Genomic DNA, 69,898 nt, shown 5'->3' with positions numbered 1-69,898 from the left:
TTACAACAGATGAGTATATATGTCGGCATAAATTTGCTCTTACTGGGATGATGTCAAGTCGACTGTAAATCTGGAAGGCCTGGTTGTGGCGGTCAATCCAGGTACTATCCATTTCTTCACCGTTACCATGGAAACAATGGAAGCACCTACCACAGACAGTGTTGCAGGGATGAAATGTTAAAATGACTAATCATTTTATACACAACCTCTCAATTATTTCAGTGATTGAATGTGTTTTACTGAAATTCCTAGTTAAAGAATACGACTTTAAACTTAACAGAAATCAAATATGGTAGACCAGGTTCATTTTGCAGTTGGTTGACGTACCTGTAAGCTTGATATCCGCTGTCGAGGAGCAGTCGCAGCATGACCGGGTCCCTCAGGCTGTACTGCAGGGCCGTTGGGAACATTGTGTTGGTGATCACCCTGAAGTAACAATTCACCTCTGCTCCATAGGACAGCAACAGCCGGACCAGTTCATGCCTGGGAATGTCCAAACATCAGACCAGACAACTGTACGTAAGCTAAAAATGAATGAGAAACACAAGCATATATATTGTATGCCGCACACCTCTCAGCACGTATAGCAACCAGGATGCATTGCAGTGGGTCTAGGCCAGTACTCGCTCCAGCTGCCAGCAACATCTTAGCACAGGTCATATCACCGTTGGAAATGGCAAAGTACAGAGGAGTCTTTCTCAGGTCCCCGTAGTTCTCTGCAACAAGATTTACTGTTGATCAGGGGGCCAGTTTAAAAGATTAATAAAGTCATGATGTTACACTTTTCTCTAACACTTGAAAAACTATGCCAGTTGCATGTAGTATGCTTATTATCTACAAAAAGCATTTATAAAAACATTACTATTTAGAAAGACGTTGGTTTAAACATGTTACACTACAGCAGGAAAACCGACTTTAAGACATTTGAAATGTTCTCATCATAGTGAAGAGCTAGCCACTTTTATTCTCTGGTCAAAGTCGGTAATGATGTCGCAAGTAGTGCCTGTTTTAAACTTTTGAAAGATTCATTTGTTTTTGAGCAAGTATGTGTGAGAGAAAGTTTAGCATCCAACTGTGCTCCACCAGAGATGTCTGTTCTGAGCAGGGCGTTGACATCATATCCTTCCTGGAGCAGCAGCTCCAGACACTCGACCTGTCCTCCATCAGCTGCTGAGTGGATGGGGTTCTGGCCTGAGAGACGGATGGCTCTCTTTGCAGTGATGGGGATGAGAGCCCTCAGGACTCTATAGAGAGAGGGAGAGAGAGTGGGTGGATTAAATGGAAGAAAGTGAGGGACAGAAACAGTGAAAAACAAATGCTAAAAGAAGAAAACAGGACATCGAGAAAAATGTTCATTAGATTGCGGTTTGAGCCACTGTGTTGTTCAGTGACAGAACTGCAAAACAGCGATACACAGAGAGCTCTTTGTGGAAATGATTACAGTGACAACACTGCAGAGCCTTGAGGTGCAGAGAGTGACAAGTTACAGTCTAGTTTGATAAGGCTGTAAAGTAGCGGGAAAAGAATGTTAATTTGACTCCAGTAAATTCTCTTTGTCTGGAACTGGATTATCTTCTCAAACGCAGATATTCTCAAGCTTTAGGCATGACAATATGGTTAAATCCTGTGCTTCGGGATGATTGGGTGCTCTTTTGCATGCAGGTCAGCTCACAGTATGTGTCCCTCGTATGCAGCTCTGTGGATGGGCAGCTGACAGGCGTAGCTGGCTACATTTGGGTTGGCTCCGTGCTGCAGGAGCAGCTCCACACAATCCAGGTTTCCAGATCCAGATGCATCATACAGAACTGTGTCTCCATTTCTGGCCTGGGCATTCACGTCACCACCTAGTGGAGCACAGGGACAAATACAACAAGGTGAGGTAAAACGATTATGTGCTCTTACTCTTCTTACACAATATTTTTGGGGGAGGTTTACCTTGCTGTATCAGTATATCCAAAGCTTCAGTGTTGCCATATTCAGCTGCAATTCCCAGAGGAGTCACCCCATGCCCGTCTCTGGCAGTAACTCTGGCTCCATGTCGAAGCAGCAGCATCAGAATAGCTGGACAACCCACCTGGTACAAGGGACAGGAGGCCAGGACATAAGGAAGGAAGGTAGGAAGGATGGAATGAGAGGAAGGAAGGAGAAAATGGGAACTTTATCCTGGATGTTCTGATTTCCTTATGCTCTAGCCAGTCTAAATGCACACTATTCACCTTTGCAGCTTCATGGGCGGCCGTCCACTTAGTGAGACACACCTGCTCCACAAAGGCCCCACACGTGACGAGCGTAACCACCATGTCGTACGATCTCTGTCTCACTGCTACAAAATGTAGACAAAACAAGATAATCCCATAAAAAAGCCATAATAATGAATGATAGTAATGAAAGATTTCTTAAGAATGATGGAGTTGATATTAAAACATGACTATTAAGATATGACTACAGCAGTTAGAGATGTTTTAACAATGCTTAGAATGCAGCCATGCCTCTTTGTGGCCGCATACCAACATTTGATCATTTGCACAAACACAATATTTGTTTTATGAATGCCATGCTAGCAATTGTTACTGCGGACTTGATGGTTCCTTATGAAGTGGAAACTTTGATTTGTAGTTCAAACAGACACAGCAACCTACATTAGCAAAGGATGTACACCAACCGAAGACATCCAGCAATATAAAGCTAATATAGCCAATTTCTAAAGGAGGTAATCTACCAATAACCCTGTTCAGGTACATGCTGTTAATAAGGGACCAATGAGTGACTGTGTGAGTTGCCTGCGTTGTTTTGAGTTTGTGTGTATAAGTGTTACCAATCAGCAGAGGAGTCTCATTTCTGCTGTTGGTGTTGTGTGGTGAGGCTCCGTGCTGCAGCAGCATCCTGACGTTTTCCACCTGGCCGGCCTCTGCTGCCAGAGTCAGAGATGTGTCCCCACCCTCCGTCTGCTCCTCCAGGGTCAGGTCTGTGGATGTCATCACTGCTACGAAAAGGAACAGTAACGTTATGTTGGAAAAATGCACGCTCCTACGTTCAGGTTTTTCTTCAAAGTGCAGATGCTGAATGGTCTTTGTTTAAGCCTCTCACCCTGCAGCACCACATGCAGGATCTCTGGCTGCGGCTGCACAGCTGCCGCGTGCAGAGGCAGCAGGCCGCTGCTGTCGCTCTCTCCGAAGGCAGACACACAACCTGACATCTCCTGCAGCGCATACACATCGCCTGTGGAGACACAACCAGGATCCAAGCAGGACTCCAAGGGAAACATTTGTAATATTCATGGAGTGTTACAGTGAGTTATGCACACATTGTGAACACAAAAACAAGGAGGTTAACTTTAGTATGAATGAAATTACTTCAACAACAGATGCACATATTCTTGTGCTAAAACAATGATAGATAGATTTAAATAAAATACCTTTGTGAATGGCCGCCATTATCTTCATAAAGTTGTCACTGTTTGGTTCCTTCCTACTGAACCAAAGGAGATAAGTGAGTCCAATAAAAGGAGTTGATTACCACTTAAATTATCTAATTGGGATTTACTGTGAATTTAGCATCAACACATCTTTTTTTAACAATGTGTTTTTAACATAAATTTGTATCAATAGGACATTCTGGCCTCTCTTATACCTGTTTGTTTTTATCGAACATTGCAGCTTGTGGGCATCTTGAATGCTCTCTCGAATGGCAAACTTGATAAATTCTTCATTTATGCCTTCCTGCTCAAAGTCATCCATTTCTATATCATAGGAAAAGGTGAGGATTATTGTCATAAAGTAAAAACAACAGTTCTGTGCAAAATTGAGCGACATGCTGGTAACTTAGAACATGATAAGGTCACATCTGTCTGTCCTTTGTGCTTTGTCCACGGCTGCAGGCATGCAACTTGTTTATAAGCAAAGGGCTGCTGGCACAGTGTCATCCCTGCTCGAAATGGTGTAATATGTGAGTACTTAAGTATGAATCTGTTACATCTGAGATGACACCACAAAATTTAGTTGCATTTTGTTAGTCATATCAATCTTCCTCACCTGATGATCTGAAAGTGAGCCCCCCAGGTCGCAGCCCTTGTGATCTGCAGGGTTTTTCAAAGCTGTCTAGGTTATATTTAGATGTGACCTGCTCCAGATCACATGATTTAGCTCAGAGTGGCCGTTTCGTTTTCTAACTCGGGTGTACAAAGTTCTCCTTTTCTATAAATGCTACACTGTGACTTCATTCAAACTAGGTTATTTTTGCACATGTGAACAAAAGGCACCTGTAAAAAATATTCTTACTATTTCTTATTTCTTAAATATCATACATGTTCCTAAATCTTCTCCTTTTTGACTGTTATTGATTTGATAATGGAAATCAATAAAGGATATTGGCTTTTACTTCACCAGCAAGTCATAAGAAAATGTTGCAACTGAATTTTCTGCACATCTACTCACTCACTAACTCAAGCAATTCAACAAACAGCAAAAATGTATTTGAGGAAATAAGCCAAAATCAATATAAATAGCTTATGATAAGAAAAAACAAAATGCTGAAATAATAAATCAAAGATGATGGCTGAAAATCAGCTACCCCCCAACTAAACGGCCAACATTAACAAATCCTCTTATCATCTAATTTCTCACTTTCTAAACACCAGCTTTGGGAATAACCTTGACATATTCTAAGCGAAATATTCCCTCAAGAGAACAAGCGCCCACTTTCTCCTGACGAACAAATTGATACGTGGGAGTTTATGGAAAAAGTCTCAGAGAGCGTCAGTGTGTGACACAGTGACTCAGCCTGTAGGCGGCCTCTCCACCGCGTCAAAACGACTTCACCAATCTGTCTGGAGTGGTAGCAGACTGCCAGCCCATCCTCATGTTTCACTACACGCTCGGACATCACACACATACACACAATGAGCCCTGTCTTTGGACTGAAAACACTTCATTTCATGCACCGGATTTGAGCAACCACGGATTCTTGCTCCATATGAGGAAGAAAGTAAGTAGTAGAATTTCATTTCTTTGAGTTTTTTACACTAATTGTGTGTTGTAAAATTGTATAGACATATAAACTGATGCAGCTGTATCCCATAGCTTAATTCTCACTTTCCCACTTTGCACATTGTGCTTGTTAAATAGCTGAATAATTATTTGTATTTAGGGTAAGGATAGAAAAAATGTTTTGCAAAGGATCTCACTGTGTTTCCACTCATTTGACCAATTTTTAATGGTCAAATGAAATGTTGTCTATTTAATTTCTGAAAACTTTCATTCACTTTTCAGTATCAGAATAAAAGTACTCATAAAGAATAATACTTCCTTTAAGGCACACACATTAAAATACCACTTTACATTAAGTGGTATTTTAATGTGTCTACAGTAACTGTTGCGTTACACCCTTTCAAAAAGGGTTCATTAAGTGAAAGGACACATGAACACAGCTTGCTTTCACTCAATATATTGAATAAGAGAGAATAGCACGTGTGCTCCCAGAAGTCTATTTGCATAATAACTTCATCCTGCTGCTAGAAAATATTTTACGAGAATGAGAATTCCTTCGAAGCAAACCACATTCCTGCCTGTCACCTCGGCAACTTTGAAATCTGGTTAATCAGATTTGATCTCATTGCATGTTTTGCATTTTAAACGTTAAAAAGTTTTTGAAGTACTTATTAGTACTTTATTTCTGTGCATTTGGTCCTCTACTGTAACTGTGCTTTTATGTGATTTATTTCTTGATCAATCGTTAAAAACACGAAGGTTCACAATTGAGTATGTAAAAAAGTTTTTTGCTGACAAAAAACAGTAATAGATTATTGAAATAGTTGTTATTTTCTCTTGTTCGACTTATCGATTAATCGACCAATGGTTGATATAACATGAAACCAAGAAGTAGTTGTATTTCCGAAAGAAAGTCACCTCCATCTTTGTTCACAAAGTAAAAGTACTGCATTAAATTGTATCCTCTGTTTGAGAAATAGTTAATGCTCAGTTTTTTAATGTATAATATTTAGCATTTCATTTCAGCATGCACAATGCATGTGTAAACTGACATAACAAGCCCTAAAGAAGGTACTATTATGATTGATTCACAGAGACTTGATATGCTACACAAAAAAAGTAAATGGATTGATTTTTATTTAACGGTATGCATGTTTAAGAACAAAATCAGACAAAGAAGAGCACCCTCAGACATATTAGATATACTACTTAAAACACTATACTTTATAATAACTGTGTCCTGTATAAATATTCTGTGGCCTTTTTTCCCTTTAGATCTTGAAAGCACCTTGTCTCCTCTTGAGTCTATTCACAAGTTTAAATCTCTGCTCCGGAAAATTTGGGACGCCGATAACTGATGATGTGAACAAGCTGTCATTAATGGTGAGATTACTGAATAGCCACCGGCCTCATGCACATCAAATTCATGTATCACATTCATATGTTTGTCCCATAATCTGTGTGTCTGTATGCTAAGAAATTGTCCCAATGAGACTTTGAGATCTTGTATCACTGATTTTATGTCTCAAAAATCTTTATCTGTCATTATCTCCATCATAGAAGCAGAATATCCCGTCCGATTATGAGATTCCTGTTAGTTACATTCCCAAAGAAGTGGTATGTATGAAGATGTGAGAGCAGAAATAATGTGAAACAGATGATATACCTTTGAAGAAAAGGATTGCTAATTTCTTTGGTACCTTCAGGCAGGCACGTGCTGGGTGGTGTTGAATATCTATCCTTTGGAGCAAAGTCTTCGGAAGCTGGCCAACATGTTTGGGGCCATCTCTTCCAACAGGGAAAACATAATTGTCTTCATTGCAATGCTGAAGAGTTTACGCTTCACCTTTGACCATGAAGAACTGGTAAGCAATCATGATGGATTGTGCAAATAAGCAATGCAGATCAATTGTGGGTAGGAGTGCGTACAATTTTGTTCATTCAGGGACTGTTCCATGTAATGCATATTTGAGTTTCTTTAGGACTGCTTGTTGTCTGATTCCCCAGGAAACAGCCATGCAAGTCTTCCAGTGTCACTATCAGGAAGGGAGCTTAATATCTGGTCTATACTTTGACTACATCAAAGACGTCTTACATGCCGCCTCACAAGGAACATCCGGCTTCTCGTGCAAGCCTCCACCGTGCCTTAATCCCCAACAACCACCAGGTACAATCATTCATTTGCGTTTTAATTTTTAATTTTTAAATGGCTAAAGCAGCTTAGTGGCCTATTAGTGGGCGGATATTGATTTGAGGTCAAGGGCACACAGCTGGGGATAGGAACCATAGATGTACCCTTGAACACACAGCCAATTTAAGATAATTGAAGGAATTATATAGAAAATGAAGTATTCGTGAGTAATTTAACCACCAGACTCCTCTCTACTAGTTAATTAAATAAACCCACTATCAGATTTCTACGGTGTTACTGTAGTCTGTGAAATTTCCAATAATATTTCTGTCTTCCAGGAGGTCGGGAGGAGAGTCGTGATTACAGCTGGTCGAAGAGAACTCCCTTACTTCTGGCTCTCATCCCCTTCACAGCTTGTGTTGTTCTCATAGTGTGGCTGGTAAGGAAGTGAACCAACTCAATGTGATTTAACTACTTTTGATAGAGATTCAGAGAGTATTTTTTTATTGTAACATCAGTTTTCAACTTTCATGGTGTTGAGTGCTAAAAAGCAAATTGCTATCATTCTTTTCCTTCAAACAAAGAAGGTGAAGACGGTAAACACACCTGCTAAAGGTTCACAAGTCAGCATTGCCATTGTGAGCATTTTGACGTTAGCATTTAGCTTCTAAACACCACCGTTGCATGGAGCTGCTAGCATGGCTGCAGACTGTAAAAGCTCCTCTTGTGTTCCTTTATTGAGTACATTGGAACACAGTCATCGAACTATTCAGGCGGATAATTGCGTGTATGTATAAAAGGGCAATAATGTCAAACTCAAAAGGCATGAATGGATCATATACCACAATGAGCAATTATTGCAATTTCTATGACTTGCAGTTTTCAGCATGGCCTCCCGGATTTTCAAGAATGAAAAATTCAGCTGGGAGCCATTTCACAATAAGTGATTCAGCGAGAATCATATATTTGGTATACATTATAGTTTGTGTATAGCTCAAATGACAATAGTTCCCTTGGGTTTTTCCACAATATGAGAAACATAAGAGCCCCCATCTAAAATGTTGGTAGTCAATTTTCCATCAACTACACTCCCTTGTTCCTTTTGGTTTCTGTGGGTCGGCCAAATAAAGCCTACATGATAAAGTGCCTTCATTTTTGTGAGCACTTCCAGGAAGGCAGTTCCTGTCAAATTAACAAGTGCTCATCAAATATTCAGCAGTACTTTGAAGCCTTTGTTACCTAATGCAATGATTTCCGCTTTGGAGATTTATTATCTGTCATTTGTTCATCATAGAAAACAGGATTTAAGAACGCTGTGCAGATTGTGAGTGTGATTTTTTTTTTAATCATCCTTTTTTTTTATTTCAGGTCAAGTCTCGGAGGCTTTTACCAGTGTGCAACACTGAAAATAGCCAAATGGCACCTTCTGACACGATCCCAACTGTGTCTGTCTCCATCCCACTTCAGACACTCACCCACTCTGCTGACACTCAGCCAGTGGGGGAAGCAATCCCTGAACATGAGAGCGGATGAAGCATGATTAATAGAAGAGGGAAATCTGGACAGCAGTATAACAACTCACTCTCCAGGTTATTCTGCTAGTTGCAGGAGCCTGCTGGATAACCGAGTGTGGTCCGACACTCTTCCTCTGCTTTCACTCATCTGAGTGCATGGACCCGGGCTAAGAGAGAATACTCACCTGCTGTGAAGGCAGTTTGCCCGGGCACTTCTAGCACTTAACCATCCAAAGAGGGGTTTTTTGGAACCAGAGGAAGAACTCACTACACAATGGCTGGTTATGTGCCAAAATGGCTGGTGAAGTGCATTAATTGTCTCGTCTTGGCCAGTGTTTAGCAGAATTTGGCCTGCCTTCTCTGAGCAGACCAATTTTTTTTTTTTTTTTTTTTTTTTCATTGCTGCCACTCTGAATCATTGCGATTAAGGGTGTTGCCAATTCTCCAGCTTCGAGTTGTGATCAAACGTATCGCTGAAGCCTCACATCCAAATGATATCACACTGTTTGGAAGATTTCATTTTGAGATGGGACTCTTGTCTTAAATTTGTTGGCTGTGTCCCGATGGTTACAGAGACCTTTTTCCTTTCACTGTTGCAGAGTCAACAGTCACCACACTGTTCCCAACCTGCTACTGTGCTCTGGCCTCTACTGAAACACATTAGGGGTATATGCAAAGAAATACATTCCTATCAATAACTTTTGTTGCTTTTTGTTAATGCATCAGAGGTAAAAGCGTGATTAAAGAAGCTGCGTGTGATCTACTGCAGCTTGTCTTGTACTTGCTGACGTTATTCTGATCTGTTGCAAATTGCCAACCTGCCAATCACAAACAACACATCGAGCCCTTCAACAAGCGTCCCACTTTGTGTATTAAAGATCTGACCAGATGGCAGATAGCCACCACCAGAGGCCCTTTGAATCCCGTCATTGTATGCTGTTGCTCAGTGATCTATAGCTGCTGCTTGGCCACAGTGAGTGTGTTTTTAATGCCTTATTCACTGAGTCAATCATGTTCAGTCATGAGAACATGACTCCCCCGAGTGAGCGCGCTCTTGTACTGTATGTGTCAGAGAGAGGGTGCGAGTGACTGGACAGACAGTGCGAGGGAAAGTGAGGGGAGATAGGGATAGATGGATGGACGGACTGATGAGCTCAGCCAGAAGCATAAGGAGGGCTTGTTCTTGCCACAAAAGAAGTGGCCGTAGGCTGGAGGAAATGCCAGTTACAAACACGACTGATGTCGGCAGATCCCTATGAATCAACAGGCTAAGAATCTTTCCAAACCGCAGGCCATGTAGCTTCCTCTGCAGAGGATGGTTAGTATTTCAATAATCGTTTTCTGTATTTTAATGATTGACATCCAAAACACATCATTGAAATGTAGGAAGATATACCTTTTATTAAAATGTTGTCATGTTTTAGACCAGGTCTACAATTATGTTTTCTTGTCTTTCTGGTGACCAATTTGTATAATTTGAATGTCTGTGTTTTGTGAAAATGTGTATTTGTATCGTATTTGAGATATTTAAGTTATTTTGTTACAACATACACCACTTACAAAATGTAGTTAACTTTTTCTACAATTATAATGTCGCAAAAAAATTATAGATAAATTCAAGTCACGACTGTAAGAAAACTGAACATTCAGTGAAAACACATTAGGACCCTGAATTAACCAAATCAGCATTGTAAATGGTTACAATGGTGATTTGGTCAATGTCCTTTAATATGAAATGTTTACATTATTTAGTCTACCCACTGCAAATGGCCTATGAACAAAATAATGTTTGTATTATATGTATGTTTTGTGATGATTTGTCAACAATGTAAAAATATATACGGTATATATTGGTACATCATATTAATGTTGTCAGCAAAACGTCAAATCTGAACGTGTCCTTGACATCCTTTTAATTAAAAGAATAGAGTAACAATACACAATAATTCTTAAAAAAGAGGAAAAAAAAGAACTTTAAGTTTCGATAACTTGACAAAAAGGGCCTTGATAAAAGGCGTCCTTTCTTGGTTTTTGAAGTGACATGTTTGGGCATATATAGATCTCAGAACAGAGATCAAACATTCACATATTCATTGTCAGGTCATATACTCTGTTCTCCATTAAGAAGTTTGACGTCATTTCAAAGACTATGATCAAGGACCAAGATGCATTTTTTCATTGCCATGGTTATTGATTGCACAAATGACAATAGCATCAATAAAATGTTTTGGTGATGGTATAACTGCATTTGTGTTTGTTATGCATCACAAGGAGCAATGCTTTTGAGCTGGATCTTGTGGTACTAAATCTCCTTTTCATTTGACTACAGTTTTGAGGTCTTATTCTCAGTGTAACTTTATTTAGACATGTAGAAGGAATGAGTGAATACAGTAAACCCCTCAACATGTCAAATGCATTGAATGTGTCGTAACTCAGCTGTGTTGTTCATTCTGTATATTATTATATTATCCTCTGTTGCTCTCCCTAAGGTTACTTCCTTTTTTTTCCACCGTTAAAGGTTTTTTCTGGGGGACTTTTTCCTGTACTGATGCGAGGGTCCTGGGACAGAGGATTTAATTTGTATACAGATCATAAAACCCTCTGGAGGCAAACTTACATTTAAATTAAATTGAAAATATCATTATTATAGTTCAAATACACTATGAACCAAGTCATTACCCTCATAATGCATATGGGAAACAGCTTGTATGTGTTTTTTGCGCCTTCACAGCAAATTCAAAACTGTGCTTTTATTTTTTATACGAACTTCCGCCGGAAGCACTCAGGCTTTTGTTTTGGAAAGCCGCTACCAAGCGGTCGCCATTATTCTTCCTGGCTTGACTGTCGGGAGAAAGACGGATATGTACTTTTAAACATTATATTGCCGGGTAAACCGCAACATTGTTGGCCCATTTGTGCAGTCGATTGATCAACGCATGAATTAGCCACACAACCTGGCCCCCAGAATGGAGAAACGGTCTGATAGCGCAGGTAAGTTGCTAAGCTAACGTTAGCATGCTAACAGTAGCTGCCGCTGAGAACGGCGGTCGGAAAATGAGCTGCCGTAAACCGACGGCTTGCGTTCAATCACAAGTCAAAGTGCGTGTTTTCAAAAGTCTGTTAGGTTATTTTTGGCGATGTTTGGTGGAGTAGCTAGCCGAAAGCTTAAGCAGGGACAGTCCAGGCGGCTTGGTTTTTAAATGAACCCCGTCCTCCCCTCCGGATGTCCTGGTCGACGGCTCCATCTCGTTACATGGGAACGGCGTTACCGCGGTAACGGTAAACAGACCGTCCACCGAACGTTCGGATGGAACGCTGCGAACGTTACACTTTGGCGCTCATTCTCTCCACGACTTCGCGTGCACACGCTAACGTGCACACTTTCGACCCATCTGTCCAGCTTATCTGCAGTAATGAAAGCGCGGTTTAGCACTGCAGCGCCCCCTGCAGCGTGTTGGCGGTAGTGTGTATCAAACAGCCATTGCTGCTGATAGAGGGGGAGATTTACATTGTAGTTGCAAATCTGCATTGAAAACAGAAACATGGCATGAAACACAAAGCACATAGACACACCAAGTTCAAAATAGAAACAAGTTAAATAGAGTATACAAGTTAAAGCTAATAAAAATGTATATACAGTATCAGTCAAAAGTTTGGACACACCTTCTCATTCAATGGTTTTTCTTTATTTTTTTTTTATTTTTTTTTCTACATTGTAGATTAATATTGAAGACATCCAAACTATGAAGGAACACATATGGAATTATGTGGTAAACAAACAAATGCTCAACAAACCAGAATATGTTTTATATTTTAGATTCTTCAAAGTAGTTGAATGAGAAGGTGTGTCCAAACTTTTGACTGGTACTGTATGTGCTGATGCGCCCTCTTGCACATGCAAATTAGTAATAGGCAGAGATTATAAAAACATTTTAATATCTGTTAGTTTTGGTTAAAAAAAATGGAGCCAGAACGGGAGATCTAAAACACTGTATGTCGGGGATGGGAGCACCCACACTGTTCATTCTCTGACACACCTTTTTGTTTAGTATCAGTGATTTTTGCTGCAGGTATTCCACACACTATTTAGGACATTATACAGTTTTGCAGTTAGAATACCAAAAGATAGATAAAAAGCAATGTAAGAATAACTGTTTAAATAAAGATCTATAAAACAGAACTGTCGACAAACTTCCTTGTAGCATTTAATTTAACTCTCTGTATTCGTATCAGTTCGCTGCACTTATTGAATTCGTATTCGTTTATTGCACTTATCCTATTCGTAGTAGTTTGTAGCACTTATTATATTCGTATTAGTCTGTTGCAATTATTGTTTTCGTAGTAATTTGCCTCTGCACTATACTTTTGCTCTGGTTTATGCTTTTAGATGCTTGTTTAAGAAAGGAGATGCACTTATGACTTCTGGTGACTAGTAGTTCTCTTGAATACCTATGTTGAATACACTTCCTGTAAGTCGCTTTGGATAAAAGCGTCTGCTAAATGACTGTAATGTAATGTAATGTAAACTAAAAGACATGCTGCACAATACTTCATAACTTTTTTGTTCTGTTCCACACAGGTGTTGGAGGTTCCCTTCCCCTGTCCTCCCTCCGCTTGATGGCTTCCCCTCTGCAGCTGACATACTCGTACATATGGCAGGTCATACGGCAGAGAAACGTGAAGCAGTACGGCAAAGTGGAGGAGTTTGTGACCATGGTGACGCAGACCGTTCCTGAGCTCATAAGCTTCAAGCAGACTGCCCAGCTCGTCTTGGGGTTGAGAGCAAGGGTGAGATTTTTATCATCTAATGTGTGTGTGTGTGTGTGTGTGTGTGTTCATCAAACAGATGACTAACATTTATGTTCACAGCCGATATGCCACATACCTCCACCACGGTGAGCCTGTTCTGCAGTGTGATATCTTTAAGCTTGTAAAAAGGGCATTCATTACTCAAAATTTCTCCCTCAAGGTTGCTGAACAACAAAGTGGATGGTCACACTGCACCATGTTGACGAGCTCCATATGTTTCCTATTACAAACCACACACACACATCAAGAACAAAAAGAGTGTTTGAAGTTAAAGCTTCCATTCTGGTATTTTTTTAATGAAATTGTCAACGTCATTCACTTTGCAGAATCTGTGCTTTCAGAATGTTCATCTTTGATAGAGTTTTAAAAGTTTCAATTATCTCAAAAAATATCTCAAAAATATTTGATAAAGCAGATAACTGCAATTCTACTTTCTGTTCATTTGAAGTTTGCTTTGTCTGATTTATGATATGGTTTGTCTTAAGACTATAACCTGTATTTTCTTCTCTAGATCATTTTGGATTTGCTTCACAAAGACGGACCACCAGATTCCAGGGCGATTCAAACTCTCATAAATAAGTTGAAGGTCTCTTCATCTTTAGGGGTAAGAAGGGGAACTTTTTTCCTGACAAACGTACAGCTGTACCTGTTTAAACTCTGCTGCCATTTACTTGTATTCAACACACTAGACTCTAGAATCCTAATGTGTGAATTAAGTATTAACTGTTACGTTACAGAAGGATGCAGAAGTGGAGAAATCGCAAACAAACTTCATGGTGCTGGTCCAGAATCTGCTTAAAAACCCTGCTGAAAGGAAGCGCTTCTTCCAGGTACCCGCATCTTTCATCATCATTATTACTTTCTTTTTATTTCAAATGGTGTGCATTTATTTTAATGCTCTGCATCTGTCTTACTGTGGTTGTTGGTTGTCATTGCACCAAAGCCATTTTTCTGTTTGAAATACACACTTGCAGCTCATTAAGATGTAGAACACAGAGCATGTGGAGATATAGCACATTCAATTCCTTTATCTCTCTTCAACAACGTTTCAGTGACGATGACGTTAAACTCAAACACATTTCTCTCCCCACAGGACGTGTTCCCTGTTCAGTACGGCACAAAGTTTGATACAGCTCTACAGGCTCTCACTGCTGGTCTGGTTTGCAAGCTGGAGCAAGTTCTTCCTGTTCCCAATCTCTCCCAGGTATGTGCATGTACATTTTGACATAAACTCCTAATAACATAACAGCAAGGCGGGCAACTGTTTGGAGACAGGAAGTAGCTTTTATCTGATTGACCCCCATTCAGTGGCAAAATGCCTCCGAGCTCCACATGGGTTTTTGTGCTTGATATTTATGAGGACCAAAGCAAAATTGAATGAAATTCTTCTTGGAGTATATTCTGTATATCAGACCATGAAGACATATAAAAACAATATCCAACCTAAGAGGTAAAAATAAATCGATACTGTTAACTCATTCATTGTTTCCATTTCCTGGCTCCCTACCTCAGCTTGGTGCCATGATCTCAGCGGAGCCCTCTGTCCTGGAGGCATGTGGAGGCTTCATCCCCGACACCGGGGACCTGAAGACTCTCCTCTTGCACCAGCAGGCCAAGGGACTCCTTGGTGCTAAAGGTATACTTAAGGTTGTTCGTATGAACATGTGATGAAACAGTGAAAGAAAAGGGAAAATCATACATTTTTGATAATTTAATACAGTGAAAATGAATTTGACAAAGCCTTATCCATTTGTGCAGCAACAATCTCGTCCTCGGTGGGAAACTGTGTGCTCTCTTCACTGGCATTCCGGCCCAAACCAGTAGAGCCACCTCCACCACCACCACCACCACCAGCACCACCAGCGCCACCAGAATCACCAAAGCGACCAGAGGTCACAGAAACCAGCCCGGCCTCCCTGAGTGACCCTGAAGACCTGGGAGTGATGTCGGACGACCCTGACAGCCCAGCAGACCCAGCCGCTGGATCACAGGGGAAAGGACAATATGTTCATAAATCAGCTGATGACAGTGCCGAAAAGGAAAAGAGTGGCACAGCAGCAGCTCAGTTGGAGAGTTTGGTGCAAGAGAAAAGTTGTACACAGGAACAGCCTGCCACAACTCTACAAAGCCCAGAGGAAAGAGCAGCGCCAGAAGCGGCAGATAAACCAGAGTCACAGCAGCCTCCCTTGAAGTCGATCCCTTTCCGGATGGTTCAAATGCCCATCAAACCCGCCTCCACCGTACAGAATGCAGGCAATGCAGGAACAAAAGACGGCCAGAAGCCTCAGACCACGCGGGTCACGCTGCATCAGTGGGTGTCACAGATTGCCACCAACTCCCTCTCGCTCCCAGCCCTGCCGCCACTTCCCCCAGCCAGGTTCAGCTCAGGGGACGACATGAAGCCCAGCATCAGAAGGAAAAAGCAGATCAGGCCTCCAGCCGACAGATTCACCTGCAGCGTGTGCGATAAGAGCTTCCCTTATCAGTCCAAGCTCATGGACCACGAGCGCATTCACACGGGAGAGAAGCCTTTCGCGTGCCCGGCATGCAACAAAAGCTTCAGAACACAGGCGTTCCTCAACAACCACCTGAAGACCCACAGCACGGCGCGTCCCTACGCGTGCGGCCAGTGCGGGAAGTGTTTCAACAAGTTGCAGAGCTTGACCAAGCACATGCTGGCCCACAGCGGCCAAAAGCCCTTCTACTGCAACATCTGCAACAAGGGCTTCACGCAGTCCACCTACTTCAAAAGACACATGGAGTGCCACACGAGCCAGATGACGTTCCCCTGCAAGCACTGCAGCAAAAGCTTCCCGACGGCTTTCAAGCTGTCCAACCACGAGCGCTGGCACACCAGAGATCGCCCTCACATGTGCGAGCGCTGCGGGAAGAGGTTCCTCGTCCCCAGCTTGCTGAAGAGACACATGGGCTACCACATCGGCGACCGCCAGTACCTCTGCTCCCAGTGCGGGAAGACCTTCGTCTATTTGTCCGACCTGAAGAGGCACCAGCAAGACCACGTGCCCAAAGCCAAGATCCCGTGCCCTGTGTGCCAAAAGAAGTTCTCCAGCAAGTACTGCCTGAGGGTCCACTTGAGGATCCACACCCGAGAGAGGCCCTACCGGTGCTCCATCTGCGAAAAGACCTTCACTCAGGTCGGGAATCTGAAGGTCCACATCCGGTTGCACACCAACGAGCGCCCGTTCAGCTGCGACGTGTGCGGGAAGACCTACAAGTTGGCGTCCCATCTGAACGTCCACAAAAGGACTCACACGTGCAAGAAGCCCTGGACGTGCGACACGTGCGGGAAGGGATTCTCCGTCCCGGGCCTTCTGAAGAAGCACGAGCAGCTGCACGTGCGGGAAGCCAACCCTGACTTCTCTCTGAAACGGAGACACAGGGGCAAGCACAAGAAGCACTCGCTCAAGAGGAAGTATGATGAGGAAGACGAGGGCAGCGATGATTATTAATCAAAGAAACACGATTTGTATGAAATAAGGATGCTCAGGGCTGATGCTGATCACTGATGTAATCCAATTCAGATAGCTACTGCCGAAATGACCCTGTGGAGCGTGTCATTCTCAAAGTTTCCCGAGTTATTTCTAGGTTGTGTTAGCTTGTGGTGGAGATCAGGTCACCATGACGGTCTGGGTAGTGAAAACACATTTAGAATGATGTTAGAATCATTCTTTTTCTGATCACCAGTTTTAAAGACAACCCATTTAAGTTATAATTTGATTTATGATTGGTGGCCTGCTCCGGTCATTATCCAGCCAACTGGAGCATCTCAACTAATCAGTGCTGTTTTTCATGTAATAAGGTGATGTGACGACATTAGTTTGGGAAATTAAGTTACCCCGAGCTGTCGCATTTTGAGAGACATAAGATCATTTCCTGATTCGTTTTGGAGTTGTTAATTATTGGTGATCATTGTAATTACAAAATAAAACTATGATAGTTTAAAAGAAATGTTATTTTCTAAACATAGTGCTACCTGAATGTAGCCAACATTTAAACAATGTCCATCATGTTAACCAACAATACAAGTATTTCAATGCATGTGACTTTAGATAGTTTGTCTGCTATGTAACAAAATATTGTAGTGTCTCTAGGAAACATTTTATCTTTGTTACCATGTCCTTGTGGAAAAACTACCTTTACCCCTCTCTCTCTCTCTCTCTTTTTATGTAACCCTAAACTGTAAACCTTACAATTACTCTGCTTTTGTTTGAGAGTGAAAATAGGCTGATTTGTGTTTATTAGGATTTCACTTTTTTCAAGCCTTAGATGCTGTGTTATTGCTGTAATGGTGTTGAAAATATGAATTTTCATTTAGCTTGGACACAGTAAACATTATGCAAATGTGTGATGAGGTTGTGCTGTGAGTCTTATCTCCCCCATTACTTCTACTATTGTGAGCTGCCATGTATACAAGCCATTAGGCATTATAACTGTTTTTGATGTTTTTCAGAAAAATAAATAACAGCACATAACAAAGGACTGTTGTCTTCCATGTTTATCATACTTGAACCCTAAACCAATCTGCCCATCACGAACCTTGAAATGGATCCTAAATAAGGATGTATGGCGCCGTTAGCTCAGCCGAGCCGTATCCAGGCAACGGTCATCTGATTGGCTAGAATTGCGTGACGTCATTCAAGCGACAAGACAAAAGAATACAACTCCATCTCTAAATATGTTATCTACTGCGGTGACGTGGTGAATTATCTTATCTACTGAGATGTTCCCCTCGTGCTGTCAGTCAAATAAAGAGGTCCGAGAATTGTTGACACTTTGGGCAAATCCTGCTTTTCAAGAAGAGCTTCGCTTCCTCAGCGTGAGGAAAAATAAAGTTTAAACTAGCCCCAGTGCCGATCTAGCGTCGTTTGGTGACAGCAAAGCGCCAAAGAAGTGCAGAAAGAGTACATAGAATCAGAGGTGGAAGAAACAGCAACCGTACAAGTGTATGGTTTGCCATCATACACTATGATGTCCTCGGGTCCTAAACTGAAGCAGCAAGGTGTTCAAAAACAACAGAGCTTTTTCTTTTATTCATTTATGCAATTTCAAACTACCTACAGCAGGTGTTGCTAGCGAACACATCAGCTGCTCTTCTCGGAGAGTTGATCCCTTGGGCAGTCAGTAAAACAGTGCAGGAAACGCTTCCCAAAAGTTAACTTCAAAAGCCTCAGCTTCCAGCTCATGTTTTTTGGGCCATTAGAAACAGCACACTGGGTATCAGTATGAGATTGTGGAAATATAGATTGTTGTATATTGAGTGTTGGTATTGTTAAGGAACAGAAGGACTCCAAGGTTTACCATTCTGGATAAAGTTCTTGGTCATTGTAAACCAGAGGCTCAGATTACACAAAAAGCGTGGATTAGGCCTTTAAAATGCTGATGTTGATTTAGATCGTTACAATGTAACCTTTTTCTACCTTGACCTTACACATGTGGTTTGATTTTTTGGAAAAGTTATTTTACAAAGAGGAAAACATAGAATTAAAATGAATAATAATAGTCACACTTCAGTACCTTAACAAGGCATTAGCTCTGTGTGGTAGACACTGAGCTGCTCTGCTGTCTCATGGTACTGTAGGACAGGGTCTTCCGTTGTTCTTGTAAGAAACAGAAGGGTAAGGTTGCTGAACTTTGCAAGATCAGAGGGTGACAGCATTCCTCTTTTAACCCCTTCAGTGCGTTGAGAGATCATTGAGGACACCATCCATGGATCTCCACCAGCAATGATCTTCTCCCCTCTAACGCTCAGGAGGGGTCCAAATGTTGTTTCACTTGCACTTGTTGAGCAAAGTTCACACAACACGACTTTTAAAGTAGTCAGATGGCCGTACTGTTCACACCACGCAACCTACCGCCTTGTAATCGGGAATCTCAAAGTCATTGTGGTTTTTAAACTACGTGGCTGCCTGGCAACAAGGGTTCGCTCACTACAAGCTCTTTCCCCGGGAGGAATCCCAGTTAAGGTCTCCAAAACAACCAGGTTTTGTTAGGAAAATACATGAGACACCAGTCGTAGTCATGCTTGCTGAAGTTGTGTTGTGTGAACTAATAATGATAATAATAACTTTATTTATATAGCACCTTGAAAAACAGAGTTTACAAAGTGCTTTGTCAGACAAAGCAGCAAAAGCAAGGCAAAAAAAACAACAGAAAGCTCAACAGTGAGGCCCAATGGAGTTAAACCCTGATAAAGCAGTACAATAGACGAACCAATACAACCAATCGATTCGATAAAAATAGAATGAGAAATAAAGTAAAATAATTTCGTACTCACATGCTGTAGACTTCAAAATAGTGAAAGAAATATGAGGAATAGAAAGAGTGTCTTCGGTGTGAGCTTGAAAGTCAAGAGGGGTGTGACTGCATAAAAAGGTGTATCACAAAGGCATACTTACTTTTTTAACTTGATAAAAAAAGCACTGTCCTAACTGTTCCCCTGTCCCAATCAACTCCGCTCTCCCCTACTGTCGCTTGGGTTTATTGATGTACAATTTCTCTGAACTCCTTCCATTTAACATAAAATATCAACCTTAAAATACTCAATTCAAACTTAATGAAAATAAATAATGAAAAAGACACGAAACTCTGTTATATCACTCTTACTCTCTCAAGGTAAAACTAAAATTAGAATAATATTTTGTCTCAAATGAATGATAGAAATGACTATTTTTATCTACCTGTATTGCCTTTAAAAATGTTGAAAAAGGGTAGCCGTTTGAGTGAAGATCCTTAAAGCACACTGTCACAACAGGTTTGTATTTCTCAACAGGGGAGCTTGAAAGTCCCTTGACACACGTGACTACGTTTACATGCACACTCATTTTCCACTAGCATTCAGAATATGACAGTATTCCCGAATTTGATACAGCTCATGTAAACATCATATTCCATTTGTTTTTTCTGAATAAGGCCTTATTTCAAATGGAGCATTTTTTTTCAGATTAAAACATGTGGGATATGTGGATATTATTCAGGTTATAGGGGCATTCTTTGGACAGTATACTGCAAATTTGGAATATGCGTCTCAATAGGTTTTTTTACTGCATCAACGTGCAGTGCTCAGCGCAGAATAGACACACAGCACATCGTTTGAAAGAACTAAAAAAGTAGGCCTTCATTGGCTTCAGGAAAACAGTTCACATAACAACTCATGCCTCATGCAATTTTTAGAATGTGCCTGCGGCGACTCATTGGCCCCCAGGTTACCAGGTGCTCGCAGGCACCTTGTTGCCTATAGCCCTGGCCTAAATACACCCTCACAGAGCCACTAGCATGGCAGAAAACTCGTTTTCCTCCCTAAAAAATGTATTTGTTATAAGAATAATTTGTATTAATTTATAGAAATGTATTTTTGGGGAACTAAACATGTATTCAGAATTTTGAAATAAGCCATCTAGTAACAAGAAAAAGGCCACAATATGAGTTAAGGTAATATAAGATGATATAAGCAGCAAGTGCTCCCATACCAATCAGTGAGACTTAAAAAGGGCAAAGATGCTGAAGGGTAATTGGCAAGATCATCCCAGCTTTGCCCTGTTCGTACGGGCTGGGAGAACCGTAGCTCGTCTCGTTCCAATCTGACAAGACATTAAACACATCTAATTACGACAGACAAAGTGGTCACAGGGTTATATAAGTGGGATTTGGTGAGATATGTTTGATTGTGTAGAAAATACAATACTACCTATAATACATGGTTCTTTTTGTGGATTTTGTTTCACATTACTTCTCGATTCAAACATAGCAGACTCATTACTCATCACAGCTACTCCTTTCGGCTGCTATTTTTGCCCAGAGTTCTCCTACTTATAATACTAAAGACATAATTATTCCAAGATAGCAAAGACAATAAGAAGCATATTAAATATAGTTACTGGTAGATGCAGATGCTGCCCCAATGATGAGTGACGGGATGGCAAGGATTGGACATAATACTGCTCCAGCATAGCAGGTGATTTTTGCTTGCGCATCAGTGGCTGTGGACAGGTTAATATTGTGGGAAACATCACATGACATGTTTGTTCTACAATAAATGCTTAACTCAAGTATAGAAAATGGTTGTCCATGAAACACTTAAGTTAATGGGGTTTATGTCATATCAGTTTGGGGATTTTGGGGTATCGGTCCACAGCTGAGAACGCCTAGGTTTCAAATATGGGAGAGTTAGTCAATTGAAACAAAAAAAACTCAATTTTAGACAGAAAATAGCGATGAAGGGGAGAATCATATACGTGAGAGAATTTTGGGAGAGGTCGCGTGCCAATTGGGTATCTGCCCTCTGACTGTGGATATTCAATTCGAGAAAAAGACCAGAATAGCTCTCTTCCATCGCCTTCTCTTCACCTCTCTTTACTGTTTAACCTTCCTCCTGTTCATCTCTCTGGCTGACGCTACTGTCAACATCTTTTCAGACCTTCCCCACTTATCCGGTTCTTGAGCCACTCTTCTACCAGGCCGAGTTTGCCCTTTGGTACTGCACTTCGGTGGATCTTGAAAGACTGCATTTCAGACCAGCTTCTAGCAAACTTTGCCTGAACAGTTGCTGCCTTCAGCCTTCAAATAAATCTGTTCTATATAAATACATTTTCTATGGACAGCAAGACAGCCAGACGTATAATGCATGATGGATATGACATGCCTTATCTAAATTAGCATAATCACGACTTAACCTCAACTTTATGCAAATTTAATATGTCCTTGCAAGGCAGCAGGCTTCAAAAATGAAACTTTATTCTGGCACTGCATGGCCTATTCTTGGCGTCAGAAGTTTTCGGAAACAGAACGTTTTTCAGAACGTTTTCTGTTCAGGCGTTTTGCTCACCTGGTCTGGCTGCCAGACTTTATGAGTTGGTGTCTACAAAAGTTTTGTTTGAGGTTCTTCACACTGTTAACTGCAGAGGACATTGTTGAATAGTGTGTGTTTGCAGGTGGGAATGGTCCATTGGTTAAGCCATTCACGGTACTGTAAGCGGGGCCTCCTAAGACCTCCTAAGTTGTCTTCAGGGCAGGACAGAATGCTCTCAAAGAGTTTTACTGATTTAATCAACAATGGATTTTGAAACGTCACTCAACAATGGTGTTGGAGGATTCCTGGCCTTTCTCAGCAGGCAGTTGGTTGATATGTCAGGGTCGTCAGCTGATTAAACTCACCTGGGCCCGTAGGTTATAAACACTGGCCCAAATTGTCACTCTGTTTCTCTAGTCCCACATCCACCATGCGTTGCTTTCTTTTGGTTTGCACCTTCAACAATTCATTATGCTTTTGAGTTACCCGTCTTCATTTTCAAATTACTACACTGAGTTCTGAGTGTAACTTTTGTGTGAATTCCCTCCTTCACATTCCCTGAGGCAGTGTGAGTGACAGCTTAATTGAAACGGCATAGACGCAACAAGAATGTTAAACACATTGCTTTTTCCCCACATGGCCCTCATGTTAGGTGTGTTAGATAAGATAAGATAAGATAAGATAAGATAAGATAATCCTTTATTAGTCCCGCAGCGGGGAAATTTGCAGGCTTACAGCATCATAGAGTTAAAGTGCACACAAGAGACATAGTAAAAGAAAGACAAGATAAAAATGAAAAATAAAAAATAAAAATAAAAAAACAAGTATTATAAATAAGCAATAAAAACAGTAGAAAAACACAATAACTGAAATATAATATTTACAGACAGAAAAAAACTATTTTAACTATTATTGCACAGTGTTTTTATTGTCATGTGTCAATAAAAATTCAGTGTTGATACAGTATAAGGTGACTAACGCAACAGTGATTTGAATTAATCTTACCCTTTAGAAACAAATCAGTGTATATTGTTGCAACAATAACTATTTTTTTAACTGCTTGTAAAAACACAGTTTAAAGATTAAGGCTGGTGGTATTGTATTTGTTTTGGTGCTCTCAACAAATCCCATAAGATACCAAAACCAACACCGTGTTAGTCTGACTCTTGATACTTCCTATCTTCACCCCCCCTTGCTGTAGAACTCAGGACTTAGCTAATTTTATTTTAATTGAAGATGGAAAGCTTCACAATTATGTTTTTTTTTATATCAACAATAAAATACATGGCTATGTATAATGTGAAAGGGTAAACAAGCCCACATAGATTAATCCCCTGAATCTGCAGTTCCCTTGAGCTGTATGGAGTGTTTTTGCATAACTGTTTTGGTTTTGGTTTAACATGTAAATTTAATAAGTAAATGATGCCAATGTTTTTAGTTTTTATTTTATAGCTTGTTGTACTGCCAGTAAGAGGCCCTTAACACAGCAGCCATTTTGAAATGTCATTGCAGGTCGAACACAGGTGTAATCAATAACATTAAGTATGGCCCTGTTCCATTTAGGTGGGCTAGAGCCCTGGTATTGTGCATGCTGGTTCGCTGCAATAGCTGTGACATTTGGCCAAGTTGCTGGAAGCTCCTGTTTTCTGATAGCGGTTGCTTTGTGCTCCTGGAAGAGAACGATATAAAGCTAGGAGAGACTTCCAAAGACAAAGATTTACACCTGCTCCAAACGTGATTGTTCCTCCTCAAACTTCCATCTAGCAGACTGTGAGACTTGAGCATTCACCCATATTCTATACCTTCGATTAAGCTGGAACCATTTAGTTGACGAAACAAGATCGTCTGGACCCAACACACACACACAGAATAAACAGACTGTCTTATCTGTCAGTGAAGAATTGTTATTTGACAACATGCCTGTACACATACAGCAAGGACGTCAACTGGAAAGAAATGTTTTGCCACTTTGCACACACAGTTTTTGACTCAACTTCAAAGTAAAAGAAAGAACGCAGTAGATAGTTAGGGAGAATAAAAATTATGTTTGTTTTTAAATATGTGTACATTGATGCACTGTGTTATCCCGCCGGTCACTTTTGTTGCCGTCAAAATGTTTACTCATTCTATGACCACACTGAACAAAGTTGAGTAAATATATGCAAATGCATATATCAACACTAGACACCTTAAGGATGATGTGTACCAAAAATATTGTCCCGTCTTTATGTTAAGATAGAGTCAGCTCTGGTCATGTGACCGTGTAGCGCCTTATAACTGAAAAAAATAAATTACGGTAACTAATGTTACAGATGGGATTTAAATGGGTTGAAATTAGAAAAAAATTGATTACCAATTTACAGTACATGGAGTATTAGTCAATACTCGTAACAATATGCGCCTTTTGTTGAACGAAATTCTGGCATTGAGTTGTGTAGCCACAACTGTTACTCATCAGTTCACTTAGTAAACATCATTATTTGAGGTGACAGTTCTAAAAATGAATCATCAGAGTATAAAAGTGGCTAAATTAAAATAAGTTGAGTTTGTCTTTCACATGTCATTCTGAGGATTTTTTTTAGCTGAAGTCATCCAAACCAGCTTTACATTCGCAAGTCTCAGAAACATATTGAGCCAGCTGGGCTGTTTGCCTTAAAAACAAAACCTCTTGTTGAAGCATCTGGCTGTAGTGAGCAAGTATCGGAAACCACAAAATCGCTCACCACTCGTCTGACCCTCCGACCCCACCAGAAGGAAACCCCCCTCTGGACTGGATCTTATAGAGCCAGCTACACTGACTCACTGGGTAGGTCTGCTGCTGTTAACTTCTATATGACTATATGGGATTGTTGTGGGTGCTTAGTCATTCAAGTCATATGTTGTAATGACTTGACCCTGTTTGAAAAATAGGCCCATAGCTGAATGGAGCTGAATGAATAGAAGAACGTCTTTTTGGAAATATGAGAAGCATGAATGACATGGAAAACAAATGACTATGTTACAGATGCTTGTTATGTTGAAGTTCACATGAAGAAAAGCATTGTGTATTAGGAATCACATGGATAAAAACACACACAATGAAAATGCATGTAGACCTGCAATTACTACTTGGAGACAGCATAAATAAGCATGCAAACACTACATCTTAAAGTTGCCATACCAAATTCGCTTGCGAAAAGTTCCCTATTTACACATGCAGCAGTTAGAGAGCAACATTAGCATTTATTGGGTTTCTTATTTGTGGCCACATGATACTCATTTTCCTTTTAGCTTTGTTTTGGTCTCCACCAGCTCCTAAAAGTAATATATGGTTCTCTAGCAGCTAAATGCTCTCCTGTGTTAACCTGCTAGCCACTAACTTTGTCTATTGCTGAGTTCAATTCATGTTGTTTAGAGCATAATTTCAAGCAACTGAGTTTGAGATATTGGTTATTTTTGACAGCGATGATACCTTGTTGAAAAGAAACACCAAAAAGGCTGCAACGCCACCAAAACTGGCCGTTACATCTATATAAAATTCAATAGTATCGTTTATGTAATTGTATTGGAGCTATACACGGTTTGTTTTTATCTGGTTTCATTCCTTAAGAAACAGCTCCAAATACACAACACTACATATTGAAGTTACTTTAATGTGGGGACAACAAGGTTGTATTAGTCAGGTTAATGTATGGACACTAAAGGTTTGACTGGAGGTTTTCCTGTCCTTCCAATTCTTACATTATTTGCATTCATGCAACTCGTATTTTGCCATCGTACTGAATTGTTGCATTTTGTCTTTCACAGGTCACGTCGTCTATAACCAAGGGCCTATTAAAGACCACCACAATGCCAAACCAACACTCTATAACCTCCCATCTCATACGCCTCTAACAGAGGATTATATAGTTGTCCCATATCTGGACCCCACATCAAAGACAATACAGTCACTGACACCGTTAAACAACAAACTGTCTACTTGGCTGTTTTCCAGATGTGTCACCAACCCCATATTTAATGACTGAGCAATTATCAACAACTCAGCACTCTGGTACAATCCAACATCTGTCCTCAGTTCTGAATCAGGATGTAATGTCTCTGCTAAAAGTAACAACTCAGGACGTGTCATTGACCACATCAGAGTTTCAGCAGAAGCTGTCTGAATTAGAGTCTTTGCTTCCAACGTCCTTCTAAGAGCCCTCTGTGATGACACTTACACCAGCTGTACCTTAGGAGCTTGGCTTTTTTAGTGGACAACTTGATACAACTAATATTATAAATCCTTTATCTACAGTTGAATCTCCCAAAGTCTCATCATCTACGAAACCACCGTTGCAGACATTCTCCAAAGCTTTGTTACCTGATACTGGTGGCTCATCTATGCAAAATAATCTTGAAAACTCACTTTTAAAAAGACTTACAGTCAAAATTAGCACGGATTAATGTTTTGATCAAGATGCCCTTATGCAGACGTTAAACTCAGACATTTTATGGATGTCCCTACAACCGACACACCCATCTTTGGCTCTTCACACTAGCCTTCCTTTAATAGAGCCTTTCGGTCCCATTATCTATGCCCAAAGATGAGCCCTCTAAAGAACAACCATTTGTCAAGTCAGCTTATGAGAGTGTGCAATTAATGCCATCATCGCAACAAACACTCTATACACTGCTGTTTAGGGTGTCACAGCACATTGATACGTTTTAGCACATATCCTCAGTAATTGGAATCACAACAAGCACGTATTTAAACACAGCAGCAGGCCTAAGTGTGGCCGATCCTGTTCCTCTTTCACTGATGGAGAGCACTCGAGGAGTGCCTGAGGACCATTTTGATACAACTGCTCCCTCTACGGTTCAGGAGCCGTACACCACATCCATTTATCAAATGCTAAACCTTAATCTCTAGTCCCCGTTATGTGGCAAATCTGTGGTGTGGGATCATGTGTATGTAAATAATTGTACCCCACAAATCAAAAGGACCTACATTGAGAAAACAGTGGAGCACGTTTTGGAAAGTTCTTCACAAGATGAGAAGCACTGGAGGGCTTTAATGCGGACAATTCTTTCTGACCCAGACGTGAATGCATTTTTTGTTGATAGATTAATCGTTGCAGCTCTACAAAAGATGATGACAAGCTAGGACCTGTGCATCAAAACGTTGCTACAAGTGGTCAAAAACTCCACAGGGTGTCTTAAACATCCAACATTACATTTTATTTCACAAATTAACAATTCATTTCTATATCTACAAATCTATCTTGAATATCACATTTACAATGTTTACAGACATTTGATATTTCTGTGCAATGATATTGAAAAAAAATGTATTGTATATTTCAGGCTCCATGAATCTCTGTCCCAACGTGTTGCAATCGATTCCAGTGTTGAAGGCCACAGTTAGCTTCCACTTCCACCACTTATCCCACCTAAAACCTTCCAGGACCCAGAGGATGGTGATGCAGACCTTCTTTCCCTGCAGATTAAGTTCATTGATAGGCCTCCCATCAGTGCTGGTGCCTGGTTAGCACTGGACCAACTGGAGCTTCATGGTGTTCCTCTGGAGGTGGACCTGCAGTTTGCTCTTCAGCACCTCCTACTGGCTGCCCGGAGCGACAAGGCCTGAGCACTCGGATGCCCCTGAACCTGGATCACCTTCAGCATGTGGCTGGCGATGATATCAGTAGATGAATCCGTCAACCCTGCACTCAGAGAGGCAATGCTTCCAGAGTTCTCCATCACTACAGTTGGACCTGTGAGCTACAGGCGAGACCGGTTCCCCACAACTCTACTTCCATATTTTATGGATCTACCCCTGTTGACCACACTTCCCCTGAGTCCCACCTCTAACAGCTGATTCTCTGCACCTCCAGCTATCAGTTCCAACTCACCACAGATTACCCACTATCAATGGATGGCAGGCATCTTCACAGCTCTCCTGTTGGTCTGTCTTCTTATCCTGATCTTCGTCCTTGTCGCTGTAGTTCTCTATCTCTGCGAAGGTCACGGGAGGTCAAGAACGGTCGTCATTTGGCCTGCTTGCAGGGTGCTCTCAATTCGAAAGCAGGGATCTGAGAGCCTTAAGACCAAGGCTGCCTCCGCTCTTCCAACCTGAACTCCATCCACCACCACCGAGACTGTTGATTAACCTTTCACAAGGCATTGAGGGGCAAGTCCCATCAACACGTGAGCAAGTGAGGAAAATAGTCAAGACGCCTCGTCCTCTACAATATGACTTTAAATGTGTCTGAAAATAGATGACCTGTGACAAAACCTCGAAGATCCAGTTCCACAGAAGTAAACATGATTCTGGATCATGACTATTAAAAGTTTCTATTTAAAATGTAAAATTTGCATTAAGCTCAGTTCCCAAAATGTTTTCAGGCACTATCAGGGCAGTATTATGTGTAAAATTATTACACATGGCTGTAATTGCACACTCGTCAGTCAATAATTTTTTTCATCAACACAGCAATGATACAGTTTCACTCAAATGCAATGCAATGTTTTGTCCTATTTTATATCAATGACACAAGACATCACTTCCATATTCAACAGCAAAATTCTCTATTGACAGCTTTTATTGTGTTACACAATATGTGAACAGCATATCTACAAAGTCATGAGTAAAAAAAATTAGAAATCCCTCATTAAGAGTTCACTGTCTATGTTATTTGATGCCGTTGTTCTGGGAGTATAAGGTGACACCCGACTCTGAAAAAACACTGTGGCTCGAAATCTCTATCCTTGGCGGGGGTGAAGCAATGGATCCGTGGAAACATCATCTGGAGGCCTTTCCGTTTTCGTGAACATCCATCCTGTCAGAAGGGAAAAAGTCAAGTTTGATTAAGACATAGCGAGCAGTTTGGACACATTCAACGTGAGAGGAATATTACACCCATAAAGTGACAGATGATTGATTTTGTTTTTCTCACACACCCATTTTCGTCTTTGAGTTGCTGGTACAACTCGAACTTGTTGTTGACGGAGCTCACTCTTCCAACAAACTCTTGGTGCTTCCTGGAATTGGCTACAGTGATGCGATTGCTCCACATGGTGAGGAGCGAGACCGGACCTGAACAAACAGCGAGACAAAGCCACAGATAAAAACACACGTAACCAGTAGGGCCCTGAGTGATGTCATTAAGTGGCATTTGCCAGAATTGGCGCTCATTGGCTCGGTGCTATACTGACACGTGTCTGATTGGTTTGTGAATGATTTCTTGGGGTGGTGTCTCTTCTTAACAGAGAAAAAAGTATGATGAAGGTTGGTACCTTTTGCTCTCTCTGGAGGCTGAACCTCCTCCGTACACAGGCGCGGCTTCTTGTTGGGCGGCTCTGGAGAGTCCGGGGAATCCTTGATCACCTCTGACTCCTGCTCTTCTTTATCCAGCAAACCTTTAAGTCTTCAGGTTAAAAGACAAGAACACAGTAAAGCATGAGAGAGTAGAAAGTTTACTGACACATACCATCCAAAAGACAAATGTAAACATTCTTATTGCTATAAATTTAGGTTATTTTTCACATGTATATGGAGACAAAAGACATCCAAGCAGCACTGACCTCTCCGACTCCTGCCAACTTTTGTCATCTGTGTCCTTGCTGCCGTTCTTCTCTGTCTTGTCTTCCCTATCCTCCCTCTTCCTCCCTCTCTTCTTCCTCTCCTCCTCCTCAGGAGGTTTGCTGCGACAGGCAATGATGCAGTCCAGAACCCGCTGGTGTCTGTCTGTGGCTCCGGCGTGAGTTTTCACTAATGTCTCAAGCTCGTTCCACATTATACGATACTGTTCATCTCTGAGGAGGAAAACAGTGCGGTTACATCAGTGGCTCTTCTGTTTACTTACATGAATTGGGATGTTGATTTTTGGAATAAATACCTCTTGGGGCCTTTGCCTCTGGATCCCACGGTGGAAATAGGGAGAGGGTCGTTCTTCCTCTCCATGTCCACCAGGTTGTAAACTGTCTTCTGGCAGGTCAGAACATCCTCCTCCGACAAAGTCTCTTTCACTATCAGGTTAGCTAAAGGAACGACCTAGTGGAGGAAAACAGGAAGACACACAGACACAGGAAGGATGATAATGATGTGGGCCAATTGGCATTGCAACAGATTATTTATTATGTGTAGGAAACAACAAGTCAAATATTTTGGAGTATGCATGATAGAAATCTGTGGCAGAAGTAAATAAAAGCATGCCGTTTACTCACTGCCTGCATGTTGAAGATGGTGGTCTGGGAGATGATCATCGGCCAGTATCGAGTGTGGCGTTCCAGCTGAGCCTTGGCTCTCTCAACTGGTAGCTTCCCCGAGGGATCCTGGGCAGACTCTGAAACAGGAGTGAGCCGGTTCTCCCTCATAAATTCACCAAAATCCTGAAACAGACAAAAAAAAAAAAAAAAAACAGTTAACATTTGAAGACTATTGCTGTTTATTGCAACATGGCTGGTGTGAGCTGAACGTACAGTGATGCGGTAGTCCGTCACTCGGCCTCCACAGCCCTCGCTGATGGAGGGCGGGTCCTCCAGGGTGGAGCGGTTGCTGTTGAGCACGTGCAGGAAGATCTCGCCTCCGTGGCTGCTGAGCATGTGGCTGATGACCTTTGACCCCGACTTCCTCGGCTGCTCCAGTAGCACCGATCGACCTGTGGTCAATCAAGAAGAGAAGAAGTCAGCCGTCAGGCCAAGCAGTTAGAGTCAATAAAGAGATAAACAACGGGATAAAAAGAGGGTTAATCCAGTTTACCGTTGAGGAGAAAGTTTGTCAAACATGACGAGGGACGACTGTTAACGTCTGTGGGGGAGATGCGGTAGGCTCCCGTACAGTAATGCAGTTCTGAGGTGGGAAATTAAAAACACAAATAGATACAACTAAATCAGGCATCTCATATCACGGCTGGGTCAGTCAATGCAGCAATAAATACACCAATAATGCTTTAGGGGTTACACAGTTTTTCCTTTCTTAAGAGCTGCAACAATTAATCGTTTATGGATAAATAATGAGATTTCAAAGTTAAATACTAACTTAACATTTTTTTTTTTTTTAATATAATGCCCAAAAGGTGAAAATAGAGTAATGTCTTCCCCTGATAGTAGTTTAAAGCTTAAAAACCATTAAAATCAACTAACAACTGACAAATTAAAACTTGATGATGCCCACCTATGCTGTTGGTTCTTGGAGTGCACCATTTCAGTGTAATCGTCTCTTTGAGTCCATTTTCTCGAGTGCTGCTGCCAGCCATATGCAAGTCTCCTGCACAACACAAAAATGGCATATTAATTAGTCATTTCTGATGATAAGTTTAAAAAAAATTAAGCATACATAAAATACATGCAAAAATCATTATGGATGTCCAAGAATCTGCAAAACTGTTTTCCTTATCCGGTGCTTATAATGTACACAATGAAAACTACTTTGAGCACTATTTATGTAAATTAGTTCATAGAACAAAGTTTGAGGATAATAATAATAATAATAATAATAATAATAATAATGAATAATTAAGCCTTTATTAGTCCCACAATGGGGAAATTCGGTTCTCTGCATTTGACCCATCCTGGAGGAGCAGTGGGCTGCAATGAAGCGCCCGGGGAGCAATTTTTGGGTTAGGTGTCTCGCTCAAGGACACCTCGGCATGTTGCCTGTAGAGGGGTTTGAACCATGTTATTCTAATTGGCTAATTCTTATTTATTTTATTTTTTTAACTCGAGTTCTCACCACTTTTGAAGAATTCCAGGTGAGCATCTCGGTGATGCAGGAGCTCAACGTCATAATTGGCCGATGTGTTGGCGTGCTGCTCTTCCTGTCCATCCGCAGAGACAATAACACATACAGGTCAGCATGAAGTCAGCTCTTACAGAGTGCAAACTAATACACACGCAAACACACATTAACACTGCTGATTTCATGTTCCAAAGGGGAAATGATAATGACCAAAGTAAAAGAAAAAAAGCTCTCTGGGTGACTCAAGCATGTTTTCTTCTACTCACATCAGAGACTAGTGTTTAACGCAAATGTCCTTATATACACACAGCACTGAGCGTACACTTGTTTGACATAAATCATAGATTCCTGATCTAACAAAAAACAGCTCTATATGTTTAGGCCCAGGCCCGAAAATGGGGTCTGGCAACCACTGATCTAAAAACAAACTTTTGAATCACAAGCTTTAAAATTTGACAACGTTCTACACCTGGAAAAATAGCAGTTTTAGGAAAGCTAAAGGTCAGGTTTAAAAAACAAGTTATCCAGACAACACAAAGGACCACACCAAAACACTAAAGGGGGGATGGGTGGGAACTGATGGGGGAAACAGAGACCGGGGGACAGTTTAAGCAATTTTTAAGGTGTAAACACCTGACAGACACTGACAGAAGAGGCAACGCTGGTCAAAGATGTTCTATAAAACAGTTTAATGCAACATTCATACTCTGCCATTTATATCAGTCTTTGGCGGAAATCCTAAAACCAACAAAATAAATACATTTTCTAGGAAAAATTTGGAATATTTAAAAACAAATGGTGATTCAAAATAGTTATTATATCATTTAATTAAAAAAAAATACTTTCGTTTTTCCAGCAGACCCCAAACTCTGCATTCCCTGAGTGTCCACATGAGACCAGAGTTGCCTGTCCTTTACTGGAGCCTCACCAGCAAATCTTTAGACCAACTGTCACATCAAAACAAATGAATGACACTGTAAGCCTGTTGCAGCAGTAGAGCTCCAAACATAAACTGTACACTAGGTGGTGTAAACTCTGACCCTTCCTCACTTTGATGTGTGTGTGATAAGAGTACTAACCTGGTCGCAAACATTTAATGTGGGCTAGCAAAACAGAAAATACAGCATGAAACCAGCAGCAGATTCACAGTCAAATCAACATGCAAATGAGGCAAACAAAAAGATGAGACTGTAAAGTTTCATGAGTAATTATCGGTGAGGAAGGGCTCATACATATAGATTAAGCAAGCAAAAGAAGTAGCGTAAAGGCTGTTAAAGAAAAGAAAAGAAAAAAAAGAAAAAGAAGTGGGAAAAAAAGGGAGTGGTCTGCATTCTAGACATAACAACATTTGTGTACTAGCAAAAGAAATCAAATATTTAAAGTTGATGTGAGATGAAATTTGGCGTGGCATGTGCAAGGCCAAACAAAAGGACAAGAAGCCCCTTACCTTCATGGGGATGTTTGTTATGGTGGTGGAGGCCAAGTCAAAGTGCTGCTGGACCAGAATGTTGAGTTTGGTGGCAAGGTGCCGCCCTGCACGAACGCTGTGAACCTCGCTGGTGAGCAGAGGGGAGATCTGAGACAACCAGGGAGGAAGAGGCAGTGAGAACTAACAGCTGTGACATGATGGCATGGTGTAAGCATTAAGTGCCATGTTTTCGCACAACCTCATGTCTTCTTTGTTAGCACCCACCTCTTTCTTCGGCCGGTCAGACACCAGCGTGTCCTCACCCTGTGGGTGGATGTGAACTAGGACAAGGTCACATTGCTGGATGGCCATCAGCCTAAAACACACAACAATGAGTATGAAACAAGAAAACAAAACTATGAGTCATTTATCACGTGCTCAAAAGGGAAGAATCGCTACAATCATAAAATCATTGATACGTACCTGTCTGAGCCTGCTGCCAGCTTGTTTTGTTCTAAAATAGTCTCTTGGATGCAGTCTTCCAACATCCGCACATGAGTATCACTTTAGGATAGAACACAGAAAGAGAACTGCATTAGCATCGTCTTAAATAATATATCACATACCTAAGCTTCTTGTTTGAATATAAACTATCAGGGTAAATGGCAAACACAAGATTAGTCCATACATGTACACATACAATACATGTAAAGTACAAAACAGTGACAATACAGCGTTGCTGAGAGGGAAATTAAACTATCAACATGGGGCTGATGGCTTCAGTTGATTTTCCACCATGTTAATAATAATAATAATTATTATTATTATTCAGTTTGTATATATTATATTTTTAGTTATTGTTTTTTTTGGACTTTTTGATTTATTTAATATTCTTTACTGTGTGATTACTTATTTATAATACTTGTTTTGATCTTGTTTTTTACTATGTCTCTTGTTTGCACTATCCTCTCTGCTGCTGTAATCCTGCAAATGTCCCCGCTGCGGGACTAATAAAGGATTATCTTATTTTATCTTGTGTTAATGACAGTGTTTACCTTTTAGCATTGGTTAAGCAGATAATGCGACCCCTATTGGCAACTCTCTCGGCTGTGTCCATCATAGAGGTGCGCCTCTCGTGCTGCAGCTCTGTGATCTTGCATAACGACTCCACCGCAGCAACCAGCCCGTGCAGGATGCTGCAACACTCGGGGTCCTCTCGTGGGTTGGGCGGCCCGACTGCTGCAAGAGCTGACATGAGCTGCAAGAGAGGAGGAGACAGGGATTATTAAATTGCAAGTCTTGCAAGATTTGATGAATGTAAACATGTGGTCACTGATGTTTATAATAATGTTGCACTTCTCAAAAATATGGCAAACTGGAGCAGCTAAAAACAAAGCTTGGAAATGCAATGACAGTCACAGCAGGACTAACAGTCTTATTGTATATCAGTTAGAATTGTTAACTCTCTCGTTGAGTTCTGTGTGCAGCGGATTACCTCATGAGTGCTCTGGTCTTCCTGCCTCCAGCTATTCAAGATGTGGAACTCGGAATCACTCACAGTGTAAGTAATCTGTAAAACAAAGAGAAGTCAGAAAATGTTAATGTTGAAGTAATTGGTGCACTATAACTGGTAACTACATTGATTTAAACTTTCTCAGATATCTCATTGATTAGGGTTTCATTAGTTTCAACAATGTCCAAATTCATACTCATTTAGTTACATCTTTTTATTGAAACCAGTGGTGGAGAAACAGCTAGAGATGAAACAAACAAAAAAAGGAGGCTTACCAGTTTGTGCAGTGGATAGACATCGTAGAGGATCCGGCAGTACTCCATGGAGCACTCCACAGCACAGGTCCACAGGGACTTGGACACGGGGGCCAAAGGAATAACCCCTTGAGCTCGACTCTTCGTCAGCACATCACACTCCACCTGCTGACGACTTGACTCTGCCATGTAGGGACAGTGGTCCACCACAAAGACAGTCTTGTGGGACACTGAGAACATCTTCATTTTGGAGAAATCCAGTGTGGCGGATCTGAAAGGATAAATAAACAAGTGTGTGATTTAAATACAAGCACACACACACACTGATACAAATGATATATACAGTAAAAGCTAAGACAACCACCATGTTCAACAGTCATAGAGGCGATTGTCAACTCACCTGTAGGAACCTTGTCTGTCAGGAAACGATCTGAACCGGCTAAAAGCCAACAGTGTTCGCTTTAGGTCGAGTTTTGACCAACAAACTGACACCCAATCAGTCTCAGACAATGCTATTTACCAAAAACTCCGACTCGTCTGCAAGCTAGCATGACTACTTGCTAAAGGAGCATGTCACTAACCATCGCGTTAGCTTTGAAGCTACCACAAGCCGGAATCATTTGTTTGCTGATTCACGTTTATTACCACCTACACACACATTTACCCATAATGTCATTTGTGTAAAACTAAAGTGAAGGTTTTTCTATTTATTGTACCTTCAGATGGCCATTTACTAAATGTGTACACACTTGGAATGACTAGCACAAACAATACGCTTTAAATCGTGTCAAGCTAGCAGCTTGTTATTGGCGGATATAGGTCCGGTAGACGTCCGTCACCGTTTTCCTTCCCCCCGGAATAATGGGCCGCACTGCTGAAAGGTTCCTAGCCCCACTTCTATTTTTCAATAAATGATACAGCAACGGGTTGAAACTTGGAAACGTTATTCTCGTCGCAAGGAAATCACGTCATTAAAACATTTCGGGCAGGACACCAGTGTACAAAAAGATATATTTGATATGCAAACTGAAACCCGCAGCTGCAGGACGGGGACGGTTGACTGTGAATGAATCACGTGGAATGAATTCATTTGAAGCAACATACAAAGTTATAGTTCCTGCTGTCTAGCAGCATAGAGGATAGTGCAAACTTTACTGTTTTTAAGTATTATAATATTATTTATAATACTTATTTTTGATCTTGTTTTTTTTACTATGTCTCTTGTTTGCACTATCCTCTATGCTGCTGTAATCCTGTAAATGTCCCCGCTGCGGGACTAATAAAGGATTCTCTTATTTTATTTATACTGTGTCATATATATATATATATATATATATATATATATATATATATATATATATATATATATTTATTTTTTTTTTTTTTTTTTTTGAGTACCAGTCAAAAGTTTGGACACACCTTCTCATTCAATGCTTTTTCTTTATTTTTATTTTTTCTACATTGTAGATTAATATTGAAGACATCCAAACTATGAAGGAACACATATGGAATTATGTGGTAAACAAACAAATGCTCAACAAACCAGAATATGTTTTATATTTTAGATTATTCAAAGTAGTTGAATGAGAAGGTGTGTCCAAACTTTTGACTGGTACTGTATATATATATATATCTATATATATATATTCCTCAACATTCACCTAGATGCCGAGTGTGTTCATGCGTTAATCTACATACTACACAACTAACTTTAGAACAATGAAGTGGGCGTTACTAGATCTGTCAAATGTGGCTGCACCACAGCAGCACCCTCCTCCTCCTCCTTCTCCTCCTCCTCCTTCTCCTCCGCCGACCCCACCCGTTTGACTTCAACTCTCTCAAGTCACAACTTGAACCAAAACTTTATCTCGTTGAATCCATCTTGGGAAATAGATAAAGAATGCGTGGAGGACGGGGCTGTTGTAATACACAGTAAGCAGTCGGTAAAGCAAAGTTGCCCAAAGGTTTTTGTTTTGTTGTTGCTTTCGGTGATGTGACTGGACCACCCGACAAGGACTATGAGCAACAACGACATCTTCGAGATGGACTCCGTTTCTGAGACGGATGAGCTGGAGGGTGAAACTATTTTGGGCATGATGGACGAGGAAGTTGGTAAGAGAAGAGCTTTGCTTTGGTTTGCATGTTTGTGAGGGTTTAAGGGCACGTTGTGGATTAAGTCACAGGGAACATGTGGCACTTGATCAAACCTGTTAGGCCATGTTCACCTCTAGGTGGGTTTGCTTAGCTCCCACTCATTCATCACTACTCCAGCCTGCTTTACAGATCGTTGCCGCCTAAACATTGATACTCTGATTGTTTCAACTTTCCCTCCACAACTTTAAAGTTACTCAAACAGTGGTGTAACGTTACCATAAGCAGCCATCATTGTCTCTCTTATGATATAAAGTGCAATTTAGAGATACTTGTTCTTCTACTTCCAGATGAAAATACTGTATTTTTCACCCCACTATATTTATTAGAAACGATGATACATTTAATAAACTACACTTTTTTTTATTTTTTTTAAAGTAGGAACATTTCAAAAATAGCACCAGCCAGTAAAATCTGATAATACAACATTGTGCAAATGATTCCAGATTTTTAAATTGCAGCACTTTTACTTATTATCTAATATGTGTACATTGTATTGGTTAAGAGGTCTGCTTAAAGTATACAATTCATGATATCCCTAATGGACACATACATTATGGTTTTACCTACTTTTGCCATCATGAGACACGTGGTGTTGTCATCTGTAAAGGGTAGATGATAAGTGGAAGGAAATGATCAAACATCACGTCTCACCACACTTCGTTGTTCCTTACATTTCTTACATTCCTTACGCTACAAACTGAAACTGCAACTTAACTTTGTTTTTAAATATAGTGTTGGAAACTTGTGTTGCAGTGTTTCAACAGCTCCCACACTTCTGGGAAATATTTCTCAATCAATGCGCTCCTTTGAGTCTTGTCTTTCCCATGATGACATACTGTCTGGCAGTGCATGCATTTTTTTTTTCTCACAGCTCAATCAGAGACAAAAAGTGCTTTGGGTTAACTTTAATAGCTGTGATAACTATATAGAAGCGCCTGACCATATGGAAATGACCAATGCTTTTCACTCGGGAGCACAAAGGGCAGGCTAAAGTGCACTCTATTTAATGGAGCCTATATTCACTTGTAATGAATAATTCACACCCACACTTTGTGACAGCCTGTGATGAAGTGATTACAACAGCAAAAAATAATCTGACAATATAATATTTTTATAGTTTGTTTCAATGTAATAATCTGATGCATCGATGATCACTCCAGTGCATGTTTCAATGAAAATATAACATGAGTTATCTTATTTCACATTCAAAACACACAATTCTAGGCACCAACTGCTAATACTGAAGCAAGATCTTAGAGCTGATTCTGTTCCTGTGAAAGACACTCGACTTAAACCAGATGCCAGGACAATGAACCAGTTTTTGATGCAGAAAGTATTTCCTGTCTTGTGAGATGGGCACTCGTTTGTGGTTTGCACTGAACTTGAGTTTGTTAGTGCTTAAATGTTAGCCTTTAGGTCAAACGAAATGTGTTTCATGCACCTTCATGCTGCAAGAAATCAATGTTTGGAAGTTAACAAAATAAGTTTTATCTTTATTTGTTTGTTCTGCCATTTTTTTAATTAGTGTGTTGTCATGGAGAATGTTCTCTAGAGAGGAAGTGAGCGTTGGGTGGGTGGGTGGGATGTGGAAAGAAACCAGATTTTTACTGCAGAATCATATGTAGCGACTGACTGTAGAGTGCAGAAGTTTCGTAACAGCGTTTCTGTTGGGTTTAACGACTCATGAGCCTGTGCACATTTTATTTATTTTACACACCAAAGTAGTTATAGTAAAAAAAAAAACTACAATCTGGTACAGTGTGACCTCCAGTCTGCAGCAAACAACTGTCGTGGTACAGTGTACATGGAAGGATTTAGGCCCACAATACATCAGTGTAAAAAAAGCTGAGAAACAGTTAACCGGCTTCTCATAAAGTCCTTGTATCTATCCTTCTTTGTGCCATCTTTTTCGTAAATTACAGGAATTATAGAAAATATAAAAACAGGCTGTTATATTACAACAAGTTACAAATTGGTCTGCATCAAAATAAGAAAAGCCAGAAGCATAGTTGTTAAGGGTTACTGGGTTGTTACTGGGTCAGCATTTCAGAATACTGACATACTTTCGAGTATAACAATCTTTGTTCAGACTGTTACCCTGTTAGAGGACTTTGTCAAAGGAAAGTCTTGTGATGAACAGTTATTCCACAGGGAAGTTTCCCTGTGTGTTACTATGGCCAGTGTTTTGAAAACAACATCTGTCTTCAGTTAGTTTGGTGATCGCGCTCTGCTTTATATGGAAAGAGAACAGGGCTTTCCCTATTTGATGTAATGTCATCTATTGTAAAAAAAGAAAAAAAAATGACTGAGTGATTACTGAGAGCAGATATCTGAATGAATCTTTGTCAACCCACTTGAGTGCATACTGTGAATGTGTTGACCACACTGCAGTAGATGGTGTCCTATTTCTTCTCTTTTTTAGTAATATAACTTTGTGGTGAGTGGGCAAATGTGTGCAAGCAGTAAAAAAAAGAAAGGAAAAAAAAAAAGGCAACAATACAACATGAGGTTTGGTGAGGCTTGTTTTAGGAGGGTCACTGGTTAAAAACACTCAGACTGTTTTGGAAATGAGTAACAGTCATTGCTGCTTCAGTGAGCACCACTGAGGTGGGACATGAACATTGTCAGGGTCAGAGTTTGTGTGGATGTGAAGTACGTGTAGGGTCAACAGCACCTTCACTGGCAAATAAAGGTAAAACATGGCTAACAGCCATGCTACTAGCTGGGTGAGGCTGTGCTTAGCCAATACACACAGTGGCAGTCTGATAACAGATTATCAGCTGCTATTCTTTCAAGTTATACATACATACATATCATAACTGTGTCGTACTTGGTGTGGCTTAGCGTCTGATTAGCTGAGCTTTGGTTTTGAACGGCTTCAGCTCAACTAGAATGTTTCTAAGTGCTAAGTTGGACTCGGTTGCTCTGTTGTAACAAGCACGGCTTCAGCTGAAGAGGATGTATGACGATGCTAAGTCCGTTACCCACAGGTGACTCAGAGGAGCGTCACATAATAATATACTTCTCAGAAAATAGTAGTATAAGGTTATGAGTTTCAGCTGTCACCTTTCTGATTCTCCACGTCAGCTGACCATTTCATTCACCTCTAAGAGAGGAATTTAGAAATACAACTGAAACAAGACACAGTGATTATTAAAAACAACTTTTTACAGTCAAGTGTAACAGCAATGACCTCTAAAATGTTTTTCCAATAAAATTACAGTACTAACTTTACGTCGATGATTTATTTCTGACTCAGGTTAAGCTGCATACACTACAGACAAACAGACCTCAGTTAAGACAGCCGTTTAGAAAAAATAAATAATGCTATCGGTGAATGTTTGTTTATTGTGCATTTTGCCTATTTAGCGGCAAATTAATTACACTCTAAATAAGAGTGTATGGAGCGGGAGAGAGAGTCGGTAACCATATCTGTACAAAAGCGATTGAAGATGAGCGGGATTATTTTTATATCTGATATATTTTAATGATCATGTGTGTATTATTAACATTATATCAATATTTCATTTTTTTAATATCCCAGTTTTATGGGTATATTGTGACGCCTCTAATATACATATACAAATATGCATAGAGTTGCAGCCAGTGAAATTTGTATTAGTTGATGCACATCCTTTTTACGTGACTGCAATAACAACATTATAGTATCAGCCTGACAATGAAGTGATTGCGCTCAAGTAAATTTGTTTATTTGTGTATTCACATATATGTGTTTGGTCTTATTTTAACAGTTTACCCCCAGGAGTTTTTACCAACGTATCACAGTATTAAAGAAGGAGCAACAGTCCCCAAAGCACAACTGGTAAGGCAACACAGTAATGTTGATGTCAGCTACAGTAGCAGCTTATCAATTGAATGTACCTGTATTTGTAATGAATCATATGAATATATATATTGAAGTCACTGGACCACAAGACACCAAATCACCAGAACAAAACACACATGAGATAAAATGCATGAATATACGAAGCCATGCGTGTAGGTACATATGCTTGCAAGAGCTTTGTTTGCAATGACACAAGTCTGATTGTGTGTAGAGAAAGAGAGAGAGAGAGAGAGAGAAGGGCGGGTATCCTAATGTTTGTTGATACTTCCCACTCCTGCATGCCCCACATCACACGTTAAATAGGCTGGTCAATGTCATTATTCAGAAGTATCCCACGCACACGGACCTTCCTCTGCTCTCTTCACTTTGTGCAACATGTACGGCACTATGGAGGAAGAGGAGTACGAGTTTCAGGATGTAGATTTACCTGACAAGCCTTGTTTTTGTCCTCAGGCTGAGTTCAACAACAAGCCAGACTCCTTGTTCTTCAATGACGGCGTGAGGAGGATCGACTTCATCCTGGCCTACGAATCTGAAGATAAGAAGGACTTTGAGAAGAGGCGCACGTTCCAGCGGCGCAAGGTGATTCTTTAATTTTTTAGATCCTTTTTTGAGCTGGGTGGTTCAGCACAGTGCATCGTCTTAGAGCAAAGTAATGTACCTAAACAAAGGGAGCAGCTGTAAAAGGTGATATGTTTGAGCCATTTTTTGCTGTTATTAGATAGCGTAGAGAAACTTGAACCTGTCAGCATCCCAAACCTTTAGACTCAGAGTTTCTAAATTAAGATTCGGTAGCAAATAATTTGTCTTAATTAATAACATTCTATTTTTACTAAGAAAGTAGTAGTTCTCTCATAAAACCTTAACTTAAGTCATTTTCATGTAATATGCCTTGTGTGTTTAATTACACATACAAACTTTATTGTTTCTTGCCTGTTTGTAAAGGGAGTTTTTATTGGCAGCAGGATGTTGGTCTGTGACTTGAAATTAAGCCCTTGTGTATATTCAGCAGAGGAACTTAAATAATGCTTTAATTACCCAGGACAGGGAACAGCTTGGCATACATTGTTGTGAAAGTGCCTTTCCACTGTACTTCTCATTCATTTAACACACATTGTGACTCATTTGTTCAGTGCCTTCCCTGAGGGAAGTTGGGTAAATGAAAGCCTTACTCCTTCACTTAAACCCCGAAATCTTACTGAACAAAAAAAATAAAAATCACATCAGTCTGGTTATAAATCTCCTTAGCTGAACTTGAACTTCTATTATTAAGATCTTGGTCCAGAAACCTCAAACCTTCAAAAACAAATGAGTAAATTCAATTGGGGCATCATTCATTCATTCATTCATTTTCCGTAACCTGCTTATCCAGTTAAGGGTCGCAGGGTGCTGGAGCCGATCTCAGCTGTCAATGGGCGAAGGCAGGGTACACCCTGGACAGGTCGCCAGTCTGTCGCAGGGCTGACATATAGAGACAGACAACCACTCACACTCACATTCACACCTACGGGCAATTTAGAGTCTTCAATGAACCTAAGCTGCATGTCTTTGGACTGTGGGAGGAAGCCGGAGAACCCGGAGAGAACCCACGCTAACATGCAAACTCCACGCAGAAGGTTGTCCAGCCCGGGAATTGAACCCGGGCCCCTCTTGCTGTGAGGCGACAGTGCTAACCACTACACCTCCATGCAGCCCATAATTGAATAGAGTAAATCAGAAAGCATGCTTCTTTTTTCATCACAAATCTAGATGTGCAGCAATAGAAGTGCGCCAATTAATGACACTGGGACATGTTGTTTGTTGCTACCAGTGTCTTTCACAATAGATTACACATTACGGTGCTGGATGTGTCATATAATGTCTGTAGATCCACAGACCTTAGAGATGCTACCTGCAGTGTTGCAACCGTATCCCACAAGTAGTTTTGAAATGGAGACTGTGCCCTGTGGCTTAAATCATACAATCTGACAAACTGTTAGGTATTTACAGTTTAAAAGATTACTCATATGTTGTTTTTCTGCAGCAGTGAAAGGATGTTAAAGGTATAAGCCAGTTTCAGCCAGTTTCTTGAGAAAAGGCCGGCTGGTTGATCGGTTGTAAGTCAGAGCTCATGAGCCTCTTCACCACAGATACACTGGGACTGAGGCAATTCCTCATTTGCAATAATCCCAAAGCAAACTAAAGCCGACAAGTGGTGAGGAGAGCAACAGTCTCTACCAGGCACTCCCTTTACTTTGTTTTTCCTCTGTCAAACACAACTTGTAAAACTTTTTTATCTCTAAAACTGCTGGAAGCGTGTGGTTCGCGTTAGCGTTAGCTAAATTGTAATCTTAAAATATTTGATCATGTTTGTAAAGATGTTCATGCATCTCATGTAGTGAATGTATTCCCTATGTGTCATGGAAACATCCACCTGAAAGCAGCGTTGGCTAAAAATAACAGTGAAGGTATTTGGCGTTTGCTTTGTCAACAGTCTCTCTAAGGTATTCCTTAGAATGAGGCTGACATCAAGAGAAAATGTGTCAAGGTGTTCTATTAAGTTCGATCCCAACTCACTAATAATGCATTGTAACTTTCTATATTGTTTGTTTTGTACTTTTTCATAATGCTTTTTCATGTGTTTTGGGAAAGCTGTATAGAAGTTCCAAGAGTGTGTCCAGAATTCAGTTCACTGTAACATTTGATGACATGCCGCCAACAAGAACCTGCTCTGACTTGTTCCACTATGTGCAATGAAAACATGTTATGGAAATTTGATATGTCCAAATAAATGGGATTTAAATAAACATAATTTAAAATCATCTTTAACCAACAATAATGACAAATTTGAACACGTAAAGGTAATCAAAGTGATAATGTGTACCTAAGATAACCCTGCAGTATAAATAAGATATTTGCTTTGGTGTATATACAGATAATCACTCTTGGCGATCCTTTAATAAATGCTCAAAGTATTTACACTGGAGGCTTGGCACATCAGTCATGAATATAACTTCACCCGTACATAAAGAGAATCATAATGGCCAGAGAGGAGGAGGGAGCATTAAAGCAGGAAGCTCTTTGAAAGCTTTTTTTTTGTGTTATTCACTGTAGACGCGGCGAGAGTACTTTGAGGCCAGCCTGATGAAGATGGGAATGGAACTGGAGGCGACAAAATCTGTAAGTAGATTACACTTTTCAGAAGGTTTTTCTGACTTTATCTCATACTTTAATCACTCCTTATGTGCCGTTTGCAGGTAGCAGATGAGAAACTGATGTTTGTGAAAGTCCACATGCCGTGGGACGTGCTGTGCACCTACGCCGAGGTCCTGCACATCAAGCTTCCCATCCAGCCCAACGACATGTCCTCGCGCCCCTCCCCGTGGCGCTTTTTGTCCTGCATCACCAAGCACTTCTACCCCAACGAAGACCTGATCACCAAGGAGGCGGAGTTCTTCACCGCGCCCTTTGAGAAGGACCGTCTGGAGAACTTCTACGTGAAGGACAAAGATGCCTTCTTCACCCCGTCCATGAGGAGCAGGATGGCAAGTTGTCTTCATCTTAAAAAAACATCATAAGAATATTGTATGTTTGATGAGTGTGTAAACAGATTGGTAGCTTTAAGATAACAAAAACCTCTTCTTCTTCCAGGCATTTTACATCTTAAGTCGTGCCCCTTATGAAATACGAGGGAACATTAAGAAGTTTGGCATCACCAAACTGCTGGATGGAGGAGTGTACAAAGCTGCCTATCCCCTCCACGACGTAAGTTACATGTTACAGTCATAGTAGTTATGGTTTATGCCTTTTTTCATGGTGTCGTGCAATAAGTGAACTAAGAATTGACAGAAAATTCCCTTATTTTTATCATTTTTATTATTTTAGTGCAGGTTCAATGTCAAGTCCACTGAGGAGGGCTACCCCAACGAGAGATTTCTGCTCTATGAAGAATGGGCTCATCCCAAAAGCTTCTACAAGATGCAACCACTGAACCTCATTAGGTAAACACAGTCCGTTATGTTCTATGGACAAAATAAACTTAAAGTACTAGAATGACTCTCTCATGACAGTGTTTTAATTCAGCTAAAACTTAAAAGCCTCTGTTCCCATGTGTTGTCCATGAAATGTTTTCGACTGAAGTTATATTTCCTGTGTGTCAAATTACAATACAATTTTTTATGTCTTTGTCCTTGCAGAGCTTTTATTGTGAACAATAGAGCCACAGTACATGAAGCTGCTTTTTTTTTCACAGGAAGTATTATGGGGAGAAGATTGGCATTTACTTTGCCTGGTTGGGTTTCTACACAATAATGCTGGCTGTGGCTGCTGTTGTGGGACTGGGTTGTTTCATTTATGGATACAGGACTCAAGACACCAGCACCTGGAGGTACATTTCCTTGTAGATTTTGAATGATGAGCTTGATGATGTATGATGTTTTGGAGATTTCCCAGTCTGATCATTTCTGTTCTATGTTTTAATGACCACAGCAAAGAGGTGTGTGACCCCGACATTGGAGGGAATATTGTGATGTGTCCGCAGTGTGACAGAGAATGCATGTACTGGAAGTTGAACAGCACCTGTGAAGCTTCAAAAGTGAGTTTGACTTGATGTGTTTCTACAAAGTTTTTGTCCTCCTACGAATGTCGCTCAATATTCAAAAACTGACTTTGCATATTTAATGCATGCTGCTATTCCAACACAGCAACCGTTATGTCTGGAACTGATTTGCATGTTAGCAGGACAGAACTGTGAAAATGTTTTTCCTATTTTCTTTTAGAAACTTTGCATATTTGATAACTTTGGAACCTTGGTGTTTGCAGTTTTCATGTCAATCTGGGGTAAGTTGTATACAATGTGAAAAATATTTGGCTTTTTTCATATTCAAGTTTACCATTGAGCGTAAGCAGGCAGCTTATATGACTTACAGTAGCTGTGTTTATAACTGAACATTTAAATGTTTACTTTGGCATTATTAAAGGCAAAACAGACACAGAAAGACACTGACAATACTCAGTGTACTTAGATGTTTCCTCCTTTCTAATTATTGCCCTGCGTGTTTTGTTTCCTGCTCCTGTTTATTTCCTGGCTGTAGTCACTTTGTTCCTGGAGTTTTGGAAGCGTTACCAGGCAGAGCTGGAGTACGCGTGGGACACTGTGGAGTTTCTGGAGCAGGAAGAACCCCCTCGCCCAGAATATGAAGCAAAGTGCATTTATGAGAGGAAAAACCCTATCACAGGGGTAAAAATCACATGCACATTTTATTTTATTCTTTTTTGCATTTAATAACGTAGAACATCAAAAATTGAGATCAAAATATTATATAATATATATAAGTTTTGTTACTATTTTGCTATGTTGACATAATGAGTTTTAAGTCATGCCATGTTGTTTTTAAAGCCCATTATTTCACAGTGTTTATGTGTGATTTAGGTTAAAGAAAAGGTGCCCTATACAGCCTGTGGACGATGTGTTCGGGTGTCGATAGGAATTGGGACGGTCTTATTCTGGGTAATGTAAATAACTTAATTTTCATTTTCATGCCATGTTTTTTTCATATTATATTTTCTCTGTCTGCAAATAAATATCCAACTTCAAAGAATATGTTATTTGGTACTTAAGATTGAGAAATTAAAAATGTCTTTAATAAGAAAAGGTCAATTTGAACCCATGTTAATTTTCATACATTACTCATTTCACATTGGAAATTCAACTTTCCATATATATTGTTTTTGCATGTACCTGGCATGGTGTGCACTGAATTATAAGGTTTTTCTTAATTTATTTATTTGAAGTATACTAATTGAACATAATCTCAACTTTACCTTCAATTAGTACCAAATGCATAGTCCTTCCCAGTAAAGTTCTATAAAATAAAATGATTAGGACATTCCCCATTTCCCATTTTTTTCAATTTCAGAACAGAATATACATGAATGTTTCCAACTGTATTTTTCTTCTTTTAGATTCTGTTGATCCTGGCGTCCATAGTGGCCATCATTGTTTACCGCCTGGCTGCCTTTTTTGCCTTCTCGACTAAACTCCGAGCTCAAGACCTGAAGGAGCTGGAACCCTTAAAGGAGTATGTGTCGCCTCAGATGGCCACTTCTGTCACAGCCTCCCTCATCAGCTTCGTTGTAATTATGATCCTCAACATTCTCTATGAGCGGGTCGCCATCTGGATCACAGACTTTGGTGAGTTTGAATTGTACTTTTTCCCAATATTGACTTGCATTTGGTTTAATCCGAAAATCCTTTCTTGTTTGACTCAACAACAGAGCTGCCACGGACGAAGACAGACTACGAGAACAGCTTGACCATGAAGATGTTCCTCTTTCAGTTCGTCAACTATTACTCCTCCTGTTTCTACATCGCCTTCGCCAAAGGGAAAGCGGTTGGCCATCCTGGAAATCCTGTGTATCTCTTGGGAAAATACCGGAACGAGGAGGTACATTTTGTCCGTCTAAATGTTTGTTACATGCATAACTTATTAGCTCTTTGTTCCTAACTCATGCTCTGTGTCTTGTTGTCCTGCAGTGTGATCCAGGCGGTTGTCTGATTGAGTTGACGACTCAGCTCTCTATTATCATGGGGGGAAAAGCCATCTGGAACAACATCCAAGAGGTCTTGCTACCGTAAGAAGTCAGAATCTAAAAACAATTTAATATTAAATATAAAAAACAGTGTTGGCTTATAGATGCAGCATATCTCCAGTGAACATAAGTGAACTTGCTGCTTACAAAAAGGCAAATAACTAATCATCCACCAACGTTCCATTGTCATACTGAGCTACTGTTACTGTAATATGTCTTCCACTCCTCCATAGGTGGGTAAAAAATTTGATTTTCCGCTACTGCACTCGTGGGCCTTCAGAGAAGGTGATTCCTCGCTGGGAGCAGGACTACCGGCTGCAGCCCCTCTCAAAACTAGGACTGTTCTATGAATACCTGGAGATGGGTAAGTCCCTGTCTGCCACATTTACAGCTGCACCTGAAGCCGGTTGCACAAGCTGTTCTTAAGTTCAGACTTAATTATAATGCATGGTGGACTACACTGAGACCTTTGTATCTCTATATTACAAAACAGGTTGTGCCACACAAACTACTTACAGTAGCGGTTAGCTGTTACTTAATGTTTTACTGACATTTGATTGAAATCTTCAAACGCTGTTTAATGATGATGTTCAAAGAAAATTTTGAGTTGGATGAGAAAATAAACACCACTATCACGTTGTGTACCCTGTCTTAAGTCTTAACGGCACAAACCCAATACAGCAAACTTGTTTGAAACCAGTTAGTAATTAACCAAGAGATAATGAGGGAATTCACACACAAGTAATCGATATACAAACACCTGGTGCAACTGAATTGTGGGTGGTCTTGACGGTGCCCGTCTTGTCTCTTTCAGTCATCCAGTTTGGCTTTGTGACCCTGTTCGTTGCCTCCTTCCCTCTGGCTCCGATCCTGGCTCTGGTCAACAACCTGTTTGAGATTCGGGTTGATGCTTGGAAAATCACCACTCAGTTTCGCCGCTTCGTGCCAGAGAAGGCCCAGGACATAGGGGCGTGGCAGCCCATTCTTCAAGGCGTCGCTATATTGGCTGTTGCGACAAATGTAAGAAACTGTTTAAATTGAGTTATGGTTCATAAGTTATATTGACAACAATTGTGACAAACGCGTTGATGATCAATTTAACGCTTTCACTACATTTACCTGGCGTCCTGGTGTCTCAACAGGCCATGATCATCGCTTTTACATCCGACATGATTCCACGGTTGGTCTACTACTGGTCTTTCTCTGTGTACCCATATGGAGATTACCGTAATAACACCATGCAGGGCTACATCAACAGCTCGCTGTCTATATTCAACATCAGCGACTTCTCCGACAGTAGCAAGCCCATGAAGACACTTTACAATATCACCACCTGCAGGTAAAAAGATTGGACCATATGTGTGTGCTGAAATAAAATGTACCTTGTTGGGATATAAAGAGAACACCAGTTTTCATATTGTCTATCATCTATTAGATTCCTTTTTCAAACAGTTTGCCTACACGATTAAAACAAATGTGAATTCTTTGAATTTAGAAAAATGTATGATTATTGTTTTATACATGAAAGGGCACATACCATTTAAAGAGATTTTTTTTTAGAGATTTTAATACTTTATTCTACGATATAAAATATGTCAGTAAATACCCTTTTCCTGAATTGTGAAGCTTGTTTGTGTCTTAAAAAAGGTGATTACTAACAAGTGGCTAATAAATCACAGTAATATGTTGCATTTGCATAGCCAGCTATCCAGCTTCCACACTTTGTCTCTCAAATGTATTTACATAAAATGAAAAGAAAGTGACCAGAGATAATAGTGTTATGGAAACTTCTTGACAAAATACAACTTCATCACATACAGACACTTGAAAACAAGTAAAATAGGATTGCAAGGTCAATAAAATACTGGTCTCAGGTGCAGCTTTGTGGTAAGTAATGTTTGAGTATGAACTTTCCTCCTTTAGGTATCGAGATTTTCGGTATGCTCCCGGGCACCCGAAGCAGTATGAGTACACTATCTACTACTGGCATGTGATCGCTGCCAAAATGGCTTTTATAATCGTTGTAGAGGTGAGTTTGAGCATAACAGGAAATCATTCTGACACTAAAACATTTTCATTATCAAAACATATTAATGGTGTCTTCTTCTACTCGTCACAGCACATTGTGTACCTTACGAAGTTCATCCTGTCCTACGTGATCCCAGACGTCCCGTACGCTGTCAGAGAACAGATCAAACGAGAGAAGTACTTGACCCAGGTTGTCCTCCACGAGACCAACCTCAAGCTGGTGACCAAACGTATGAAACCAGTCGACGACGATACTGTGAAGTACGCGAAGGTGAACCTGACCGGGGAGGAGATGGAACTTGATTTCTGAAAGTAAAATGTATGGAAGAAGACATCAGACCATCCTGTATATACATGACTACCCAGTTTTTTGCAGCACCTCCCCACATCTGCTGAAATGCTGACCAACACCTTGTGAACCAGTAACAAAATTAAGACCTGGAACAAGGTATGGACCTCAAGGGACTGTTGGACAAAGAAAGGAGAAACCACTTGTATAGTCTTCACCTCTGTCTACTGTTTTCATACTCTTGACTCCCTGTCAGGTGAAAGTGTGCAAAAGGGAAAAAAACAGTGCATCTAGTAGCCTCAATCAACTCTAAGAGTGGCTTTTTTTTTAATTTTATTTTTTACTTTCCTCTCAGACTGACCAAGATAACAGACAGGATGATTTGCAGCTGGCAGTGCCAGTGAACAAACTGAGAGTAGGACAATCAAGTAATATGGCAGTGTTTTGCACTACCTTATCAACTAAGGTTGGAGTTCAATACTATTTGTTAAAATCTGAAGCCAGTATTGATTTTAAATCTTATTAGCAGCAGCTTTTACCAATTTTAAACAACAAAACGTATTATCTAAACTCAAAAAACTCAGATAGGATGAAGCACATCAAGCTAAATGTCTTGCTGGATGTTTTTATACATTGATTATTGCAACCTGGTTTGAGGGTTACAGCAAAGAGACACCGATGTCAAATCAGTGCCTCACACTTTGAAGCTTAGTTATGAACACCAACTTTTTTGTAGGCTAAGCAAAATGGCACTGATAGGACTTCACATCCGTGTTGGTCTAAAATGAAAGATATACTTTGGTCATTTTAGTTAAATGCTGTCATGAAATATCAGTATTATTATATACAAAAAATGTTTTTTTCTTACACTTTCCTCTGTAGTCGAATTACAGAGCTGAGGTGATCTGTCGAATAGCTCACAATGTTACAAGTGATGATCTACCACGAGTTAGAATAGTCATGGACTAACTGACCTAAAGCCAGATATACTGACTAAATGTGCCTTGAACACCTTTTTATCTCTGTAAGCTTTTTAAAAAAATGTAAATGTTGTAATATTGTTGATGGGATTCAATTGCACTTACAATTACAGCCATTTTAGAAAGTACATTTATATCACAATTCCAAAGTAATGCCATGTAAAGGTTTAATGTATTCAAGTTGACAAACCACACGAATGATTCAAACTGAATGCTATTTCAGCATTTTAACTAGCCAATATTTTAAATTAAATGAATTAATTGCAGCCCTGTGAAGTAGTTTAGTTGATAATGGAAGTATAGTCTGCCTCCTTCTCTATTCATGTACTATCATCTACTGTACTGTTATGCACTTTTTACTTACCAAGTTCCACTCCTGTGCCATGAACACTGCAATGTACAATATTTTGAGCTGCAAGTTATCCTGTGATTATAGGCAAAACAGTAATGTAGTCTTCTCCTGTGTCGTCGCTGCATTATTGCCTCGCCTTGTGATTTAAACTATGGTACTATATCCAACATGTATGCAAACAGTATCATATACCAGCAATATCTGATGATGCATATATCTCTTGTCTTTTTTGTTTTATAATGTCAGTGCCATGAAATGTGTTTTAAGTCTGACTTTAAGACCCTCAAAGGATTAAAAAAAACTTTCCAACATTGTATGTTTTTATTTTATTTGACCTCTATACCTTTCACCTGGGATGCATTTAGAAGTGTGCTCTGTTGCACCTGAAATAAAAACACATCAGTGATGTCGCAGTGTACCGAAAATGCCTGAAGTACATTCTTACATCACTGTAGCGAGATGAAAAAGATTTGCAGTGGCCTCTCTTGCACGAAACCATATAATGGCATGCTGTAACAATCGTCTATGCTTGCCAGATGCATTGTGCAATTATGCAAAATTACCCTTGACCTGAATTGTACACATGACAGAAACTAGATAAACAGAACTGACAACAATTCCTTAACTGAACAAATATTTCATGCTGCTTGGTTTTGTACTTCCAGGTACTTGCTATTGATATAAAAACATACAATATATTAACCCTTTCATGCATAGAGGTCACTACAGTGGACAGCCATTCAAATGTTGTTTTCTTGTATATACATGGGTTTTGATGGCATAGTTGCACATCAGCCACTACAATAGTGCTCACTGTAGTGGCTGATGTGCAACTATGCCATCAAAACCCATGCATATACAAGAAAACAACATTTAACTAGCTGTCCACTGTAGTGACCTCTATGCATGAAAGGGTTCAAATAAATTGTATCATTATGTGCGGTTCATTGGGTGGCTTTACAGCTCTACATTTTTGATCAGGCATATTTCCCAAAGCTCAATTGACGTCATCGAGAAGCGACGCAGGCCCCATTTTAACTCACATGTACGCTCACTGTTTGCGTGCCTGGGGTAAAGCACTTTTGACAACCGGTGCATGTGTGCATACTGTATTGTATTTAATCGATAAACCACACGGTTGCTCCTAAATGAGTTCCCAGATTACTTGTGTTGGATGGGTGGGCAGAGGCGTTGCCAAGGAAACCCCAGATAAAGTAAGTAGCTGGCATGTTCAGCTAGCTGGTGTTAGCCGACAGGCGGCTAGTTTGTCAACATGGCAGGAGGGACACTCACTGCTACCATGCTGATTTAAATGACCAAGTCTTTAGCCTGTAGTTCATATTTCTAGGTGGCTTTAAAGATAACATGTCCCTGCAGACTGTCACAACAAATACTGTCATGTTGCACTGTGTTGTAGTAACTATATTATAGATTATAGATATCAAACCACTGAACTGATCCAGGGACAGATATTAAATGCACTCAAGGCTGTGGAAAAGCAATGAAATTTGAGCTTTGATGTTAAGTGTAACAGCATGTTCAGACCTGTTAAATCAAAGATCAACGTTGTACTAAGGTACTGTGTTTATTGACTTTTTAACAAGAAGGTTTTTATCTTTTTGTCTGGAAATCTTAATTTGTGCTGTATTAAAGTGGTAATAGCAGCCCCAACAGTTTCCAAATAAATAATAGTAATAATATATATATATTTTTAATAATAAAAAGTCATTTCATTTTTAGTTTTTAGTTAGTTTTTTAATTTGCATACTTACACTGTTTATTTAAGGATTCAACCCAAAAATATGAAGAACAAAAGATCTCTTGCATCTGATAATATCTTGAGACACATGAGATAATCAACTTGTTTAAGCCACGTTTTTTTTATTCCATTTCAGGTTGAGCTGAGCCAAGAGGAGCTGCAGCGCATCATTACTGATGCAAAACAGGAGCTGGGGTATGTTGGAATAAAACACAAATTACTGCAGTGATCTATTGTCCACATTTTCAATGTGAGTGAAGGCATTACCTGTCAATGAGTGCTGGATAGAAATAGAATCCTACAGTTTGTCCCCCAACAGTTGAAGCTGGTGTCATTTTTGCATTGTTTTTTTTGGTTGTGTGTTTTATTGAATTTTATCTACTCTCCTAAATCAGGGCACTAGCAGCCGAGGATGATGAAGATGATGATGAAGGCATAGCTTGTGAGGAGAATCCTGATAGTAATACAGCAGACGTTGCCGGAGCTCCAAAGGATGACGAAGAAGATGATGAGCTTGCAGAGTATGGCCTGGATAGATATGATGAAGAGGATGCAGGTAAGTGGGGGGGGGAGTTTATGTACAGTGTGTGTGAATATAACAAACTCATTTCTGCTCATTCTGTCCACTTTGCTTGTGTACATTTAAACGCAGCTGAGAGTCTGACTTCATATCTGCTGTTTCTTCGTCCTCATTGTAGCGACCGCTAGTCTCGGCGACAGTCTGGCTGGGCTCACAGTGTTCAGCTCTAATGAGGAGGATCCTTACATCACCCTCAAAGACACAGTAAGGGCACTCAATGATCACATAAATGCAAATTCAGTTGAGTCCCACTTCAAGTAATACCTAAAGCTTATCATCAACCACAAACATATAGCTGTGAAAATGCAGATAAATTGAAGTAGAAATAAGTATTTCAGTGCAAAAATGTCATTGAACCTGTGTAAAATAAATTGTGTTTCTGATGTTTTGGCTCTCATATTAAGGGGCGATTGCACAAGAGTAACTTGGATGATTTTACATAACAACTAAAATCCAGTTCTTGCTGTGAATTTAAGTGGAGACAATTTGATACCCATTGTATCTTGTCAAAGCCAAATTGCTAAGCGGTCTTTGTTCTTTCCTGAAGGACCAATATGAGCGAGAGGACTTCCAAATCAAGCCCACTGACAATCTCATCCTCACAGGCAGGGCAGAGAAGGACTGCTGCAATTTAGAGATCCATGGTAAATATCTTCATAAGTGACATGACGAGATGGCAGTGGGTTTTCTGAAGACATAGGAAAATATCTTCCTTTGTTTTGATACTGTTATTCTAGCTTAAAATATAAGATAAATGTAAAAGTTAATTTTTAAATTTTAAATTATAAAACAATTGTTGAAAATCTTTTATTTTAGAAAATGCTCAAATCTATATTAAACACTTGATCTTTTGCTTTCCAGTTTATAACTCCGAGGAGGACTCTCTGTATGTTCATCATGATATTCTGCTGCCAGCTTACCCACTGTGTGTGGAGTGGCTAAACTTTGACCCCAGTCCTGGAGAAAAACCCGGTAAGAAAATTAAGCTTTGCTTTGACAAACCTTTACAAAAATCCTGTTCCTCTCCAAACGAAGACTCACTTTGTAGAAACTTTGTATTGAGTCACTTGACAGTGATGAATTTTAAAATAAATAGTTCTCAGCATCATAATTACTCTTAATCTAACATAAAACTAGGGAGAAACTTATGGTATCTATTTAATGTGCATGCGCCACTGTACTTATCTTACCATGTTCCTTGTCCTTATTACAGGAAACTATGCTGCAGTGGGAAACATGACTCCTCAGATAGATGTGTGGGACCTGGATGTGGTGGACTGTTTGGAACCAGTCTTTTCCTTAGGGAGTAAAAAGGCGACCAAGAAGAAAAAGAAGGGCAAGAAGGTACAAGCCTGTTCTTATACTGTCTTAAACAAGCATCTGTAAACCTGATGTCAAAATGCGAAAAGGGGTTTGTCTTGATAATGAAGACCAGAATGAAATGATTTTAATGCCTTTTTAAGGATGTGAGAATGTTTTGGTTTTTTTACATTTTGACAACATTGAAAGTAGACTTGTTTATCCTCCCTGCATTATTTCCTGCTTATTTAACATGAACACATTGCCTCCTGTTATCATCGATGCTAGGGGGCAGCAGCAGAGCCTGTTGAGGGGCACGCAGATGCAGTTCTGGATTTATCCTGGAACAAACTGATCAGGTCAGTATTCTGAGGCTGATATATTTTATTAATAGCACTGGAAAAAAGGTAATCAAAAAATGCACCTAATGCCAGTCAGATGTGCAGAATTATACAGAGTTATTTCCTTATTGTGTTTATGTACCATGACTGTGTGTGTACACTCGAATCATTCTGTAACGTCCTTCTCTTACTTAGAAATGTGTTGGCCAGTGGATCAGCAGATGACACAGTTATCTTGTGGGATCTTACTCAAGGCAAACCAGCCACAACTCTACACAGGCACACTGACAAGGTAAGTTATGAGAAAAATAATTTTGCTGGATGTAATTTAAAGTGTATTGTTGTTGTTGTTACATCCTAACACTTTTTTTTTTTCATCTTTTAGGTTCAGACTTTATCATTCCACCCATTCGAAGCACAGACTCTGATATCAGGATCATATGACAAGTGAGTGTATTTCCTCATTGTCATTAGTTTATACAATAAAGTGAAAGGAAATAAACAGATTTTGTTTACAAAGATTTACATTCACAGTGAGTTTGAGACACAAACATTTTTATTTTCAGGACAGTTGTCCTGTATGACTGCCGCAGTCCAGACAACAGCAATCGGACCTGGAGGTTTAGTGGGCAAGTGGAGCGGCTGACCTGGGACCACTTTTCACCGTGGAACTTCCTGGTAGATACTCAAATTCTTCTGCTCTATTTTAAAGGAAATAATCCATCCACTTTTTTTTAAACTTTAACAGTTCTAAATCTAACTACAAATATACATGGTGTGTATGGTTTATGGTCATTGTGCAATAAACCTTGTTTATCCCTCTTGCTATTTCTTTCACAAGCTCAGTGGTTAACTTGAGTTTGTGGTTTGGTTTCAGGCCAGCACAGAGGATGGATTTGTCTACTGCCTGGATGCACGTTCGGATAAACCTGTTTTCACACTGAAGGCTCACGACGAAGAAGTGTCAGGTAGGAAGTGGAAATAAAAATGTTGTTGGTGCAGTTTAGCCATTATGTAACAGTACAAATGATTCGGCTTGTTGTTCTGCAGTGTATTGTGAGACTGTTGGTCATGAGTCATTTAGGAAGGATGAAAATGAGGGTCAACATTGTTGGTACATACCAGAGAAATTGGTGAAACTTGTGGCGGCTGTGTTTTCAGTCAGTCTTTGAAAACATTTTGATCAACACCCAATCCAGCCAGCAGAGGTCCTTCCTCGTACATGTTCTCCACAATTTAATTTGCATTAAAGTGTATTGTTATTGTGTATAATATTATTGAGTGTGGAGGAGTTGTCAGTGAAATCTTGAATACATTTGCTTCTGTAAACAAGGTTGATGGACAACTAAGCAGTGCAGTACCATGCTTTGGTTCTAGGTTTGCTGCACGGTGGAATTCAATTATTTTAAAGGCACATTGACTGTAAATTTGAAAAATCTAATCTCAAAACATCTGCAGGTTTGGACCTCAGCAGCCAGATCAAAGGATGCCTGGTCACCTCATCATCTGACAAACATGTTAAGATTTGGGACATTTTGGGCAATAAGCCCAACCTGGTGCACTCACGGGACATGAAAATGGTAAGAACTGTCATTTACAGCATGTAGATCTCAGATTCTTCCACCACAATCCTTTTTAGAAGTATTTTGCAACATCAAAGTAATAAGGTTTGTGGTTGTTAAAAGGTGTTGTAACAACTTCCTTCCCTATCTGTTAACAGGGTGTACTGTTCTGTGCGTCATGTTGCCCTGATCAACCCTTCGTCTATGCCTTCGGGGGACAGAGGGATGGCTTGCGGGTTTGGGATATAAGTGATGTTGCAGCAGGTATAGTTTCTTTCTTTCCTTTTTATTTTCATCACACAGTAAAACATCGCAAAATAAACCCTGTTCATTGAAATCATATTAAAAGTTGTATAAATGTTTTTAACACAGTCCACCACTGACAATTTAGCAATTGTTAAATTGCTAATGCTCGCATGTTATTCTGATGTTTCCCTTTAGTGGCTGAGGTGTTTGGCAGCCGAGAGCGTTTGGTGCCTAACACGGCATCGCAGGTCTCCAGCACTGCAGCCACAGCAGAGATGGAAGTTTCTGAGTGACGCATCAACAACCTGTAAACATGAATAAACTCTTGTTGCCGTGTTCCTCATAGTGCAGTTGTTCACGGAAAAGGATTGAAATGAATGAAGCTGCATTGCTGCTGAATGCAGACTGGACCTAATATACCTGAAAAACATGTTCAGCTTGTCTCTTCACAGGTAACAACAACAGCTTACACACTTGTAGTTGTGTTAAAAAATTATGAGACATTTTCTTATATTCATATAAGTGAATATTACAAAGAATTTATTTGGGCTTTTTATTTCGAAGCAGTGATTTAAATATTAATTAAATATTAAAAAAATATCTTTTTTTCAGTTTGCCTTTCTTTGTAAATTTACAATTGTAATATGCTACTAAAACTATTTTCATATTATCATTAACATTGCATACCTGGCTTTCCTGGTAATTATGAATGCTGAAATGAAATATTAAAACAAGTCTGTGTACTCACATCTGGTCAAAGTGTTAAAGTTGTTATAGACTCATTAAAATGATGTGTATTCAGTAAATAAATACAGTTCATAAAATGTGTAAACCTTTTGTTTGTATTGGAATCTGCGACCCTCAGATGTTCTTCACCGTAATAGTGGATGATGCACAGCGAACATGATAATTCTGTCTAAAATGGATCAAACTTTATTTCAAATTATTGAAGTTGCAATTGAGTAAAGAGTGTTGCAGATACTACATCGTCTTTTAAGATATATTGTTTGTTGTAATTTTGGACTGAGTTTCTTAAAGATCATGACAATTTGGAACAGTTTTTCCTCCATAACCATCAAAAACAGTAATTGATTCAATACAGCTGATTATTTATACAATACATATTAAGTCATCTCTTACCAACCGTCAAAATAATAGCCATTACAGAACATACATTGCCATCCGAAGCTATAAAAAAGATTGGCCTAAGTTTACGTGTAACGTGACTAGAACATTATCCAGCCCTGCAAAATAAGATTGGACAAAATTCTTGAATGTGTTTCGATTAAATAAAGTTTAAAAAATAACATGCACAAGAAGTGAGTTGTTTGTTCACATATCAGTTGTTTAGAAATGAATGTACTGTGGAAGGATTGGGGGGGAAAAGGCAAGTTTTTTTGTATGACCGGTAGTCGGGAAGCGGAACTCAACTGAGTTAGTCTGAGCGCTAAGACGGAACTATTATAGTGATGCACACCAGAAAATAACTCAGCCGATCTGAGCATGGCGTCGGGTCATTTGTGCAAGCTGCACGGTCTCTTAACGCGACTTTCTACCGGCACACAACTACGACATGCACAAAGTACGTTGCTATCTGATAAACAATATACATGTTGGAGGTCGTATATTCATTTGCTATGTTTAACCTTTCGCATCGGTGGTGGGAGTAAAGGCTAACAGAGACTAACCTTGAGCCTGTTTAGTAGGTAAACACTTGGATTTGCCTGGCACCTAACGTGTCAAAACCGTAGTTTATGTAAATCTAATGTTGAATCGATAGCAACGTAAATAAAATGTCATAACTTATTGGTCTGCCATCTGTCTTAAGATTAACGGTGGTCTGGGGATTCATGCTTTCAAATGTGGTGTATGATTTTTTTTATTTAACAGGTTGAGAAGTCCTTTAAGTTAAGTATGTCAATTGCATGAGTCAGTATCTGTGTGTCTCACCTGGGATTTCTGCTGCAGCATGTTTGGTGCCAATGCGACTGAAGTCCAGTGTCAGTGGTCCTTCACTTGATGCCCCTAACTGGTATGTTAAGAAGTAAATATATTGTATTTTTAAAAAACGCCCATATATTTAGCCTAGCTATGGCTCTGAGATATGATAACTTAAAGAATGAGTAAAATATTAGGAAAACATTTTTGATCATTAACTTTAATACACTGTTTTAGAGGTAAACAAAACGAATAAAGTAGTCGTGGAAGCATTTTTAAGATTTCAGACAGCCAATTTGGAGATTGTGTAAAAGGTATTTAGTTATCAGGAGGGAGGTTCTCACTGTTTTGTAGGGCACATTTGGTTGTCCTGTTGAAACGTATCTGAGGGGACATACTGGCCGGTGTAAGTTATATATGCAGGCTGTAATTACAGTAATTGTGAACCAAATGAATGCAGAAGAAATATTAAAAGCTATGTAAAAATGATTACCCATAATAACAAAGTAAATGTCAAATGATCTTTTTTTTTTTCTTTTTAAATAAGATACTGTGATCAGGACAATAACCTCCTACTTTCTTGGATTTAGTAATGTGGAAATCGGTGTGACTTCAGATGGGAGAACCATAGTGTGCTACCATCCCACTGTGGACGTTCCCTATGAGCTTACCCAGGTAAGAAAGCGATTATAGCCTTATGAATATCAATGTGTTAGTTGACACTAAATCTCATTGAGTAGCACCAGACAAAGAAATCAAAGATTCTATGCTGCTGTAAATCCTGTAAATGTCCCCACTGCTGGACTAATAAAGGATTATTTCATCTTATTTTATTCCATATTTTTTGTTAAAACCCTGCAGATTATTTTCCCTGCACAGATCATTTGTCTGCCTCTGTCTAAGAAGACGTACAGTTAATTTTTTCAAGATCTGTGTGCTTTTAAAAGAGCCTGTTCATGAAGAAGTGTTGGTGTTAGATTTTACCCCTTTTAACACCTTATTTGAAGAACGCTTTCGGCTCAGTGTGAAGCAACATAGAATTGCAAACAAGTTTAAAGTTTTGTAATCTTGTCTGCGTACTGCTATGAGATAAAACATTATCAGTCATCGGTACAAAAACATGTATGGAAATTGTTTTAGGATTGCTGGAAATAAACATAATATTTGTAAGAGGGAACCTTGTTCATGTAAATCTTTGCAGCCTATAGAACATCCAGACCCCCTGACCCATTCGGTTGAGACCCACGACCAGATTCTAAAGGCACACCTCAGCAAAGAGGTGCTGAAGGACCAAAAAGGGCCCACTATAGAGGAGCTAAGCAAGATGTTTTTCACAACCAAACACCGCTGGTATCCAGTAGGACAGTAAGTACACGCATAACACAAAAACATAATTATCTTTTATTTATCTGCCTTAGTATGGATGGAGTGCTGGCCTGTCAGGACTAGAAATATTTGCTGACTTTGATAATGACACGCATTGGTCAGTATTAATTTCCTTCTGTGTCACCGTTCACAGGTACCACCAGAGACGCAGGAAGAAGGATCCCCCAAAGGACAAATAGTTGAAGGCCAAACTTACAAAACAGCAAATGTTGTTTTTGTTTTTCTCACAATAATGTATAATAAACTGTTGAATATTACGTAGGTTGTTTTTGAGTCGTTGCTGCTGCAGTGGAACAATTTTAAGGCTTGAAAATTATACTTGTCTACTGTGATGCTGTATATATTTACTGTTCTGGATTTTAGGGGCTTTTTATAACTACTACTGCAAATATAAACCTAATGGACTGGCACCAGTATACCATAAAGCATATTACTGGTGAACAGATTGTAGCAGGGGAGTAAAATAATTTTTTATCCTCATATTTGAATGCAAAATAAGAGGGATATTATATACTTGAGTGATTTTTGCTAATTTTATATGCTAACTACTCTTACTACCAATTCTGTATCAACATTAACATTTTCAGTGGTGCAGCCTTAGTATTTTTGTATTTCAGCTCTATTATATCAGAATATACATGAGTTTGCTGAGCTTTAAGATGTATTCATATATACTGTCATTCTGTGCCTGCAAGAAAAACAAAACTGTAGACGAGTCTTGCGTAGAGCGGTAAAGGTCTTGCACACCAAAACACACCACCAAACAGGTTTACAACCATATGATCAAAGAAAACAACAAAAATGTATCTCCTAATGAAAAAAAGCTGGTGTATTGTACAAGTTCAGTCTCTACGAAATGTTAAGTCAAAAAAATGTAACTGAAAGTGTTCAACCCCACCACAAAATGTATATTTAAGTGGTCATTTCAAAACCTTCTTCATGTGCTGCACAGACACAGACCTTATTATACTGTACCCATACTTGCTAGTATTAATTAAAAGCTTGTTATCATCCACAGAAATCATATACCTAAGCTATAACTATAGCTTTTCACTTTCTATTTCAAAGTACCATGAAAAAGAGCACAATGTCATCTCTCGCCTACAAACTTTCACTACAGAGGCAGGAACAGAAAGTAATACTTTTTTTTTTTTGATTTTGCAACTGGGCTATTCATTTTATTTAGACAGTTTTCAACCTATCAAAATCAATTGTCATTTTTTATCATAACAAAAATGTTAAACAGCGTAAATTAAGATAAAATAAGATAATCCTTTATTAGTCCCGCGGCAGGGAAATTTACAGGATTACAGCAGCATAGAGGATAGTGCAAACAAGAGACATAGTAAAAAAAAAAACAAGATCAAAATAAGTATTATAAATAAGCAAATGAGCAATAAAAAACAGTAAAGAATCCACAATAACTGAAATATACAGATATAGACAGAATAATTATTATAACTATTATTGCACAATGTATTTGTATTGCTATATAAATATAAAATATGATTAAATCTCATTACAGGAAATATAAAAACAAAAAAGGGACAAGACCAGCAAAACCGAAAACATGCAATAAAGACAATTTAATTGTGTAATGCACTAGTTTAGTTTTAGTTTAGTTTAGTTTATTTGCACAATTGAAAAATATAAAAAACACAACATTGATAAATTATATTACAGTGCAGGAAGAGGCAGAAAGCCCACTGGGCTTATTTGAAGCCTCCACCTATATATAAAAAATCACAATACTATAACAAATCCAAATAGAAAATACATATGATATGAAATACTGTTGAAAAAGCAATTTTACAAGATATGATTTATAATAGCAATACATTAAAAACAACAAGAAAACGAAGAAATGCAATGTATTGTGTAACATATAATTGTGTTTTTTTAATGTATTTTGAGAGTTTTAAATTGTGTTTAGAAATGTTGCCAGTTACATCTAAAACAACAAAGGCAAAATCAAATTATTACAATAACTATTTAAAAAAAAAAAAAAAATTGTTTACAGACGCAATATCTTGAACACCAGCATATTTCATGACGTCATCGGAAGCCACCGGAAGTGCGAGTTATCTGCCCCCGCCCCGGTAGCTCAGTCAATCCAACCCGAAGAGAAGGCGAGTCGACGGGCTAAAAATATAACAGCTAACACAAGATGAGCGGTTTGCCTCGTAGGATTATAAAGGTACACTTCACACCAGACGTTGTCTATGTACCGTAACGAGGCCGTGTGTGCGTTTTGATGAGTCCGCGTGGTGGGACGCACCGTGAACGCGGTCCGACGCGCAGCCTGACGTTAGCGCGGCTAGCTCAGTTAGCTCCTCTCTAGCTAGCTACCAAGCTAGCTCCGTGTTTTGTCTTCCACTTCCGTCCACTCACGTCTCGCTCTAGCTGTGGTTTCATTTTTGTGTCGAGTGTATTTTATTGCAGTACGTTATGTTTTAAGTTATCACGGGGTTGCTAGCTTGTAGTATGAATCAACAAATTATAACCATTAGTCCTATTTGCCGTATGAATGAATTCGCTGTGTTGGCTAAGCTAACGTTAGCTTAGGTGATGGGTACACATGCCTGGCGGTGAGGCGGACGCCGCCGCTGTGGCATCGAAACATTAACATGATTGTAGTCAGGCAATCGTGTTCGTGTTGCTTTTTGGTGTACATTAATCAAACATAAATTAGGAAGAGATTTGAGGCCTGTTGCGGTCTCCTCGCCGCCGGGAGGCCCGTCTGGAGGCGCGACCAGCCCCGCCACATCCAGCTGCCTTTTCTGTGTTTCTAGCACAACGTTGCCACAGTGGAGACACGATGGGAACATGTCTTTGTTTTTCCACAATCTTCTCAAAGACGTGTGTCTATACGGCACGATTAATGCAGATTATTTATTTTTTTTGATGCACCTGCAGAAATGATGCAGAAATATGACAGACGCTCAGCTTCCTCTTTTTTCATTTCTATTTTCCATATTTAATTTGTGTCAACTCAGTTCTCCAATTCTATTTATAATAATAATAATAATGTACATTTTAATATAGGCCTACACAAGAGACAGACAGTAATCAAATGTGTAATGAATTATTGTTTAATAAATGGATCTTTAAATTACATTACAGTCATTTAGCAGATCTAAAAAAGTGACTTACAATAAGTGTATTCAAGAGAACTACTGCTATCCTTTCTTAAACAAGCATCTAAGCATAAACCAGAGCAAAAGTACAGTGCAGAAACAGACTAATACGAATACAATAAGTGGAAGGTGGATTTCTACTTCTACTTATAATAATAATAATATACATTTAATATAGGCCTACACAAGAGACAGACAGTAATCAAATGTGTAATGAATTATTGTTTAATAAATGGATCTTTAAATTACATTACAGTCATTTAGCAGACGCTTTTATCCAAAGTGACTTGCAATAAGTGTATTCAACATAGGTATTCAAGAGAACTACTGCTATCCTTTCTTAAACAAGCATCTAAGAGCATAAACCAGAGCAAAGTACAGTGCAGAAACAGACTAATACGAATACAATAAGTGCTAGGTGGATTTCTACTTCTACTTATAATAATAATATACATTTAATATAGGCCTACACAAGAGACAAACAGTAATCAAATGTGTAATGAATTATTGTTACTTGAAGCTGTAACAGTGAGTCAATTCATCTATTGGATGATTGACAGAAAATTAATTTACTACTATTTTGAAAATGAATTAGCCATTTCAGTCAAATGGCACAATCTCTAAATGTGAAACAGAATATGTATGGATTTGACAAAACAAACAATCTGAAGAACTTACTTGGGGTTCTTGAAATTTTTTGACGTTTTTCATTATTTTCTGACATTTTACAGTACCAGTCAAAAGTTTGGACACACCTTCTCATTCAATGGTTTTTCTTTATTTTTATTTTTTTCTACATTGTAGATTAATATTTAAGACATCCAAACTATGAAGGAACACATATGGAATTATGTGGTAAACAAACAAATGCTCAACAAACCAGAATATGTTTTGTATTTTAGATTCTTCAAAGTAGTTGAATGAGAAGGTGTGTCCAAACCTTTGACTGGTACTGTATATAACAAGTGATTAGTTGAACTTTTGATGAATTAGAGGAGTTTAACGTGATGTGACATTCTGTTTGCGTTTTTAAATTTAAATAATGAATTATGCACTACGTCAGACTGTCATTGCTCCAGCCCTCAGTCGCCTTTTTAGTTTCTGTGTTAAACGGTAGGTTGTGGAATGTGGTTTTGTATGTGGTTGAGTTTGGAAGTGGGTGTGTGACTAAGCAGGGTGAAGCTGTTTGCCCCAATCCATTATATACTTGAAAGTCCACCCCTACGCCGAAATGTCAACAATAGTGTTATGTGTTTCTTATTCTGACCACACTCAGGAGACGCAGCGGTTGATGGCCGAGCCTGTTCCAGGGATCACGGCCATGCCAGATGAAGGGAATGCACGCTACTTCCATGTGATCATCGCTGGGCCTCAAGACTCTCCTTTTGAAGGAGGCACCTTTAAACTTGAACTATTTCTTCCAGAAGAGTATCCCATGGCAGCTCCCAAAGTGCGATTCATGACCAAAATCTACCACCCCAATGTTGACAAACTGGGAAGAATATGTTTAGACATTTTGAAAGGTAAGAAAACATGATATAACATGTTGTAATTTATTAAATGGGCGGCATCAATGTGGAACCACACTTAGCATATTGCAGGATTGTAAAGTCAGATTTTTTGCTAGCATTGTTTCCCTTCCAACATTGAAATTGGCAAAAATGTAGTGTCATAAACAGTTAGTCACATTTAGAGATTTTTTTTTGGCAAGTCTTGAGGAAGCTAACAGCTGTTGAGAAACTACCACATCATCAAAATGTTGGCCTGGTATCCCAAACAATGACCAAACATCCACTAAAAGCTGCTCAGAGCTGTGAAAACTGGGTGTTAGTTTTCAGTGGCTTTGGTGGTTCTTACAGCCCTTTCACATCATAAAGATCCAATTTGCCGTGTTTGTATAAAATATTACCTATGTGCATTCTTATTTTATAAAATATGATGGCTGAAAAGCAGCCTGTTATATTTGCAGGAAGGTATCCTGTAGGAAGAGTCCTCAGGAGCATCAAATCATATGTGATTCATTAGAACTACTAGAGCCGGAGTCGCTTTCTGTTAAGTAACATTAGGAATACGTGGATCTCGGAGCATTTCCTGCTCAGCTTTAACTCTTATTCATGCTGGTTGCCATCCGACACTGGCATGTTGTGACTACTTGGTCATGTTTACCCACTATTGCCTATGCCATATATCACCCTGAAGTTTCCCTCATTTTTAAGCCATTTCTCTTTTTGCACATTTTTCTGAACGTCCCTCCTTCCAGATAAGTGGTCTCCAGCTCTGCAGATCCGCACAGTGTTGCTATCTATCCAGGCATTATTAAGTGCTCCCAACCCAGATGATCCCCTGGCAAACGATGTTGCAGAGCAGTGGAAGAGAAACGAAAGCAATGCCATTGAGACAGGTGAGGATCTTTTTCTTTTGGGGGGGGGGGGGGTTTGGTCACAGAATTCCCAGAATGATTTACATTTATCTGGTGGTGTTTTCATGAATGTGAAACGGCCCAGTCAGGATCTTTGTGGTTTGGACCAAGTTGACAACATAATCTGATTGTAAATACAAATATGGCAATAAGGAAGCCTTGATTAAATTGATGCAGTACTTCATCTGACTAAGATAACTGCTCTCACATCAGCACAACACACTCCATTATAGACATTTTCTACTGCCGTTCTCCCAGTACAGTATAATGTACCATTATCCACTGGCCCCGGTGGTACATAAGAAGAGGGGTTGAGAGTATTGAGTGCTTACAGTTGTTGGTCCTGTAATCTCTGTTTTGAGGACCATACCTAAAGAAGCAGAGCGGCTTGACTGTCTGTGCAGTGCACACGGGCAATAAAGTAGTTGTAGCTGTTACATAGACCATGTTAAACAAAACTTACTAACAGGAAGTGAGTCTCAGATTATGTAATGTTTTGTAATTTATTTTGGGTTTTCTGTTGCTGAAGCTTGACATTTTGCTTTTTTGAAGTTTGAATGATTTTAAAACGAGTAGACCCTCAGATGTAATCTGTATCTAGAGATACATTGATCAACAAATAATTAATTAGCAACTAATTTGATTATTCAATCAACAAAAATAATGTTTGATCGTTTAATCCATAATTTTAAGGAATTATTTTTCAAACACCTAAGAGTATTGGTTCCAGTAAATGTGAATAATTTCTGCTTTCATTGTTTTTCTATGATAGAAAACTGAATACCTTTTTGGGGTTTGAACCATTTGTAGAACAAAACAAGCATTCTGAATATGTCAACTTTGGCTTGGAAGAATTTAAAGGCCAAGCAATTATTCCATTATTCAAGCAGACATGCCAACAGAACTTTTGGCATGTCTGCTTGATAAACTTTCTAAACAACAAATTGATCATTGAAATGGTTGGTAATTACTTTTCTGTGATTGACTAATTGAGTCACTGAATAATAGTTTTGTTTTAGTATTTAGAAATACTGGGAGATGTCAGTTGCTTTGGGTTTGATGATCTGTGCACACTCTGCAACACTTTCCTTATCCACGTTCCTTCACCATATCGTCCTCACACCCTCCACCTCCATTTTTATCTTTCTGTCTTTCCCTCAGCCCGATCATGGACCAGGCTCTACGCGGGCAACACTGAAGTATAGAAGAACAGAGACGAGGCTTCTGAATGTGATCCACAAAATGTACTCCTATTCTGTCAACATTCAAATTTAACAAACACAAAAAAAAGAAAAAAGAAACAAAAAAAAAAAAAAAGATAAGTCCAAATCTATTTGAAAGAAATGACAAGATTTACTGCTGCAGACCTCTGGGTGACTTATTTTCCTCTCTAAGACGCGTTAAGTGTGTGTTAGCCTTTTCTTTTTTTTCTGTGTTGCTATTTAAATGCATGGACAGAGAACGACACCCTCCCAAACTACAGTCTTAAAAATAACATGCAATCTGTTGTCCTGAACAAGGCACATACTGGTACGTTTGCAGAATATACATGCATTAAAGCTGTTCTTCTTTTAACACATGCAGTATTTGTCAACACATCTGTATGTCTATGGTGAGAGATGACATGCTCTGTTTTTTTTTTTGTTTTTTTTCAACACTTGGTGTACATTTGTCTCCCACTAGTAGTAAGCAGACAGAAAAATCTGAATACGAGTGATGACGTTTGCCTTAACTCTTTTTAGGGAATGAGAAGAGTTTATTGGAAGATAGCCCTTACATTCGACAAGAAGGTTAGTTTGGATTTCCACTCCTGTGTGTCGGTGCGTACCGACACGTCACAACACTGAATATTTAGCTGGTGGTGCAGCTACTGTAGATCAGCGTCATCTCAAAGAGCACATGGGGCACTTATAACCGAGCACGGAATAGAAACTATTTACAATTTGTTCTTCGCACAGCAGAGACTATCTTGTTTTTATAAGATTTGGACCAGGGCTCCGCACAGGAAGTACTAATTTGTAATCCTTCAAAAAGACACTTTCTGTAACTGCAGCACCAATCAAGTTCGATTTTTTAATATATAATACATTTGAAGACGCCCTGGCGGTTGCTGTATACCTGCTAAATTTGCCAGTAGATAATACACAGTACTGAACAGCCACAGCTAACAATTAAAAGCATTTAGCTAGGGTGGATTTTTGGCTCCAGCAGATATCATTTTTATCTCTCTTCATCCTTTCCATCTCGGTCTTAGATTGATAGAAAAGACAGATTAGTGTGTGATTAGATGCCTGAGCCCAATTAGAAGAGGACTGTAATTATTAATCCAAGATCTGATGATTTAATGTCATGTAACGTTACGTCAAGGAGTCTGGTTTTCAGTGAAAGTTGGACAGTTTGGGGAGGGTGAGCAGATTAATTCCACATGCTTAAAAAAAAAAAAGCGTTTTCAACACATTCGGAAAGACACAAGTTGTTTGTGCTGGAAGTATCGGTATGCATGTAGTAACAGGCTACTAAAATGTGTTGATTATGTACTTTTTTAAAAGGATGTAGGCTGTTGAGCTGTTTTCTGTTTTAATTTTCCTTTTATTTTAACTGTCTGTCCCATGCTATCTATGTTGCTTGTTCTCTATTTTATTTTTCCATGTTTACTTTATTAAAAAGGCATGTACCATAACCAAACTTATATCATGGTGATTCAAATTAGTTTTCTTCCAGGTGTTTTGAGAGCTAAGGCGTTGAGTTGTCTTCAGAGGGGAAAGTTCAGGCTTTTGTTTTGAAGGCGGTGGCGTTGTTGTCTGTATCGAAGATGTCTTTCACCATGATTTTCAGGAGTTGGTCTCACCTGCTTTTGCTCTTTCTATGATACTGATCTGTGATGATTATGCAAGTGCATTGAATTGATAGGGTCATTGTGGTGGCAAAAAAAATGATATTACAAATAAAAGGTATTAAAGATTAAAGGCGATTACAGATTTTCTATCAACTAGAGTCCCTTAAAATTGCATACATAACATCTTGTGACTTCTAAAAATCCTTAAACTCTTTTTTTTTTTTAAAAAAGATTATTGCTTCGATGGATTAACATTAGAAGGTGGCTTCACCCCGTAGCGTAGACCCTCCATGATCATACTGCTTCTACATATGGCTCATCCGAGGGAGGACTGTAGCGTTATGATGTAGTGAAGGTATATTTGTCAAGCGGTAGTTTTTGATTGGGCTCTTTTATTAAATTATCGCAGGCTTGGTGTTTTGCTTAGATCCGTTTGTCTCCCGTCCTCACCCAGCGTTATTAACTAACTGTTTCTGACGGCTGCATTCGCTCAAGTCCGGAAGATGGAGCACAGCTAAAAACCTGGATCGTTGGTTTCCTTGACAGTAATCTTAACCCAGAAACAGTCACGCGCTGGATTTTGGAAGCATCTTGATCAAAATATCAAGAGATCAAATTCTAATTACTCAGCTCCCATGTGTTTTAAAAAAAACAAAACAAAAAACAAGAAAATAAGAAAGGTCTGTTGGTAAATTCAGTATATTTGCGTACATGGCTCTTCAAATACTCTGTAAATAAACTGAGTTGAGTAAGTAAGTAGAGGTTGGTCTGGTTTATGTTCTGTGCAGTTTGTGTTCCCCTAAAGGAGAGAGAGGTTACGGCACAGATTAATAGAGGTTTGCTTTGCTATGAACTTAATACATTTCTGTTTCTCTTAGGAATAAAAGCATCTTTTCATTAGATTTGCTGTGACAGCTTTTTAAGGCACAACCATTTGATCCATTTCAAATCGCAGCACACAGAATCTAACGTCGGTTTCTGGAGTGTTCAATAAAGCTTTAACTCAGCAAATTTAGCATGAACAATATGAAATTACAGCCGGGTACTTTGCACACTCT

General features: G+C 39.5%; 7 protein-coding genes across 7 annotated transcripts in view; 5 read left to right on the top strand and 2 right to left on the bottom strand.

Moving 5' to 3' along the window:
* asb15b (ankyrin repeat and SOCS box containing 15b) overlaps positions 1–3,737 on the bottom strand; it is a 4,263-nt gene extending 526 nt beyond the window's left edge. Inside the window, exons 1-11 of the mRNA XM_054625073.1 lie at positions 3,631–3,737; positions 3,416–3,468; positions 3,088–3,219; positions 2,816–2,983; positions 2,217–2,323; positions 1,936–2,074; positions 1,673–1,844; positions 1,084–1,244; positions 572–716; positions 328–483; positions 44–146 (exon numbers count right to left, since the gene is read on the bottom strand). Coding sequence (XP_054481048.1) covers positions 44–146; positions 328–483; positions 572–716; positions 1,084–1,244; positions 1,673–1,844; positions 1,936–2,074; positions 2,217–2,323; positions 2,816–2,983; positions 3,088–3,219; positions 3,416–3,468; positions 3,631–3,737 — 1,443 coding nt within the window. The remainder of the gene's footprint in view (positions 1–43; positions 147–327; positions 484–571; positions 717–1,083; positions 1,245–1,672; positions 1,845–1,935; positions 2,075–2,216; positions 2,324–2,815; positions 2,984–3,087; positions 3,220–3,415; positions 3,469–3,630) is intronic.
* A 7,680-nt stretch (positions 3,738–11,417) lies between these two features.
* si:dkey-14d8.1 (zinc finger protein 354C) lies at positions 11,418–17,922 on the top strand. The gene is made up of 7 exons (XM_054624719.1): positions 11,418–11,621; positions 13,210–13,418; positions 13,951–14,043; positions 14,177–14,269; positions 14,533–14,643; positions 14,952–15,075; positions 15,198–17,922. Exons 1-7 carry the CDS (start codon positions 11,597–11,599, stop codon positions 16,907–16,909), a joined length of 2,367 nt encoding a protein of 788 aa, XP_054480694.1. The 5' UTR covers positions 11,418–11,596; the 3' UTR covers positions 16,910–17,922.
* Positions 17,923–28,802: 10,880 nt separating this feature from the next.
* Positions 28,803–35,955, bottom strand: ints13 (integrator complex subunit 13). Its single transcript, XM_054624552.1, has 17 exons — positions 35,518–35,955; positions 35,139–35,388; positions 34,846–34,920; positions 34,406–34,608; positions 33,834–33,914; positions 33,636–33,726; positions 33,390–33,518; positions 31,937–32,021; positions 31,379–31,471; positions 30,965–31,054; positions 30,685–30,863; positions 30,430–30,594; positions 30,102–30,256; positions 29,788–30,018; positions 29,500–29,630; positions 29,164–29,299; positions 28,803–29,042 (listed from the first exon to the last, which is right to left on the bottom strand). Exons 2-17 carry the CDS (start codon positions 35,361–35,363, stop codon positions 29,006–29,008), a joined length of 2,106 nt encoding a protein of 701 aa, XP_054480527.1. The 5' UTR covers positions 35,364–35,388; positions 35,518–35,955; the 3' UTR covers positions 28,803–29,005.
* Positions 35,956–36,930: 975 nt separating this feature from the next.
* ano6 (anoctamin 6) lies at positions 36,931–51,641 on the top strand. Its single transcript, XM_054624233.1, has 20 exons — positions 36,931–37,229; positions 41,024–41,094; positions 41,572–41,700; positions 44,212–44,277; positions 44,355–44,642; positions 44,749–44,862; positions 44,983–45,098; positions 45,350–45,484; positions 45,586–45,691; positions 45,876–45,936; positions 46,191–46,336; positions 46,529–46,606; positions 47,062–47,290; positions 47,374–47,543; positions 47,633–47,730; positions 47,922–48,052; positions 48,503–48,708; positions 48,831–49,027; positions 49,612–49,717; positions 49,808–51,641. Exons 1-20 carry the CDS (start codon positions 37,136–37,138, stop codon positions 50,024–50,026), a joined length of 2,760 nt encoding a protein of 919 aa, XP_054480208.1. The 5' UTR covers positions 36,931–37,135; the 3' UTR covers positions 50,027–51,641.
* Positions 51,642–52,380: 739 nt separating this feature from the next.
* On the top strand, positions 52,381–58,108 carry pwp1 (PWP1 homolog, endonuclein). The gene is made up of 15 exons (XM_054624709.1): positions 52,381–52,551; positions 53,233–53,291; positions 53,492–53,652; positions 53,795–53,880; positions 54,224–54,320; positions 54,538–54,648; positions 54,890–55,020; positions 55,264–55,334; positions 55,512–55,608; positions 55,702–55,763; positions 55,883–55,994; positions 56,194–56,284; positions 56,775–56,896; positions 57,037–57,142; positions 57,320–58,108. Exons 1-15 carry the CDS (start codon positions 52,486–52,488, stop codon positions 57,415–57,417), a joined length of 1,470 nt encoding a protein of 489 aa, XP_054480684.1. The 5' UTR covers positions 52,381–52,485; the 3' UTR covers positions 57,418–58,108.
* A 487-nt stretch (positions 58,109–58,595) lies between these two features.
* Positions 58,596–60,705, top strand: mrpl42 (mitochondrial ribosomal protein L42). Its single transcript, XM_054624881.1, has 5 exons — positions 58,596–58,706; positions 59,093–59,156; positions 59,653–59,737; positions 60,264–60,427; positions 60,582–60,705. Exons 1-5 carry the CDS (start codon positions 58,628–58,630, stop codon positions 60,625–60,627), a joined length of 438 nt encoding a protein of 145 aa, XP_054480856.1. The 5' UTR covers positions 58,596–58,627; the 3' UTR covers positions 60,628–60,705.
* A 1,822-nt stretch (positions 60,706–62,527) lies between these two features.
* ube2nb (ubiquitin-conjugating enzyme E2Nb) lies at positions 62,528–68,973 on the top strand. Its single transcript, XM_054624591.1, has 4 exons — positions 62,528–62,645; positions 64,862–65,108; positions 65,846–65,986; positions 67,166–68,973. Exons 1-4 carry the CDS (start codon positions 62,616–62,618, stop codon positions 67,207–67,209), a joined length of 462 nt encoding a protein of 153 aa, XP_054480566.1. The 5' UTR covers positions 62,528–62,615; the 3' UTR covers positions 67,210–68,973.
* Positions 68,974–69,898: the final 925 nt, after the last annotated feature.

Source organism: Anoplopoma fimbria, chromosome 23 (genome assembly GCF_027596085.1).
Source record: "Anoplopoma fimbria isolate UVic2021 breed Golden Eagle Sablefish chromosome 23, Afim_UVic_2022, whole genome shotgun sequence".
NCBI classification, from domain to species: Eukaryota; Metazoa; Chordata; class Actinopteri; order Perciformes; family Anoplopomatidae; genus Anoplopoma; species Anoplopoma fimbria.
The sequence above is the reverse complement of the archived record's forward strand: the minus strand, read 5'-3'. Positions and strand labels throughout refer to the sequence as shown.

Coding starts and splice junctions, on each gene's coding strand:
- si:dkey-14d8.1 (XM_054624719.1), top strand. CDS start 11,597: ATGGAGAAACGGTCTGATAGCGCAG. Junction 14,044..14,176: donor AGGTCTCTTCATCTTTAGGG/GTAAGAAGGGGA, acceptor GTTACGTTACAG/AAGGATGCAGAAGTGGAGAA. Junction 14,270..14,532: donor AAAGGAAGCGCTTCTTCCAG/GTACCCGCATCT, acceptor CTCTCCCCACAG/GACGTGTTCCCTGTTCAGTA.
- ano6 (XM_054624233.1), top strand. CDS start 37,136: ATGAGCAACAACGACATCTTCGAGATGGACTCCGTTTCTGAGACGGAT. Junction 37,230..41,023: donor CATGATGGACGAGGAAGTTG/GTAAGAGAAGAG, acceptor TTATTTTAACAG/TTTACCCCCAGGAGTTTTTA. Junction 45,937..46,190: donor AGTTTTCATGTCAATCTGGG/GTAAGTTGTATA, acceptor TCCTGGCTGTAG/TCACTTTGTTCCTGGAGTTT.
- pwp1 (XM_054624709.1), top strand. CDS start 52,486: ATGAGTTCCCAGATTACTTGTGTTGGATGGGTGGGCAGAGGCGTTGCC. Junction 55,995..56,193: donor TTTCACCGTGGAACTTCCTG/GTAGATACTCAA, acceptor GTTTGGTTTCAG/GCCAGCACAGAGGATGGATT. Junction 56,897..57,036: donor ACTCACGGGACATGAAAATG/GTAAGAACTGTC, acceptor ATCTGTTAACAG/GGTGTACTGTTCTGTGCGTC.
- mrpl42 (XM_054624881.1), top strand. CDS start 58,628: ATGGCGTCGGGTCATTTGTGCAAGCTGCACGGTCTCTTAACGCGACTT. Junction 58,707..59,092: donor ACAACTACGACATGCACAAA/GTACGTTGCTAT, acceptor TTTCTGCTGCAG/CATGTTTGGTGCCAATGCGA. Junction 59,738..60,263: donor TTCCCTATGAGCTTACCCAG/GTAAGAAAGCGA, acceptor AAATCTTTGCAG/CCTATAGAACATCCAGACCC.
- ints13 (XM_054624552.1), bottom strand. CDS start 35,363: ATGAAGATGTTCTCAGTGTCCCACAAGACTGTCTTTGTGGTGGACCAC. Junction 31,472..31,936: donor CCTGGAATTCTTCAAAAGTG/GTGAGAACTCGA, acceptor TGTGTTGTGCAG/GAGACTTGCATATGGCTGGC. Junction 30,595..30,684: donor TGACGGACTACCGCATCACT/GTACGTTCAGCT, acceptor TGTCTGTTTCAG/GATTTTGGTGAATTTATGAG.
- ube2nb (XM_054624591.1), top strand. CDS start 62,616: ATGAGCGGTTTGCCTCGTAGGATTATAAAG. Junction 65,109..65,845: donor ATGTTTAGACATTTTGAAAG/GTAAGAAAACAT, acceptor CCCTCCTTCCAG/ATAAGTGGTCTCCAGCTCTG. Junction 65,987..67,165: donor AAGCAATGCCATTGAGACAG/GTGAGGATCTTT, acceptor TCTTTCCCTCAG/CCCGATCATGGACCAGGCTC.